Raw genomic sequence first — 71,287 nt, 5'->3', positions numbered from 1 at the left:
TTTAATTTCATGCCTGCAGGCACCATCTCCAGTGATTTTGGAGCCCCCCAAAATTAAGTCTGCCACTGTTTCCACTGTTTCCCCACCTATTTGCCATGAAGTGGTGGGACTAGATGCCATGATCTTATTTTTCTGAATGTTGAGCTTGAAACCATCTGTTTCACTTTCCTCTTTCACTTTCATCAAGAAGCTCTTTAGTTCTTTTTCACTTTCTGCCATAAGGGTGGTGTCATCTGTATATCTGAGGTTCCCACTGTAATTCTGGATCTTAAAGATTGTTTTTATACAATCCCCTTAGCTCCACAAGAAAGAGAGAAATTTGCATTTTCAGTACCCAGTATTAACCAACAAGCTCCCAGTGGAAAATGTTGCCTCGGGATGATGAATAGTCCTATGCTCTGCCAACCATACGTGGTTAGCACTCTGGAGTGAGCTCAAGCCCTCTATCCTCATGCCTACATCATTCACTATATGGATGACATACTCTTAGCTGCCCCAGAGGAGTCTCTCCTAAACCCACTTTTTCACCAAGTTCAACATGACCTTATATGATGGTGACTACATGTAGCCCCTGAAAAAATTCAAAAAACAGCTCCCTTTTGCTATTTAGGTTACCGGATTTCAGAACGCCACCATTACACCCCAGAAAGTACAAAACATTAAATGATTTTCAAAAGCTTTTAGGAGATATTAATTGGTTGCTCCCTGCCTTGGACATTCCTACCAGCTCACTTAAATACCTCTCTGAGACTCTTAAAGGAGACTCAGCCCTTTCTTCCCCTCAAACTCTGACTCCACAGACTAAAAAAGAACTTGATATAGTAAAGATTGCCATTCAAAATTCTCAGCTTAATCATATTCACTATGATTATCCCATTCTCTTCATATCTGTAGCTTCTCCAGAAGCCCCCATGGGAGTTCTATTCCAAGAACAGCCCACATTTGACATCATAGAATGGCTGTTCCCACATTCTCAGGAGGGCAGAACCCTGTTGGCATACATTACCCTCGGGTCTAATTTAATTATGCAAGGAAGGAAACGTACTTGCCAGTTGACTGGCTTTAATCCTCAAACTCTCCATGTTCCATTTGACAAAACCCAACAGCAGCAACTTTGGCAAACTTGCTTATCATGGCAGGTTGCCCTTGCTGATTCTGTGGGCATTTTAGACAATCAGCCTCCTGCACATAAATTATTACAATTTATTTATTTATTTAATTAATTTATTTTTTTGCGATTCAAGTGTATTTTTATTAAAGGCTCCAGAATTAAAACAGTGTCTGTGTTAAGACACTGGTACCTGTGTCTTAACTTACATTAAGATAAATGAAAAAAATGGAAGTGCCAAAATATGGTAGGGGTATACAACACTGGGATTAATCGAAACAAAAGGGTGGCATTTCAAATCAGCGCTAAGGATGGTCCACTGTATGAACTATGGTAGAAAAGAGGGAGGTGAGTGCAGGACTCTCCCCGTACTTCACTTGAATACAAAAGTTCTTGAGGAAAACACTGGAGAATTCCCTTATGATCCCATCAACCGCAATCCCAAAGCCAGAAATCATAAAATAGCTACCTGATAATTTCAACTGTTCTAAGAAACTTGATTTAAACACACAAGAGCTGAGAGAGCTTTCACCTTACTCATTACGCTATTCAACTGTTCTGTGCAGTTTAATGCAATGTGTTTTATAACAAAAAGTTAAACCCACCATAAGTAAAGTTAAAACACAAAAACTGGGAAAAAAGATACATCTCATAAACAAAAAACTAACATCCCCATAAGCTCCTAGAAACTGCTAAAAATATCAACAAGCCCATAGAAAAATGAAGCCAGGACACAGAGTTTCTGGCCCCACAACAAATTAAAAGACTCATTCTTGAAAGGCAAAAGCAGTCATTTAAAAACCTGAATGGTCTCTTGAAAGAGTTCCCTTGAAAATTTAGGTCAGATCCTTTTTACTTTCTGGCTTAAAACCTGCTAAGCATTCCCCGTCTACTTAGGTATGTGTGTTTTTCTATCAGTGCAGAATCATTCTGTCCTGATCTGCGTAGCTATGTATGTTTTTTTTCCTCCATCAAAGTCAGTTTTAAGGATCTAGAGAAACTGAAGCACCTACTTCTTGTCCTTCCCTGCCACTAGCTGTGTCGTATTTCATCCCGTAATGAAAAACCACAGCCAACTGATGCATGAAGTTGTTATTGTTCAATAATATGAGCTAACCTAACAGCTTTGTGACTGCTCTACACGGATGTGAGTTTACAAGTGGTTTCACAGTAGTAACTTTGAACATTATGCAGTTTGCCTCTTCAGCCTTCCCCACCTAACAAAGTTGGAAACATGCAGACCAGAGAAGTATTAAGGAGCAGGAGTTAGTTCGGGTGGCGGGCAATCTGTGAAGGAGGAAGGGCTGATAAGGGAGCCACATCGAAGAATAGCTGTTCCCACTGCCTTGCTTCTGTGGTGACAGGTCAGGGAGCCCCGGGTTCTAGCTGCTTGAGTTTCTCCTGGAGTTCCTGGAGCTGGCTTCGACCCCAGCTGATGCGGCTCTGAAGGCTGGCCATGTCTGCAGCCAGCTGCAGACCTTCCCGGAAGCTGGCTTGAGCTTGTCGCAGACTGTGAGGAACCAGGATTCCAAACCATTTCAAAGGGTTCTGGGGAGCTGGGGAGGAGTCTGGCTCTGGAGTCCTTGGGAGACCCTTGCGCCTGCACAGAGCTGAAGAAACAAAGGCTGGGGGTCTTGTTACCTGGCCGTCTTCTTGGCGACAATGTTAAACTTGATCTGCCTCGCGGGATCCCACTTCTTCTGGAGTCTGGGTGCCGGCTCTCACCATCCAGAACTTCTGGAGTCCGTCCTCAGCCTCGCCGGTGCAGACGCGGACTTGGGGCTCCATGTGGGACGCATACTGCAGGGGCCCTACTGACTTGGCACCCATTGCATAGCGTGCTTTGGAGAGCGAGAGCCAGCCCTCCTCCACCCGGGCGTTTAGCGCTTGCCGCTTCGCCTCCAGTTTCTCCAGGTCTCCGAGGAGCTGCAGGAGAAGAAAGTCCAGCTCTGCCCGCAGATCAAATTATTACAATTTATTTCCCTAACTTCCTTTGTGTGGCCCAGAGTCACCAAGGCCACGCCTATCCCAGGCGCTCCTACTTACTTTACAGATGGCTCTAACAATGGCAAAGGAGACATTACTGGTCCTGACAAACGAGAAACTCTAGTTACTTCCCATATCTCGGCTCAGCGGGTGGAGCTAGTAGCAGTAATTACAATACTTGTATCTAAAGAGGAGAAGGCAATGGCACCCCACTCCAGTGCTCTTGCCTGGAAAATCCCATGGATGGAGGAGCCTGGCAGGCTGCAGTCCATGGGGTCGCTGAGGGTCTGACACGACTGAGCGACGTCACTTTCACTTTTCACTTTCATGCATTGGAGAAGGAAATGGCAACCCTCTCCAGTGTTCTTGCCTGGAGAATCCCAGGGACAGGGGAGCCTGCTGTCTATGGGGTCGCACAGAGTTGGACACGACTGAAGCGACTTAGCAGCAGCAGCAGCAGCAGCAGCAGCAGTATCTAAAGATAAGACTCCTACTTAATATTGTTAGTGACTCTGCAATGTTGTTGGAATGACCAAATCTTTTGAGACTACAAAAATTAAACAAGTTAACTTGGAGGAATTATTCCTGTTTCTCCAACTTCAAAAAGCGATTAGTTCCCATTCCTTTCCTTTCCTTTCTTTCTTTATTACACATAGTCGAGCTCACTCTCCCCTCCCTTGGCAATTCTCAGGCTGATCTTTGAACGATGCCCATTTTCAAGCAGGTTTACCAGTCTCATCAACTTCTTCAGCAATCTGCCCAGTCCCTTAGACATCAGTTTAACATTACTAAATCCCAAGCAACACAAATTAGTCAAGCCTATTCTTCCTGTCAGCAAGTTAGTGCTTATCAATATCCACCGCCTGGAGTTCACCCCGGAGGGCTTACTCCAAATAAAATTTGGCAGATGGGTGTAACCCATTTTCCTGAGTTTGGATGCCTTAGCTACCTCCATATTTCTAGTGATACTTATTCTCACATGCTTTGGGCTTCTGCTCATCCTGGTGAAACCATCATTCATGCCCAATGCCATTTATTACCTGCTTTTGCTCATATGGGCATTCCAAAGAAACTTAAAACTGACAACAGGCCCGCTTACATAAATAAAGCTTTTAAAACTTTTTGCTCTCTCGAGTCTATTAGTCACTCTACAGACATCCCATATAACCCGACTGGCCAGGCTACTGTTTAACGAGCACATTATGCTCTTAAAAATCAACTTTTAAAACAAAAAGGGGGACTAGCAGGGACATCTCCACCTGAACGTCTGCATCTGGCTCTCCTAACCTTAAAATTTTTTCACAACAGATGACCAAAAATCCACCCCGTGTGAGAAACACCATTCACATACGCCTTCAGTGCAACACCCACAGGTCTGGTGGAAGGCGCCAGAAGGTGTTCCATGGGAACGGCCAACCACCTCTACCAACCTCGGGTGAGGACGTGGTTATGTCTCAACCATGTCGAGGCTCTTGTTGGATACCAAGCATGTGCCTCAAGCCATACCATGAACCCCCCATTTGCACCACTGGAGATGTGGGATCCCACAGTGAGCATGGCGATGGGTGACCCAGAAGGTCCAGAGGCTACGCACTCATCAGGCACCTCCTGTATCCTGGGGACAACTGAAGAGACTCAGTCAGAAGAGCGAACAGATGCTCCTGCACAGACACTGAAGACCCCCGAGACTGTGCTGCTGGCTATGGTGGCATCAGTCTCTCGGGTGGTAACTAGGACAGATGCTGATTTGTTTTGGACTTGTGTTCCAAACCCTCCATCAGCCTGACCCTTAGCCTGGATTTACCCTTCCCCCACAGTTTGGGCCAATGATTCCCACCGGTTCCCTGATCCTAATGGCACCTCCAGATTTAGTACAAGAAGGAGACTTGCATAATTATTCTGGATTGACCTCCTCCTTGGCACTTTGTGTAGGCAGTGGCTCCAATTGCCTTCATGTCCATACTCAAACTTGGATAAATCTTGTGTCCACATGTGATAATCAAACAGCTCAAATATACACGATATTGGATGGAAGTGTTATAAAAGGCAGGGCCACATGACCTGTAGCCTCTGTCCCGGGATCCACCCATTAGCAGACAAAGTATGGGATGCATCTGAACAGGGGCTGTATTGGGAGGACAGTGTGGTCTGTCATCCTCATCAGATTCGTGTTACATTTCATGATTGGGGACCTCACGGTTGAGTCCTTGGACGCAACTGTACAACCCTGAAATGGCAGTCTGTGCCTGTGCAAAGTAAGACACAAGCATTTGTTCAAAGTTCCAGTCCCAGTGTTCAGCATGAAAGCTGCTCCTAAGATATAATATATTGATACTATACTAAAAACAATCAGGTCCTTTACACGTGCATATTTGAAAGATAGCTCTCCCCTTCTACCCAGTCCATATTTCAGCTGGAAATTACTCTAAAAACAAGGATAACTACACTCTTACAGTGACTGAGAGTCAGACCTTAGGAGTCACTGTGTGTGCCTTTCACACAAGTGTTCTTAGCAGGGAATCCTTATATTAAAAATGAAAATAATATATGGAATGTAACATGTACATCCTGCAGACTGTATCACTGCATAAATCATGCTGTAATACAGTGCAGTTCTGTGCTTGTCCTTCCATGCATGCCCGCTGCCTGGCTTCCGGTTAACTTAACTGAACCTGGGGAGGCAACACCCGGCATGCATTTGATTATCCAGACACTTGATTCCCTGGTGCATTGCACTTAAATGCTTTTTGGGGATGCTGATTGCAGGAATTATATCCTTGTCGTTCTAGTGAATGCTACTGCTGTTGCAACCACTGCCCTGGTAGAGACCGTGCAGACATAGCACGTTGTCAATGACTGGGTACAAAATGCTCCCCATGTGTGGAATACTCAGTTAAGGATTGACACCCGACTTGAATCTGAGTTAGCTGCTACTAAGAACACACTGCTATGGGAGATGGGATGGGAGAACAGATACAGAGCCTACACTTCCCAGCAACAGCTTGTTTTCCACTGGAATGTTACTCATTACTGTGTTACTCCTCTTAAATATAATGACTGGGATTTGGTGAAAAAAAAAAAAAAAAAGAAATCACCTCCAAGGAGCTTGGAGCAACGTGTCACTAGACATCGCCCATCTCCAGCAACAGGTTACTATTACCAGTCAAGCCCACCTTCAGGCCACCCCAGCCTCAGAAGTTCTGACTAAAATCGATTCTTTCCAAAAACTTAACCCTCTAAGTGTAATCAAAGGCTTCGGAGGAGGAAGTCTATGGGGAACCCGAGTACTAATGCTCTTTGTGTTTCACTCCTTCTCATAGTCTGCAGATTCAGCCTCAGATCAATGATAGAGTCCCCTGAGACTCATCTGTTATTGATCACGATGGCCCTGCAGTCAAGACAAAAAGGGGACGATGTTACAGCCTGGCGGAGCAGAGACCAGAACCTGCCCCATGACTGGAGGGTGCAGCGTACCGCACCCCGTGATTGTCCTAGTAAGCAAGCCGAAGGGACATGCTCTCTGCTCTGCGTCACTGCCTGCCCCTGCCTCTGTCTCCATGGAAACAAACCAAGATGTTCCTGATCAACAGCGGGGCCTTAATTTGCCTCCACCTTTATGGTGCGCTGATCAAACTCCCTATTATACCTGTTTCCAAGTGCTCTCATGTGACTTCTGCCAATAAAAGTGCGAGCTGAAAGGAGTCATTTTGTCTTCCTGCCATGGAGAGCAGCAGGGCCCCTGACTCCCCGCTTGCCAAATTATACATGTCTGTCTTTTCATAACTCTGGTCTTTCTCACCCGCTGTGCTGGACATAGCAATTATCGAGCATTCCCTCTATGGATGTATACCCAAAACAAATGGAAATAGCATCTCAAAACAGTGTGCAATATTTGTACACATATGTTCATAGCAGCATTATTCCCCGTAGCTGAAAGACGGAAGCAAACCAAGTGTTCATCCACGAAGGAGTGTGGTCTGTATGTACAGGGGCATATTGTGCAGCCTGAAAAGAAATGATAGGGAATTCTGACTCAAGCTGCAACACTGAGGGGTCTTGAGGACATCAGCTAAGTGACATAAGACAGTCACACACACACACACACACACACACACATATTATATGATATCACTTCTATGAAGTACCCAGAGTAGTCAAATTCATAGAGACAGAAAGTAGCATGGTAGTTGGTCTGGGGCTTTGGTGAAGAGGAGAATGGGAAGTAATTGCTAAATGGGGACACAGTTTCAGTTTTATAAGATGAAAAGTTTTCTAGAGGTTGGTTGCTCAACAATGTAAATACGTTTTACTGAACACTCTGAAACGGTTAAGGTAGTAAATTTTATGTCATGTGTATTTTAACAACCGTTTAACAAAATTGCTGCCAGTGATAAATAATAGAGAGAGCTTCACAGAGTTGCTGGGTATAATGTATTGCAAGGTGGTTTAATATAAATCACCATGACGGCCTCCTCCAAGGGTACCAAAACCCGCAGGTTAAGTCTCTGATGGTCTCCTCCATATTCAAGGAGGAGGAGCCCCTAATTATGGGATGCCGACAGCATACAGGAGACTGAAATGAAGTGGCCCGCATATAATAAATCCTCTATGTGGGCAATCTTTGATATTGTTTGAACTCCAGACAAAAAAAGAGCATCCAGACCTGATCCTGTCTCCCACACCTAACCTGTTTCCCCTCAACACAAACTTACACAGCTTCCAGCTCCTGCTTTCATCTGGAAAATGGGTCTCTCCACCCTCAGTCAGGGGCTGGGCTGACCCCCCTGCACTCTGGGGTTGCAGAGGTCTCTCTGGGAGGATGTGAACTCAGCACCCAGTCTCCTACAGGAGAGCATGACCCAAGACTTACTGGATCCTTGGAGCAGAGCCAGGAGCACTGGGTCAGTCAGGGAGGCCGAGTTTAGCCGTGCAGGGCAGGAGCTGAGACATCTCCAAGAACCGAAGTGGGGAGTCCTGAGCACAGAAGACAGTCCTGAACCCCTGAGTTGTTGGGGTGGAGATGGGGCTGGGTGGATAGGGAGTATCTACAGAGTTGCTATCAGCTTGACTCCTCTGTGGTTACCCTCAGGGGAGGTTCCACAATTTTTTTTGTGTGGTAAAATACACATAACATAAAATTGACTAGTTTAATCATTTTAAGTGTGTAGTTCAGTCACATTAAATGCATTCACTTTTTGTGCAACCGAACTCCAGGACTTTTTCCATTTGGCAAAACTGAAACTCTGTACCCATTCAACAGAATTCCCTCCTGGGAATTCCATTCCCAGTTTCTGGCAGTCACCCTTCTACTCTCTGTCTCTATGAGTCTGACAACTCCAGGTTCTTCAGTTCAGTGGAATGAGACAGTATATGTCCTTTCTGGACAGGCTTATTTTATGTAGAAGAATGTCCGCTAGGATCCATGCTGTAGCATGTGTTAGGATCCCCTTCCTTTTTAACGCTGAATAACACTCTACTGTGGGCCCATATCACATGGACTTAGCCATGCTTTGGTCAATGGGCACTTGGTTAGCTTTCGTGTTTTATTGTGAGAAATGCTGCTATGAACATGGGTGTACAAATGCCTCTTCCAGAGTGTGGTTCCAATTTTTCTGAGTTCATCCTCAAAGGTAGAATTGCTGGATCATGTGGATCTAAGATTTTTGCCTGCTTATGATGGAGAAAATGTTGACATATTGAAATATGAGGAAGTCAATTTGACGTATGCCTGGCTCAGCTGGAACTTTGTATGAATTAAAGCAGCCTGTCAGACCCTCACAGCTCATCTTCTTTAACCACTGAGGTAAAGAACATCTGTTTTGAAGATAAGAATGAGCAACTCCCTTCTCATGGCATCCGTGTTAACACTTCCTGGAAGATAAGGTTCCTTTCCCAGCCATCAGCATACAGTTCGTTGCCTCACTGTCTATGTACTCAGTCTACCTCTTTGGAAATCTTGATGGAATACACCCTGTAAGATTGATGTGTGTTCTTTGTTTGGGTGAAGTATAAGATGATGCTGGAAACTGTGCTTCAATGGAGCAGTTCCCCAGAGCTATCTGAGAGTCTGTCTCCCAGACTATAGTCCTCATTTTGGCTCAAATAAAACTCTTGCTCATTCCCATTATATTGATTATTTTCACAGATACTTCAATTCATATGATCATCAAGGACCCTGGGAAGATAGGGCTATAAATCTGGGGAACCCACTCAAACCCTGCTCCCACCCAGTCTCTCTTATACTGCTTGACTCCCCACAGTCTTCACATAATCTGAGACACTCCAGTGTGGGGGGACCCCAACCCTAGCTAGACCCCAACTAGGAGAAGGGGAGCTTACCATCTCTGATGTGAATTCAAGCAACAAAAGCATTTAATGAGCATCATGCTTGCGTCCAGCCTTGCATGAAGGGATGGAAGGGGATAAAGGGGATGTGACTTGGTCCCCTTCTTCAAGGAGCTCTGTTTGCTGGGAGAGCTGAGCACAGAGGTAGAGAAATGACACTTGATCTAGGAGGTCAGGAGCGCTGCTCCTCATGAAAGAAAACCTGGAACAGGAAGTGGAGGGGTGAAGCAGGGATGGGGGTACTGGTGAAGGGCTGGCTAGATTCTGACCTGCATCGAGTGACCCACATGCTAAAACACTGGGCATACACCTTCATAATGCAACTTAGATGTAGTGGTGGACTGTTAGATTAACCTATATAAAAAATTGAAATAGTTGATGTAAAATACTTAAAAGTTTTTTTTAAAAAAAGCCAGCCACACAAGATGTAATGGAGTGGCTTATGCTGTAGTGGAGAGCTTAGGTCTTTTTTTAGGCTGAGTAGTTGTTTCCTATGTGCAGGTTAGTATTTTTATTTCTTCCTCTGGTTGCTGATTACATTGTGATAATTTCCTGGTGAAAATGTATCTTGCTGCACCCTTATGAAGCTGGCACTTTTCTGTATACATATGATATTTTAGGATATTCCTAGTGGCTCAGATGGTAAAGCGTCTGTCTACAGTGCAGGAGACCTGGGTTCGATCCCTGGGTTGGGAAGATCCCCTGGAGAAGGAAATGGCAATCCACTCCAGGACTATTGCCTGGAAAATCCCATGGACAGAGGAGCCTGGTAGGCTACAGCCATGGGGTTGCAAAGAGTCAGACATGACTGAGCGACTTCACTTCTTCACTTCACATGATATTTTAAAAAGCTTACATAAAAATTGCAAGACTTTAGGAATTCCCTAGAGGCCCAGTGGTTAGGACTTGGTGATTTCAGTCCTGTGGCCCTGGGGTTCATTCTCTGGTCGGGGAACTAAGCTCCCATAAGCTATGCTTTGCAGCCAAAAAAATGTGCAGTATTTAAAGTTGCTTTGTCTGTTGGCGAAAAATTCATGGCTGTAAATGCATCCCACATTCATACTCCATAGAGGCTCAGAGCAGATCCTCCAGTGCATGGAGGGATTCCATACAGCCTCTACTTCCTGCGGTTAAGATGACCCAGCACCAGGGATGTTTTTGTCAAGTCTGGGAGGTGGAGCCTGGTGGCTGTTGCTCATTGTTCTCCTCCAGGCTGTGTCGGATCCCATATCCAAAGTATATGACAGATCCTAGTAGGGAAATGAGATGATGAGAAGGAAAAGTAGGTGCTCTCCCCCCTTATAAATGCCCAATAGGCCTCCTATCATAGCACAGTTTAGGGAGTGGTGGCAGGAAAAGGATTAGGTTCAGTCACTCAAGAGGTTCTATTTTCCAAGGAAGCCTCTTACCAATCGCTGCCCAGATGCCGAATAGGGCCCAGGTCCCAGAGGTCATCTGCATCATCAGGGAAACGTTCACGAAGATGCTCACCAGTGGGAGGACAGGCAGAGCAGGGACCTGTGGGCAGAGTCAGTTCATCCCTGAACACAGCCCAGACGTCTGAAAGGGAGACCTTACCCCATGTGGATGGGAGATTCCATTATTACTGGGGATGTGTTCAGTGCCTCTTAGACTGGATTTGTAAAGCATTGAGTGTGGATCAGGGAAGAGTTCAGTGGTTTCAGTAACTCCCCTTCTTCCCTGGTCCAGCGAAGGATGTTTAGACCTCAAAGCATGCAGACTTCATAAACTAAAGGTGGACATTTGGGGCACATAAGGTCACCTACTTTAAAATAAAGATAAGTGGGGTCCTGGGGCTGCCTCCAGATGATGATCGTGACCCCAGTGATGAGCAGCAGCAGCAGCACAGCCACTGTTGTGAGCACGGGGTCTCCAGAGAACAACTGGCTGGGCCACTGGGCCAGGACCAGGCTCAGGATGCTCAGCAGGAGAACTGCAAGGGTCAAGGAGGAGGAGAACAGGCTGGACTCCAGAAGACAAAGATGTCAGAACCTCGGGTCACACCCCTCCCCAGGCTGCCCACATCAGGAAGGGCCATCGTATCTCCAAGTGTCCTCATCAATGAAAAAGGTACATTTCCACCCTACCCTGCCAATATGAGAATACCATCAAAAAGAAATCCTGCTGCTCACCAAGCAGGGAAGCACATCCATAGACAATCTGCCCAGATTTCCGGGTGGGGATGGTGCTGGTAGGGAACCACAGAGTCTTTAGAATGTTTGCAGTTCCTGCTTCAGGCTCAGAGTTCAAAGGACTTCCTTCAACCTCAGACTTCATCTCAATTTTGTCTTCTGTATTCTCCTTCTTGCTTAAGATCTGATCTGGCTGGTATCTGAATTAGAGGTATTATAGCAATAATAAGAGCAGCACCTACTCATCCAACATTGGACAATCTAATCTATCTATTCCCAGCTAAGTGGACCAGGACATTTAGAAAGCAGCAAGAAGGCAGCGGACGATTACCTCCCCATCAATCTCCAAGAGCCCAAAGCCCCCAGTCAAGGTGTAGTGGGGTCTCACCTGAGGACAAGCACAGAAAAAACCACCAGGGAATAAGCAAGCAGGGTCCCAACAGATACAAGATCCACAAGATCCGTGAATTCGAACAGTAATGCCATGACCGCTGGAGTGACGACATAGACAAGGTGGGGGGGGGGGGAGAGTGAGTAGCTGCTACACGTTTGGGAAGCTGATTCAGAGAAGGAGTAGGTTCTTTTTATTCACCTGCAATGTTTCCAGAAGCCATGATGGCCGTGACGGGGGTGCCTGTGTGGCCATAGATCCAGGCAAGTCCCCGGAAAAGGAGCCCATCCTTTGCCATTGCCCAGATCAACCGAGGCATGGTGAACATGGTACCCAGGAGGCTGGGAGAGAAAATGGGGACGTGTGAGAGGACGTGGAGAAGCAGGAGAGGCCAGGTCATCCTCTCCCTGGTCTATATGGGGTAAGGTGTCTTTCTCTCTTGTCTCTCAATCCCAAGGGCTGGGATACCCTAGCATCTGACAGTAGATGGGTTGAAAACCACAACACTGACCTGGATGTAAGAGCACAGAGGGTGCCAATAGCCACAAAGTATCTGGCAGGGCCCCAGCCTACGTGGAGAAAAGCCTGCAGCAAGGGGCTCTGGGGCTGAATCTGGTAGTAGGGCACCATGAGGGTGAGTGCCGCTGAGACTCCAAAATATGCCAAAAAGCAGATGAAGAGAGAAGTCATGATGCTGAAGGGGATGGGATGCTGAGGATTTAGGGCTTCTCCCCGTGCAGGAAGGGCGGAAATGCCGAGTCAGGAAAACATACTGGGATGAAAGCACAAAATCAAATTCCCTCTTGAATCTTCAAGAAACAGGCTAACCTACTACCAACCCCTGCACCCAAGAGAAGCCCAAACTGTGCCCATCCCTCTGGTGGGACACACCGTGATCACGTTACCTCTCGCGGCAATGGAATCAAAACCAAGAGATGCGTAGAAACATGTAGCTGCCCCGTGGAGAATTCCTTCAAAGCCAAAGGGCATGAACCCTCCGGAACCCAGAGGGTCCAAGCTATGGTGAGAGAAGGAATGAGGAAGGACATGGCTGAGATGTGTTGAGCCATCTCTACTGGACTCCGCCCTTAATACCACGAATCCTGGACCCTCATCACTTGGATCCATCAGCCCAGGTCTCTTTGTGGTTGTTTTGTCATTAAGCCGTGTCCGACTCTTTTGCACCCCCCTGGACTGTAGCCCTCTAAGCTCCTCTGTCCATAGGATATCCCAGGCAAGAATACCAGAGTGGGTTGCCATTTCCTTCTCCAGGGGATCTTCCCAACCCAGGGATCAAACTCAGGCCTCTGGCATTGGCAGGCAGATTCTTTACCACTGCGCCACCAGGGAAGCCCTGGTCTTTTAGTCTTCATATTTCCGGCTCTGCACCACCTCCCCCAACTGTTGCTACGGGCAAGAGTACCGTTCCAAACTATAAGCGTCAGTGGATCCAGATGTGTGCAGCTTGTAGTCCTGTTCTGTGAGCTCCCAGTTGCGCAGGTCTCCTTTAACGAAGCCAGAGAGGATGACAAAGCTGAGAACCAAAAGGTCGACTCGCGAGCTCCCAGGACCAGTACTCCTGTGGGAAAGATGGAATATGAGACATCCAAAATAGCTAAACCCACAGTCACAGAAAGCAGACTAGTGGTTGTCAGGGGTTATGGAGTTAGTGGTGGTGGACGAATGGACAGTGACTGCTCAGTGGATATGGCGTTTCCTTTCGAGGTGATAAATATATTTGGAACCAGGTGAGGGTGACTGTTAGCTAACATTGTGAATGTACTAAGTCCCACTGACCTGCATACTTTAAGGTCATTAATTTCTTACTGTGACAATCATCTCATAACATATACCTCTACTGAATTGGCATGTTAAATCCAAATCTACCAAACATCAGCTTGAATTTGTACAGTGTTGCATTTATAGCTCAATAAAGCTGGGGAAAATAGTATGTTTAATTTTATGCTATGTTATTTTCTTCTCAATTAATAATACATCTTTGTAAGGTCTCAGTCAGTTCAGTTCAGTTCAGTCACTCAGTAGTGTCTGACTCTTTGCGACCCCATGAACCGCAGCACACCAGGCCTCCCTGTCCATCACCAACTCCCGCAGTTTACCCAAACTCATGTCCATTGAGTCGGGGATGCCATCCAACCATCTCATCCTCTGTTGTCCCCTTCTCCTCCCACCTTCAATTTTTCTCAGCATCAGGGTCTTTTCAAATGAGTCAGCTCTTTGCATCAGGTGGCCAAAGTATTGGAGTTTCAGCTTCAACATCAGTCCTCCAATGAACACCCAGGACTGATCTCCTTCAGAATGGACTGGTTGGATCTCCTTGCAGTCCAAGGGACTCTCAAGAGTCTTCTCCAACACCACAGTTCAAAAGCATCAATTCTTTGGCACTCAGCCTTCTTTATAGTTCAACTCTCAATAAGATCTCAGTAAATGATTTTCAGCTGGGGTTGACTTTGTACGCCAAGTGACATTTGACAATGTCTGGGGACATCATGATTTTCACAGTTTAGGAGGTGTGTGTGACTGGTATCTCGTGAGTAAAGTTCAGAGTTGCTACTCAACATCCAGTGAATGATGAGCTTTTCTAAAAAACCCAAATTGCATGCCCCCACACCTATGAATGATCAAGCCCCAACAGTCAGAGGTACCAAGAATGGAATGTCTTGCCTTCTTGTCTTTCATATCACAGACCTCCATCATTTTGCCACCCCAAGGCTTTCTCACCCCAGCTTCTGCTCTGCACCCCACTCTTTGCATCCTATCACCCCCTCTCACCTGTGAGCAGCAGCACCAGGCCCAGGGCGACAAAGTCTGCATAGGTGGGCAGGAAGTAGGGCACATGCAGAGAGAGAGTTCCCTGTAACCCCTGAGAGATGTGGTTCCCAGTCAGGCTGTCCAAGGCGGAGCTCCAGCCCCGGGCTATACAGGCGGTGCCTGCAGTGGCAGAAGAAGGAACATTGCTGGCAAACATAAACTGATGCCTAGTATGGGCCATGGCCTATATTTTGTTTTGGAGGAACCCAAACAAAATACCTGACCTCAAAGAGTTTCTTTTCATGGGTTGGCATGGGAATACGCAGACAATTCACAAAATAGATCAACTATTTAATATGCTAGGAGGAGATTAACGTTATGTAAGAAAACGTAACAAGAAGTTGGGACCAGGAGGGCTGGAAGGTGTGGATTCAAATTTTAAAGCTGGATGTAAAGGAAAATTCCATGAAAGAAAGAGTTGAGCAGAGACTTCAGTATGGTGAGGGGATGAGCCTGTGGGTCATGCCTCCCTCTTAGCCACTGCCTAGAGTCCCCTTTCCTTGTGGGCTCTTGGTCCATCATTTAAGGAAAGCAGGGGAGAGCTGAGAACAATGAAGTTGTGGAGTTTACCTGCCACTATCACCCACTTCCCCCTACAAGGTGCATAATCAAATTCTCATGAAAGAGTGAAGACCTAAACCCCACCTCCTAGAACCTGATCTTAAGCCCCATACTCTCCTCCAATCCATCCTCTCACCGATGACCAAGGACAGGATGAGGTTCCAGCCAGTGATGAAGGCACAGAGTTGTCCCATGGTAATGTAGCTGTAGAGATACGCAGAACTGGAGCCTGGGACCCGGGCCCCAAACTCTGCATAGCAGAGCCCAGACAACACACAGGACAGGCCCGCCACCAGGAAGCAGATGACAGTCGCTGGTCCAGCTCTCACTTTGGCCACTGCACCAACCAGGATGTACACGCCAGCTCCCAGGGTTCTGCCCACACCCAAGGCCACCAGGTCGAGGGTGTTGAGATGGGCTTCGGGACTCTCAGACTCTGCTCTGGCCTCCAGCGGCCGCCTGTGAGCCAGCTTCTGACTAAACTGGCGCACATACTGCTGCAGCATCCGAGATGTAGCTGACATGTTCCAATCTGCTGAGAAAGTAAGACACGAAGCCATCAAGAAGGTCCATCTGCCACTGGCCCTGGGAGTCCAATTCCACAGAGCAATGGAGTGTTTAGGAGCAGTTGGTCAAAAGACACATTGAGCAAGTCTTCCGTGTCTGAGCTTTGGATTGTTAAACTCAGGGAAGACTTTTAATATGTTTCAAAGTTACTGGAAGTGTAAGAGGATTGAGGGGAAGAAAATATGTTGCATCAAAATGTGCCACAGTACTGAACTGGACGCTTAAAATATTTTAAGATGGCAAATTTTATGCTCTGTGGCGTTCACTTCTGTTTTCCTAAATTGCTGCCATGGTAAATAATAGAGCCAATTTCACAGAGGGTTGTAGCAAACTTGATGGTAACTTAATATAAATCACCACACAGTCGTCTCTGCAGTCACCAAAACCTGGGGATTCTCAAGTCATTTATGTCGTCCCTGTATCCACAGAGGAGGAACCCACAGATACAGAGGGTCAACAGTATACAGGAGACTGACATCAGTATTCACATCACAAACCCCGTATAAGGGGAATCTTCACTATTGTTTGAGCACCAGTCAAAAAAGAGTCACAGCCTGCGGACTTGATCTAACCCCCCAAATCCCACAAACACAGACAGGTTCCAGCTCCTGTTTTCATCTAGAAAATGGGTCTCTCCACCCTCAGGCTGGAGCCGGGCTGACCCCCCACACTCTGGGGTTGCAAAGGTCTCTTTTGAAGGATGTGAACTCAGTGCCCAGTCTCCCACAGAAGAGGCTGACTGGAGACTTACTGGATCCTTGGAGCAGAGCCTGGAGCACTGGGTCAGTCAGGGAGGCTGAGGTTAAGCCGTGCGGGGCTGGAGCTGAGACTTCTCCAAGAACCGAAGCGGGGAGTCCTGAGCGCAGAAGACAGTCCTCACCCCTGGGTTGTTGGGGTGGAGATGGGGCTGGCTGGGTGGGGACCATCTGCCGTGTTGCTATCAGCCCTGACTCTTCTGTGGTAACCCTCAGGGGGTGGTTCCAAGATGGTTTGTGTGTGTGTGTGTGTGTGTGTGTGTGTGTGTGTGTATGCGTGTTTGTTAAAAGACATATAACATAAAATTGACTAGTTTAATCATTTTAAGTGTGAGGATCAGTCACGTAGGGCTTCCCTGATGGCTGAGCTGGTAAAGAATCTGCCTTCAACGCAGGAGACCTGGGTTCAATCCCTGGGTTGGCCAGATTCTCTGGAGAAGGGAACAGCTACCCACTCCAGTATTCTGGCCTGGAGAATTCCATGGACATAGTCCATGGGATAGCAAAGAGTCAGACAGGACTGAGCGACTTCCACTTTTCAGTCAAGTTTTTTTGTGCAAACAAACCAGGACTTCTTCTGACGAAACTGAAATTCTACCCATTCAGCAACAACCCCTCTTTCTCCTTTCCCAGTTCCTGTAATTACTCTTCTACTTTCTGTCTCTATGAATCCGGGCACTCTAGGGACTTCATTTCAGTAGAATCGATCAATATTGGTCCTTTCCTGGAAGGCTGATTTTACTTGGTAGAGTGTTCACCAGGTTCATTCATGTTGTACCATGTGTTAGAATCCCCTTCATTTTTTTTTTAATTTTAATTTTTACTTTATTTTACTTTACAATACTGTATTGGTTTTGCCATATCCCCTTCGTTTTTAATGCTTAAGAATTTTCTATTGTGGGCACATACCACATTGGCTTACCCATTTTTTTTTTTTTTTTTTGATCAGTGAGCACTTGGGCTGCTTTCATGCTTTATTTATTGTGAAAAACGCTGCTATGAACAGGAGTGTAAAAATATCTCTTCCAGAGTGTGTCTTCAGTTCTCTTGGGTGTAGCCTCAGAAGTAGAATTGCTGGATCTTATAGTTCTAGGATTTTTATCTGCTTGTGATAGAGAAAATGTTCACATATTGAGGTATGGGGAACTCAATTTGTCTTACACACGGTTCAGTCTGAACTGTGTGTGAACTAAGACAGCCTGTCGGACCCCCACAGCACATCTTCTTTAACCACTGAGCTAAAGAGCATCTGTTTTGAAGATAAGGATGATAATTTCCTTATGGCATTCATGTCAACACCCCCTGGAAGATAAGATTCCCTGCCCAGACGCCAGGGTCCTATAGTCTCCCTACGTACTAAGTCTGTCTCTTGAAACTTTGAAGGAATGTACCCTGTTATATGTTCTTTGGATGAGGATAAGAATGTGCTGAAAACCCTGCTTTAATGGAGCAGTTAGAGCTATTTCTGAGTCTGTCCCCCAGACTCTAATACTTGTTTTGGTTCAAACAAAACATTCCTGTTCCCACTAGAGATTGTTTATTTTCACGTATACTTGAATTCTTTTGGTCATCGTAGACCTTAGGCAGAAAGGGCTGTAAATCTGGGGATGCCACTCAAACCCGGCTCCCTCCCAGTTCTCTGACACCACTCAGCTTCCCACAGTCTGCACATGACCTGAGAACACTCCAGCGTGTGTGTGTGGGGGTCTTCCCTGGTGGCTCAGTGGTAAAGAATCTGCCTGCAGTGCAGGAGATGCAAGAGACTCGGGTTCGTTCCCTGGGTCGGCAAGATCCCCTGGAGGAGGGTGTACTGCTGATCCTATTCATGACACCAGTTGTCTCACTGTTCACACTGTCCCCTGAACCCACAGTAGATAAGGCGCAAGCTAAGGAGCTGGAAGGAGATGTGAGGAGTCGTAGAAACTGCAGACACATTTCTTCTCTCCTGGCTGGCATGGCCGCCATAACACAGCCTCTCTCCTGGCTGGTGCAGCAGGCATAACCATAGCGTAGGTAACATGGAGCCGTAACATAACCTCATATAACATAACCATGATGTTGCTGCAATGTGGCCCTAATGCTGGGCTTTCAGGGTGAAGCTCTTACAGGTGTCCTGCACACAGTAACCCATGATCAGCTGAGTACATCATGATGCATATAAGTGCTATATGTGATCTCAGCTGTTCAGGTCACTCAGTCGTGTCCGACTCTTTGTGACCCCATGGACTGCAGCATGCCAGGCCTCCCTGTCCATTACCAGCTCCTGGAGTTTACTCAAACTCATGTCCATCGAGTTGGTGATGTCATCCAACCATCTCATCCTCTGTTGTCCCTTTCTCCTGCACTCAATCTTTCCCAGCATCAGAGTCTTTTCCAGTGAGTCAGCTCTCTGCATCAGGTGGCCAAAGTATTGGAGCTTCAGCTTCAGCATCAGTCCTTCCAATGAAGTTTCAGGACTGATCTCCTTTAGGATGGACTGGCTGGATCTCCTTGCTGTCCAAGGGCCTCTCAAGAGTCTTCTCCAACACCACAGTTCAAAAACACCAATTCTTCACAGCTCAGCTTTCTTTGTGGCCCAGCTCTCACATCCATACATGACTACTGGAAAAACCATAGCTTTGACTACATGGACCTTTGTTGGCAAAGTAATGTCTTTGCGTTTTAATATGCTGTCTAGGTTGGTCATAGCTTCTCTTCCAAGGAGCAAGCGTCTTTTAATTTCTTGGCTGCAGTCACCATCTGCCAAGATTTTGAAGCCCAAGAAAATAAAGTCTGTCACTGTTTCCATTATTTCTCCATCTATTTGCCATGAAGTGATGGGACAGGATGCCATGATCTTAGTTTTTTGAATGTTGAGCTTTAGGCCAACTTTCTCACTCTCCTCTTTCACTTTCATCAAGAGGCTCTTTAGTTCCTCTTCACTTTCTGTCATAAAAGTGGTGTCATCTGCATATTTGAGGTCATTTATATTTCTCCCAGCAATCTTGATTCCAGCTTGTGCTTCATCCAGCCAGCATTTCACATGATGTACTCTGCATATAAGTTAACTAAGCAGGGTGACAATATGCAGCCTTGACATACTCCTTTCCCAATTTGGAACCAGTCTATTTTTCTATGTCCAGTTCTAACTGTTGCTTCTTGACCTGCATACAGATTTCTTAGGAGGCAGGTAAGGTGGTCTGGTATTCCCAGTTCTTTAAGAATTTTCCAGAGTTTGTTGTGATCACACAGTCAAAGGCTTTAGTGTAGTCAATAAAGCAGAAGTTGTTATTTTTCTGGAACTCTCTTGCTTTTTCTATGATCCGTTGGATATTGGCAATTTGCCCCTTGGTTCCTCTGCCTTTTCTAAATCCAGCTTGAACATCAGAAAGTTCTTGATTCACATACTGTTGAAGCCTAGCTTGGAGAACTTTTAGCATTACTTTGCTAGTATGTGAGTTGAGTGCAATTGTGTGGTAGTTTGAACATTCTTTGGCATTCTTAGCTGTTACATAATCATTATTTATAAAACATGGGGCAAGAGTGAGAGGCTGCGTGATAAAAGAGCCTGGTCACACCGTTTTGGCTAGTTTGCCCCCTACAGAGATCAAATTGCCAACATCCTCTGCATCATCGAAAAAGCAAGAGAGTCCCAGAAAAACATCTGCTTCTGCTTTACTGACTATGCCAAAGCCTTTGTGTGGATCACAATAAACTGTGGAAGATTCTGAAAGAGGTGGGAATACCAGACCACCTCACCTGCCTCTTGAGAAATCTGTATGCAGGTCAGGAAGCAACAGTTAGAACTGGACATGGAACAACAGACTGGTTCCAAATAGGAAAAGGAGTACCTCAAGGCTGTATATTGTCACCCTGCTTAGTTAACTTATATGTAGAGTACATCATGAGAAATGCTGGGCTGGAGGAAACACAAGCTGGAGTCAAGATTGCTGGGAGAAATATCAATAACCTCAGATATGCAGATGACACCACCCTTATGGCAGAAAGTGAAGAGGAACTAAAGAGCCTCTTGATGAAAGTGAAAGAGGAGAGTGAGAAAGTTGGCTTCAAGCTCAACATTCAGAAAACTAAGATCATGGCATCTGGTCCTGTCACTTCATGGCAGATAGATGGGGAAACAGTGGAAACAGTGTCAGACTTTATTTTTCTGGGCTCCAAAATCACTGCAGATGGTGACTGCAGCCATGAAAACAAAAGATGCTTACTTCTTGGAAGGAAAGTTATGATCAACCTAGACAGCATATTAAAAAGCAGAGACATCACTTTGTCAACAAAGGTCCGTTTAGTCAAGGCTGATTTTTCCAGTAGTCATGAATGGATGTGAGAGTTGGACTATAAAGAAAGCTGAGTGCAGAAGGATTGATGCTTTTGAACTGTGGTGTTGGAGAAGACTCTTGAGAGTCCCTTGGACTGGAAGGAACTCCAATCAGTCCATCCTAAAGGAGATCAGTCCTGGATGTTCATTGGAAGGACCGATGCTGAAGCTGAAACTCCAGTACTTTGGCCACCTGATGCAAAGAGCTGACTCATTTGAAAAGACCCTGATTCTGGGAAAGATTGAGGGCAGGAGGAGAAGAGGATGACAGAGGATGAGATGGTTGAATGACATCACTGACTCAATGGACATGTTGAGTTTGCGTAAACTCTGGAAGTTGGTGATGGACAGGGAGGCCTGGCATGCTGTGGTTCATGGGGTCGCAAAGAGTCGGATACAACTGAGCGACTGAACTGAAACTGAAACTACAGCGGGCATAGCAGCCCACTCCAGTGTTCTTGCCTGGAGAATCTCATGGACAGAGGAGCCTGGCAGGCTACAGTTCGTGGGGTCACTAAGAGCTGAGCATGACTGAAGCAACTGAGCACACCCACTCTCCAGCGTGGGGGTCCCCAACCCAGCAGGACCCCAAGCAGGAGAAGAGGGGCTTAAAATCTCTGATGTTAAATCAAGCAACACAAGCATTGAATAAGTAAGGTGCCTGTGTCCAGTCTTGCACAAACGGATGGAAGAGGATAAAAAGGATGTGATGTGGTCCTTTCTTCAGGGAGCTCTTGGAGAGCTCCTTGTTTGCTGGGAGAGCTGAGCTCACAGGCAGGGAAGTGATACTTGATGTCAGAAGTCAGGAGCTCTGCTCCTCAGGAAGGAAAACCTGGAGCAGGAAGTGGAGGGGTGAAGGGTGGATGGGGGCACTGCTGAAGGGTTTACTAGATTCTGACTTGCATCAAACATGCTAAGGGCACTGGGCACAGACCTTCAAAATGGGACTTAAATGTAGTAGTGGACTCTTTGTTGTTGTGTAGTAGCCTTGTTGTGTCCGACTCTTTGTGACCCAATGGACTGTAGCCCACCAGGCTCCTCTGTTCATGGAATTCTCCAGGCAGCAATACCGGAATGGGTTGCCATTTCCTTCTCTAGGGGATCCTCCTGGCCCAGGAACTGAATCAACGTCTCCTGCATTGGCAGGTGAACTCTTTACCCCTGAGCCACCTGGGACGTTCCAGTTGACTTTAACACTAACTGACAAAAAAATTGAAGTATAATCCATTTAAAATAGTCTAAATTAGAAAAAAAAATTCAACCACACAAGATGTAAAAGAGTGGCTGAAGCTGTGTGGAGAGTTTAGTTCTTTTTTATGGCTGAGTAACTGTATGCAATGAGCAAGCTAATATTTTTCTTTCTTCCTCTGGTTGTTGATTACACTATGGTACTTTCTGGTGAAGATTGATCTTGCTGCACACTTCCGAAGCATGCACTTTCCTCTATGCATGTTATATTTTTAAAAGATTACATTGAAATTGTACAGCATTGGGGAATTCCCTAGAGGTCCAGGGGTAAGGACTTAGCGGTTTCCCTGCTGTGGTCTGGGGGTTCATTCTCTCATCTCATAACAAGTTCCCAAAAGTTATGCCAAAAAAAAAAAAAGTATAAGGTCAAAGTCATTTTGTCCACTGGGAAAATATTTATGGCTGTAAATGCATCCCACATTCACACTCCATAGAGGCTCAGAGTGTCCTTGAGCCAGCAGACCCTTCAGTGCCAACAGCCACGACATATCTGGCAGGGCCCCACCCAACACGGAGAAAAGCCTCTGGCAAGGGGCTCGCAGGATGAATCAGGTAAACTGAGACACCAAAATACGCCTCAAAGCGGATGAAGATCGTGATCATGATGCTGCAGGGGATGGACCGCTGAGGATTTAGGGCCTCTCCCCTGCGAGATGGGAGGAGGTCTTGGATCAGGAAAACACACCACAGTGGAAGCATGAAATCAAATTCCTTCCTCCATGTCCAGAAGCAGGTTAACCTTCTCCCGACCCCTAAAGCCAAGGGCAGCCCAAACTGTGCCCAAGCCCCCAGTGGGACACACAATGACCATGTTACTGCTTGTGGAAATGGAATCAAAACCAAAAAATGCATAGAAACATGTTACTGCCCCATGAAGAATCCCATCAAAGCCAAAGGGCACACACCCTGCAGAACCCAGAGGGCCCAAGCTATGGTGAGAGAAGGGATGAGGAAGAACAAGGTTGAGTTGTATTCAGCCATCTCTGCTTAATACTCCTCTCTTCATATCACAAGTGCTGGGCTCCAGGACCCCCATCACCTGGATCCGCCAGCCCCAGTCTCTTTAGTCCCTCTGGATCCAGATGTATTCAGCTTATAGTCCTGTTCCATAAGCTGCCAGCTGTGCAGGTCTCCCTTAATGAAGCCAGAGAGGATAACGAAGCTGAGAACCAAAATGTTGATGCCCGTGAACACTTTGTAAACCTGGGCTGACTCACGAGCTCCCAGAGCCAGTACTCCTGTGGGAAAGATGGAATACGAGACATTCAAGATAATTAAATCCATAGACAGTTACCAAGAGCTGAGGGACTGGTGCTGGACAGATGAAAATGTTTGCTCAATGGGTATGGGATTTCCTTTTGAGGTGATAAAAATATTTGGAAACTCACTTGATAGGGATACTCTTTTGCTATTTTGAGTTGGGTGATCTTGCTTACAGATTTGAAACATGCTTGGCCTTGAAATCAAATGTTTTTATTTAAAAATATATTTGGAACTCAATGGAGGTGGTTGCCCAACATTGTGAATGTACTAAGTACCACTGAATTGTACACTTTAAGATGGTTAATTTCTTACATGACAATCATCTCACAGTATATACATCCACCAAATCATCACATGTATACTTTAAATTTGTGCAGTGTTGTATTCATATCTCAATAAACCTAGGAAAAATAATAAAATGTTTAATTTTGTGCTATGCTAATTTCTCCTCAATTAAAAACACAATTTGGTCTTAATACAGAAGAGATACTAATAGGTTCAAGTAAATGAATCTCAGCCTGGGAATGATTTTGTCCTGTAAGGAACATTTGACAATGTCTCCAGATATTCTGATTTTCAGTTTAGGAGGTGGGTATCACTGGTATCTAGTGGGTAAATGTCAGAGATGTTACTCAACATCCAACAATGATTTTCTAAAAAAGTTGAAACGCACACCCCTACACCTATGAATGATCGAACCCAAACTGTCAATGATGCCAAGAATGGGAAACAATGGTCTGTGTCTTGCTTTTCTGCCTCTCACATCAGAGACCACTCCAGCCCTAATCCCCCACCATTCTACCACCCAAGCCCTTCCCATCTCAGCTCCCCCTCCACACTCTGCTCTTCCCATTCTGTCTCTGACCCCTGACTCACCAGTGATCAGCGGCACCAGGCCCAGGGTAAAAAAGTCTGGGTACGTGGCCAGGAAAGAGGGCATATATGGAGAGAAAGTTTCCTGTAACGCCTGAGAGATGTGGTTCCCAATGAGGCTGCCAGGCCCGGGCTACACTGGTGGTGCCTGCAGTGGCAGAAGGAATATTCACAAAAGTGTGTGTGTGTGTGTGTGTGTGTGTGTGTGTGTGTGTGTGTGTGTGAGTGCACGCATGCTCAGTCTTGTCTGATTCATTTCAACCCCATGGACTGTAGCCCTCCAGGCTTCTCTGTCCATGGGGTTTCCCAGGCAAGAATACTGGAGTGGGCTGCCATTTCCTCCTCCAAGGAAGCTTCCCACACAGGGATGGAAGCCGCATTTCTTATCTTCTGCATTGGCAGGCAGATTCTTTACCACTGCACCTCCTGGAAAGCCTTCACAACATAGGTCAGCTATTTGATATGCTAGGAGGAGATCAATGTTATGCAAGAAAATATCACAGGAAATTGGGACCAGGAGAGCTGGAAAGTGAGACTAGAAAATTTAAAACCAGATATAAGGGAAAATTCCATGAAGGCAGCAGCTGAGCAAAGACTTCAAAATGGTGAAGGGATGAGCCCACGGGACATACCTTCTTCTCACACACTCCGTAAAGTTCCCTGACCCCTGGGTTCTTGGTTCATCATTTAAAGAGAGCAGGATAGAGGTGAATAGAATGACATTGTGGGAGTTTCCTGCCACTGTTATCCTCTTTACCTCCAAGGTGGATAACAAGGTTCTCATGAATGAATGAAGAGTGAAGAACTAAACCCTGCCTCTTTGTTTCCTGATCTTAAACCCACAACTTTCCCTGACCCATCCTCTCACTGATGGCAAAGGACAGTATGAGGTTCCAGCCAGGAATGAAGGAATTGACCCACGGTGATGTAGCTGTAGATACACAGTACCAGAGCATGGTACCTGGGCCCCGAACTCAGCATAGCAGAGCCCAGACATCACACAAGACAGGCCAGCCACCAAGAAGGAGATGACAATCGCTGGTCCAGCGACAGACAGGGCCACTGCACCAGTGAGGACATACACGCCAGCTCCCAGGGTTCTGCTCACACCCAAGGCCACCAGGTCAAGGGTGTTCAGATGAGCTTCGGGACTTTCAGACTCCTCTATGGGTTCCAGCGGCCGCCAGAAGCAGTTTGCCCACCAGCTTCTGGGCAAACTGTCAAACATACTAACGCAGCATCCTAGACACAGATGAGGAGGTTACATTCTGCAGAAGAAATGAGGCACAAAGCCATGGAGAACGCCATCTGCCCTCGGCCCTGCAAGTCCAAGTCCACAGGGCAGTGGCCTTGTGAGGGAAGCTCTCCATCTCCGAGCTCTGGTTTCTACAGACACAAATGAAACTTTTAATACATTTCAAAGTTATTGGAAGTATAAGAGGATTGAGGGGAGCAAAAGATGCTGCATCAAAATGGGCCACATTACTGAAACGGACACAGACGTTTTTAAGATGGCAAACTTTACGCTCTGTGGTATGTTACTACCATTTCCTAAACTGCTGCCATGGTGAATAATAGAGCCAGCTTCACAGAGTTGTGGGTCGGAGCAAACCTGATGGTAAGTTAGTATAAATCACTATACAGTCACCCCTGAGGTGTAACAATCTGGGGGTCCTCAAGTCCCTTACATCATCCCCGTGTCCACAGAGGAGTCTGCCGATACAGAGGGTCAACATTATACAGGAGACTGACATCAGTATTTACATCACAAACCCTGTATAAGGAGAATCGTTACTATTCTTTCTTTTTCTTTTGAAAGCAAGCAACATTAATTTATTAAGTCTGCAAGGCAGTGCACTAAGGCTTTTTCATTTCATCTGCACATGATAAATGAATATGGCTATTTTCATTTGTACAAAACTCTTGTATAAGAAACTTATTTAGGTTACAATAAGCACTGAGCAGCCACATGGTGTATAAAGCTGATTTGTTGTTACAGAGGAAGGTTCCCCCCACCCCCACCACCACACACACACAAAACCAAGCCTGTGATGTTATATATGTACAATCAGAATTTTATTTCAAAACAAAGAACCGTAGCAACAATAATAGAAAAAATCCATTTGGAAATTATTCACAACCTGGTCACTGAGAAATGGGAAAAATTCTATGCTGTGCCACTGCCGACCCACTGGGCTGAGGAGTCGGAGCAGAGGGGCAGCTGGAGGACAGGCCCCCGTCACGCAAAGCCCTGTCCCAAGGCTCTGCGAGTTTTGTACCCAAAGCCTCAGCAACCAGAGGGAATGGTGAGAACTTAGAACCAAAATACTGTCATAGGCGAGGGTTTGACTGAAGGGCTTGAAATATGTAAGCATCAAAGAGGGAAAGGAAGATCAGACAACATATGAAAGAGGGATGAAGAGCCCAGTCTCCACTTCTAAAAATACTGGATGATCCTGGAGGTGGCCATGGGCTGCGGTAAATGTAATCCCTCCATCTCAGCAAACCCTCTGGCCACCCAGATCTAGAAGCTTATTGTTCCCCTAAGAATGCCTCCCTCTCCCCCATGACGCCCTTCCAGCGCACCCAGGAGGCTTCACGTCCTGGTCTCACACTCCTTCCTGTCTTCTCCTGCTCTCTGAGTGGAGAGTAAGTCCTCTGCGCTCAGTCTCAATATTTAGGGAGTTCTCTCTGTCCTCTCCAACAAGGAAAGGCAGCCAGGTGAGGCGGAGCTCTGAAGTTTCAAAGAAAACCATTGATGCAGATTCCACCCAGCAGAGGCAGGGTTGTTTACATATACACGAGTGAGTCCAAACACATTAGACCCAACAGGGGCCTTAGGAACCTAACAAGATAACCAACAACTGCTTTGTGACGGTGCACACACGTTCACGCTCATGTGTGGGCCTTGCTGCACATCCACACAGACTGTCACGTGTGGTCTACAGGAAAGTTCAAGTCCCTTTGGGGGAACCTGACATAACACTATGGTAACGTGGTAACAAGGGTAACTTGATGCAGTAAACAGACATAAGCAAGCATGAGATGCCCCTCACGTAATAACACACGTCAACTGGATAATAATCATTCTGGAAAAAAAGTCGTCTTCCAGCACTGAGGTTACAAATTCCAAGTTAGCTATAAACATCTTTGAGTTCTTTTAAAGCTATGACTTAAAGCAAGATAAAAATCAACACCTAAAATCCTCTAAACAACAAACTGAACAAATAATGAACCTCTAACAATAATCAAGATTTTTGGTTGCTCACTTGGGAGGCTCTCCCACCAGATGGGTGATAGGGATATATATATATATTTTTAAAGTGAGTTCACCACAGAGAAAAAAGCTGCTTGGTCCAATGAGGGGAGAGAGGATTTGTAGAAATAACCATCCCTTCTCTGGACTCCATCCAAAATTAGAACCTACAAACCCCTATTAACTACAATGTCCACCTTAGCAATAATCCTAGATTTCAAATAATACTACATATAATCTTAAACGAAGAAAAAAGTTCCAAAGGAAACCAATAGCTTCTTTATACAGGCACATGACTTTTCTGAGAAAGTTGAGAGTTTTTATCTGAAGGAGAGAAATTGTTAAGAGGCAACGTGCAAACCTCACACACCACATCATGCATCCTCCAATCATGCATGACCTTTCTCCCTAAATCCTTCCCTTCTTATTGTACCTTAACCTCTTTGGTATAAAATCTTCCACCCTATAACCTCTCCTGAAGCACCTCCCTCTAACCTCAATTTCCTTATGCTTTCATTATTTGGTAAAATTACTTTATATTTCAAACAATAGATATTTACGCAATAAAACCAGAAGATAAAATAAATAAAGCTCAATTTAAGTTGCTCAGCAGAGCTGTACGGAAGAGAAGGAGCTCTTATGGAATCCCTCTCTGCCCCCTACTGTTGAGTGTACCTGCTTCCTGGTGAGTCTGAGGTTGGAGGAAAGACGCCTTCTAGCCCACTCCCCAAAATGCCCTGAGGCAATTTTAGAACCTTAGGGAGCATAGCTGGCCAAGTTGTCACATACCAAGCGGCCAATCCCTCCTGAAATGAAGGTAGGTTTACTTGGTCTTTCCTGAGCTGAAGAGAATGTCCAAGAAATGAAATTTTTAAAAGCCATTGATGACAACGACTGACCCCAGCCTTGGGATCCTCTGAGTGCCCATCGAGTGTGTGGATGAGAAAGGAATGGAGTAGCAGCATTCAGAAACAGTCTTGGGTTACAACCTGATGAGGTCTCTCTGCTTGCTCAGGGGGAGGCTGCTTTTTGTGACGGGAGGGAGGTAGGTAGGAGGCACGTCTTAGGCGCTGGTGTCCATCATGGGCTGGATGCGGTTCATCTTCATGATGGGGCCCTCACCATCAGAAATGGGGCCCTCACCATCAGGAATGGGGCCCTCACCATCAGGAATCTCACCACAGATTCCTGTCTGCACCTTCCCTTCAAAGGCTCGTGTAATTTCCTCAAAAGTCCTGCCACGGGTCTCGGGAACTTTGAAGAAGGTGAAGACCCAGAAGATAATGAGGAAGATGGTGAAGAAAATGAAAATGTAGGCGCCTAAGTACAACGTGGCCAAGGGGAAGGACAGTCCAACCAGGAAGTTGGAGGTCCAGTTGGAACAACCAGCCACTGCCATGGCAGCCGGGCGGGGCCCCTGGCTGAAGAATTCAGCCACAATAAACCAGGGAATGGGGCCTGGGCCAATTTCAAAGAAGGCCACGAAGACCAGGATAGCCACAATACAGATAAAGCTCATCCAGCTATAATCAATCTTTAGTAACAAAGAAATCATAATGAGGATGGAACAAAAAGCCATCCCTCCAAGTCCAGTGAGGTGTAGAGTCCTCCTCCCAGCCCTTTCCACCAAGAACAGAGACACCACGGTGAAGATGGTGTTGACCACACCTGTGCTGATAGTGGCATAGACTGGCTCCTGGACACCTGCGTCTTTGAAGATTCCGGTAGAGTAGTAGATCACCGTATTGATCCCAGAGAGCTGCTGGGAGAGCTGGAGCATGATGGAGACAACGATGGGTTTCCGGTAGTTGGGGGCACGGAAGAGCTCTAGCACGGTGACTTGCTTCTCCTGCGACATCCGCGCACTCTCATCCTTCATCTCCTGGATGTCCTGAGCCACATCCTTGGTGCCCCATAATCTCTGGAGGACCTCCTTTGCCTTCTCCTCCTTCTTTCTGTTAATGAGCAAGAATCTAGGACTTTCAGGGCAAAATGGAAGGGCAGCGCACTGGATGATGGCTGGTAAGATGGTGAAGCCCAGGAGCAGAGGCCAGAGATCTTTAGTCCCCAAGATGACATTTAGACCAAAGATCTGGGCCACCAGAATTCCGATAACGATGCCCAGCTGGTTGAGAGTACCAAAGGCGCCCCGCAGGGTAGTCGGTGAGATCTCTTCAATGTACATGGGGACGAATCCTGTGCAGAGTCCGCAGAAGACGCCGATAACCAGTCGGCCCACGATCAGCATTTCAACCGACTCTGCTATTTTGCAGAATCCCATAAGGCAGCCACCAGCTATGGCCAACAGGTTAACAATAAGCATTGAATTGCGCCTGCCAAATCGGTTGACAAAGAGTCCGATGGAGAAGGAACCGATCATACCACCCACGGAGAAGATGGCCACAGACAAGGACCACAGGAAAGTGAGGAGCATGCTGGACGGGGGGGTTTCTGACCACTCTTCCAAAGCGTAATTGAGAAAGTCCTTTATGATCGCCTCAGGAGCATTGATGACTCCAGTGTTGTAGCCAAACTGGAAAGAGCCTATGGTAGCAACTGAGATGGCGAAGATCAGAGGTGCGGTGATCTTTGTGGTTCCCATGGCCCAAATTTAATTCTTTTCAAATCTTTGATAAAGATCTAGGAGTGGGACTCCAGAGACCCCTCTTCCAGGCGCAAAACCTCCAAAATGTCCTCTCTCGGCGGCAAGTTTTCCTCCAGGTCCTCAGTCTATTATTTCTATATTAAAGAGTCTAAAAAGAGTCTCACAACCTCTAGACTTGAACCAATCCCCCTCTCCCCACCTCTTCTCACACAAACACAACAGCTCTCAGCTTCTGCTTTCGTCTGGAAAATGGGTCTCTCCACCCTCAGGCTGGAGCTGGGCTGACCCCCCTGCACTCTGGGATTGCAGAGGTCTCTTTGGGAGGAGGTGAACTCAGCGCCCAGTCTCCCACAGAAGAAGCTGATCCGAGACTTACTGGATCCTTGGAGCAGAGCCTGGAGCACTGGGTCAGTCAGGGAGGCTGAGGGCAAGGCGCGCGGGGCTGGAGCTGAGACATCTCTGAGAACCGAAGCGGGGAGTCCTGAGCACAGAAGACAGTCTTCACCCCTGGGCTGTTGGGGTGGAGATGGGGCTGGGTGGGCGGGGAGCAGTGTGGCTATCAGCCCTGACTCTTCTGTGGTTACCCTAGGCGGGGTGGTTCTGAGAGGTGTTTTTATGTGTGGTAAAATACCCATAACACAAAATCGACCATTTTAGCCATTTTTAAGTCTGCAGGTCAGTTGTGTTAAGTACCTTCAAATTTTGTGCAAACTTCAGAAGTTTTTCATCTTGCAAAAACATCAGTTCTGTTCCATTCAATAGTAATTCCCATTTCCCATTCACAGTTCTTGGCAATTACCCTTCTACATTCTGTCTCTATGAATCTGACCACTCCAGGTGCTTCATTTTAAGTGGAATCATTCAACATTTCTCCTTTCCTGGCAGGTTTATTTTACCTAGTAAAATGTCCACAAGGTCATCCCTATTGCATCTTGTGTTAGAATTCCCTTTCTTTTTAATGGTGAACAATACTCTATTGTGGGTACCTACCACATTGGCTTATAAATGGAAAACTTGTGTTGCTGTCATGCTTTGGTTATTGTGAAACATGCTGTGAACAGGGATTTGCAAATATCTCTTCCAGAGTGTGCATTCAATCCTTCTGCGTACATGATCAAAAGTGGAATCACTGACTCAAACAGTTATAAGATTTTTATCTGCTTCTGATGGAGAAGATGTGTCACATATTGAAGTATGGGGACGTCGTTTTGACTTATAATACATGATTCGGCCTAAACTTTGTGTGAACTGAACCCTCACAGAATGTCTTCTTTAACAAGTGAGGTAAAGGAGCATCTGTTTTGAAGATAAGGATGAGTAACTCCCTTCTCATGGAGTGAGTGTTAGCACTCTCTGGGAGATAAGGTTCCCTTCCCAGTCACCAGGGAGCTGCTGTCTTACTGTCTGTGGATGAAGTCTGCCTCTTTTGAAACCTTGAAGGAGTACACCCTGTCATGTTCATGTATGTCCTGTGCTTGGATGAGGTAGAAGACTGCGCTGGACCCCATGCTTCAGCAGAGCAGTTCCTCAGAGCTCCAGGGACACTGTCCTCAGTTTGGCTCAAAGAAAACTCTTTTCTATTTCAGTTATGTACTTTTCATTGACCATTTCTGTGGACACTTGAGATCAAGGACCTTGCAAAATACGAGCTGTAAGACTTGAGATCCCACTCAACCCTGCTCCCTCCCAGTCCTCTTACCTGACTCGACTCCCCACAGTCTGCACCCGACCTGAGACACCCCAGTGTGGGGACCTTTAAGCTCAGCGGTGCCCCAACCAGGAGAAGGCAGCTTAACATGTCTGATGTGAATTCAAGGAACACAAACATTGAACAAGCACTGTGCTTTGTTGAGTCTTGAACGGTTGATGGGAGAGGATAAAGGGGATGTGACTTGGTCTTCCTCAAGGAGTTCTGTTGCTGGGAGAGCCGAGCACAGAGATGGAGAAGTGATACTTTATGTGAGCGATCAGGAGCTCTGCTCCTCACGGAGGAAAAGCCGGGAGCAGGAAGTGGAGTGGCGAGGGGGTGATGGTGGTACTGGTACCGGGTTGACTAGATTCTGACCTCCGTCAGATGACCCACAAGCTGAAACTGAGCACAAACCAGCAACATGGGTCTTAAATGTAAGTGGTTGACTATTGCATTAACTTCTTTAAGAACTGAGGTATAGTTGATTTACAGTATTGTCATTTTGTTTTTTAAAGCCACCCACACAAGAGGGAGTGAAGTAGATTAAGCTATTATGGAGAGCTTTAGTTCTTTTTCTGGCTGCGTAGTGTATCATTGTATGTATACACACACACATAAATATTTATATGACATCTTCTTTATCATTCACCTGACTTTCTTTTTAAAAAATTATTTTTTATATTCCTTTTGGCTGCACTGGGTCTTCCTTGTTGCACGTGGGCTTTTTCTAGTTTTAGCAAGTAGGGGCTGCTCTCTAGTTGCAGTGAACAAGCTTCTCATTGTGGGGTTTTTCTTGCTGCAGAGCATGGTTTCTAGCTGCAAGGGCTTCAGTATTTGCAGGATGTGGATTCAGTAGCTGTGGTTCACAGGCCTAGTTTCCCCATGGGATGTAGGATCTTCCTGGACTAGGCATCGTATATCTGTGTACCCTGCATTGGAAGGTGAATGGACCACCAGGGAAGGCCTATCCATTCATCTGTCGATGGATACTTAGGTTGCTTCCATTTGTTGGCAATTGTGAATAATGCTGCTATGAACATTGAAGGGCATGCGTCTTTTCAAATTAGTGTTCTTGTTTTTATTGGATATATACCCAGGAGTGGACTTGCTGGGTCAGATGGTAGTTCTGTTTTCAGTTTTTTGAGAAACCTCCGTATTGTGTTTTATAGTGTTTGCACAAATTTACATTCCCAACAACAGTGTATGAGAGCCCCCACTTGTCCAAATCTGCCTTCTGCTCTCCTGGGTTTTGTCTTCATATGTGGTACTGGAACTAATCCATCTTTCCAAGGTATGTCTCAATAACTGGCAAGTAGGTTTATGGTATTGGGTCATTATGTTACCTCCCCATTACAGAGTCAAGAGATCCATGTTAGCAGGATACCAAGATAGCTGGTGGCAAAGTCTTTGGGAATCTTCGTTCCTAGCCCAAGGGTATGTGTAAACAGAAATATACTTAGAAATCTATAAGCCACCATTGCTCAAATAACTGAAGAAACCACAGAAAGAATTGTAGCACAACAGATATACCTAAAATCCTCAGCCAAAGTAGGTTTTAGAGAATAGAATTGCCCTAGATTTTCTACTGGCCAAACAAGAAGGCATTATACTATTACTCACATGACTTCTTTGACTTACATTACTACCTCAGAAGACATTGAGATACACACAGAAGAAATTTTCCAAGAGGCAAAATGGTTGCAAAATGTAACACAGACTGACCCTTTCAATGACCTGATTAGTAGGTTCCCCTTGGGACTAGGCACATTTTCCACACTGCTTTATAGATGATTATTGTTTTAATATTATTATCCTTGCCCTAGCTATCAAGTTACTCATGACAAAGATCCCCATCTGCTTAAAGTCTGCTGCCAAAACTGCACATACAAATGATTGTACAGGAAACCGAGATGATGGATCAAATCTATAATCTATAAAATGGTTTCCCATGTGGGTCCGTGGTAAAGAATCCGCTTGCCAATGCAGGAGATGTGTGTTTGATCGCTGGGTTGGGAAGATCCCCTGGAGAAGGGAATGGCAACCCACTCTAGTGTTCTTGCCTGGAGAATCCCATGGACAGAGGAACCTGGCTGGCTACCGTCCATGAGGTTGCAAAGAGTCAGACACAACTGAGTGAATGTGCCCACACCCACACCCACACACATATCTATAAAACATTTCTCCATCAGTATATACATATCTATGTTGTTGACTGCATTTTAATTAATTTACCCAATTCTAAAGTTCTATACATTATGTACTGTTTTAATACAAATGCTTTACACAGACAAACATTTATGAATATTAATACTTATATAATATTAATTACATATATTGAATATAAAGATATATACATATTTACAGAAATAAGTTTCTTTGTTGTGCTTTGCAAATACTGCATTTTTTACTTTTTTACAATTGAAGCTTTGTGGCAACCTTGAGTCATCAGATGATGGTAAGCATTTCTTAGCATTAACATCTTTTTTTTTTAGATTTTACTTTTTATTTATTTTTTAAAAATATAAATTTATTTATTTTAATTGGAGGCTAATTAATTTACAATATTGTATTGGTTTTGCCACACACTGACATGAATCCACCACGGGTGTACATGTGTTTCCCATCCTGAACCCCCCTTCCACCTCCCTCCCCATCCCATTCCTCTGGGTCATCCCAGTGCACCAACCCCGAGCACCCTCTAATGCTGGACTGGCATTCAAACCTGGACTGGCGATTCATTTCACTTATGGTAATATACATGTTTCAAAGCCATTCTCCCAAATCATCCCACCCTTGCCCTCTCTCATGGGGTCCAAAAGGCTGTTCTATACATCTTTAAAAATAAGGTCTATACATTGTTTAATTAAAGGCGGTGCGATAGCACACTGAACAGACTACAGTGTAGTATAAAGTAACTTACATGCCCTGGAAAAACAAAGAGCTGTGTGACTCACTTTATTGCCAAGTCTCCTTATTGCAGTGGTCTGGAACCAAATCTCCAAGGTATGTCTACATTAACTCTCCACTTTGGGTCATATCATTTAATTGTTTCAGAAAGCGCATCATTTTTCCTTGCTGGAAAATTGTCCACATTCTGGTTTTGGACAATAGTGTTTTTGGCTGAAACTCTTAGGTCTTCTATGAACTAGCAGTTGATCTAGAAGCTTGAGTACATTCTGATTCAGCTTCTCATCAAGACTCTTTCATGGACAGTATTCTGTGTTGCCTGTTACAGCACACTGGGTAACATGGGATATCTGGTTGTCCCCCCGCGGTAAGGCAAGAACAGCAATCAGGTGATGTCAGCCTCCTCCATCAAAGTTTTACTCAAAAGAATCAGTCTCCATGAACTGCTTTCTAAGCCTGTTATCCCAGAACTTGTAAGATCCTGTATGTCCTAATTCTGTTCATCCTCATCTGTTTTTAAATTAATCTAATAACTTGTACTCAGTATCTTGACCTCCATCCCTCGTTCACTCTACGTTAGCTGTTCATTCCCACCAACAGTCCTCTACTTCATTATTACCAATGTCTTCAATGCCCGTAAGCCCAACTTATACATTAATTCTGCAGCAGCACCTGTTAATCTTGTCTCTCCAATTTCACTTCCTTTTAGTTCTATGCAACTGTAGCCATTTATCAACCAACCATTACTTCCCACCCACTTCCCTCTCCTCTGGCAAAGTAGGAGTATTTTTTCAGTAAAGAACTTTTTCCCATCAACTCTGTTGTGTAACTCTAACAGTATGTGACTGGCTTCCCTGGGAGCTCAGTCAGTTAAGAATCCACCTGCAGTGCAGGAGGCATGAGTTCGATCCCTGGGTCAGGGAAGATTCCTTGGAGAAGGAAATGACAATCCACTGCAGTATTCTTGCCTGGAGGATCCCATGGACAGAGGAGCCTGGCGGGCTACAGTCCATGGAGTCACAAAGAGTTGGACATGACTTAGCAACTAAACCACCACCACTACACTATAACTCAATAAAGTTGGGGAGGGATAAAAACAACCGTTTTGCTTTATCATTATGAAATGATCCAATTTATCAGTGAGTATCCTCTTTTTCTTAAAGTCTACTTTGTTTGATATTAATATAGCTGCCTTGGCTTCCTACTGTTACGTTTGCACATTATATCTGTTCCCTTACTGTTACTTTCAACCTATTTATATGCTAATATGTGAAGTGTAACTCTTGACAAAATATGTAGTTATGTGTGTTTCCTTTTGAAATTTCAATCTCTGTGTTTTTGCTGGAATTAGGTAAAAGAAGGTGCTTCGTATGTGCATGTTAATATTTTATTTCTTCCTCTAGTTGCTGGTTATGTTGTTGTACTTTATTTGTGAAAAATCATCTTGTTGCTCACTTCTGATGCATGCAATTTTCTATATGAATAGAGGGAAAGACTCGGTCATGTCCGACTCTTTGCAACCCCATTGACTGTCCCTGGAATTCTCCAGGCCAGAATACTGGAGTGGGTAGCCTTCTCTTCTTCAGGGAATCTTCCCAAGCCAGGGGTTGAACCAAGGTCTCCCACATTGCAGGTGGATTCTTTACCAGCTGAGGCACAAGAATACTGTGGAAGCCCAAGAAAACTGGAGTGGGTAGCCTATCCCTTCTCCAGTGGATCTTCCTAACACAGGAATCTATATGAATATTATGCTTTAAAAAATTTGCTTACAAATTGTAAAACATCAAAGTCATTTTGTCCACTGGCAAAAACACGCGGCTGTAAATGCATTCCACCTTCATACTCCATCGAGGCTCAAGGTGTCTCTTGAACCAGCAGATCCTCCAGTGCATGGAACGGTTCCACATAGCATCTCTTTCCTGTGATTAAGATGCTTCAGGACCTGATATGTTTTTGTCAAGTCTGGGAGGTGGAGGCTGGTGGCTACTGATGATTGTTCCCTGCCAGGCTGTGTCGGATCCCATATCCAAAGTATATGAGAAATCCTAATAGGGAAATAAGACAGTGAGAAGGAAAAGTAGGTTCTCTTTTCATCTACAGAGGCCCAAGAAGTCTCCTATTAAGACAGTTTGGGGGAGTTCAGCTTGGGTTCAGTCACTCAAGTGGAGTCTTTATCCCAGAAAACCACTTACCAATCACATTCCAGACACCAAACTGGGCCCAGGTCCCAGAGGTCATCTGCATCATCAGATAAATGTTCAGAAAGATGCTGACCAGTGGGAGGACAGGCAGAGCAGGGACCTGTGGGCAGAGTCAGGTCATCTCTCAACATAGCCCAGACGTCTGAAAGGGAGACCCGACCCTACATGGGTGGGACACATTCAGTCCAATTCAGGCTGTATGTTCAGTGCCTACTGAGATTGTAAAGTGCTGAGTGTGGGTCAGGGAAGGGTCCACTTGTTTTAGCAAATCTCCTTCTTCCTTTGTCCAGCAAAGATGTTTAGACCTCAAAGCATGCAGACTTCATTCACTCAAGGTGGACAGTTTGGACATGTAAGGTCACCTACCTTGAAGTAAAGAGGAGAGGGCTCCTGGGGCTGCCTCCAGATGATGATCGTGACCCCAGTGATGAGCAGCAGCAGCAGCACAGCCACTGTTGTGAGCACGGGGTCTCCAGAGAACACACGTCTGGGCCACTGGGCCAGAATCAGGCTCAGGATTATCAGCAGGAGAACTGCAAGGGTCAAGGAGGAGGAGAACAGGCTGGACCCAGAAGACAAAGATGTCAGGATCTTGAGTCCACCCATGAAACTGCTTACATCAGAAAGGGCCATCATATCTCCAGGACTCCTCCTTAACTGCCAAAGACACAGAACCCCACCCATCTTGTCAGTTTCAGAGTATGACCAAAGAGAAATCCCAGTGCTCACCAAGCAGGGAAGCACATCCATAGACAATCTGGCCAGATTTCCGGGTGGGGGTGGTGCTGGTAGAAAACCACAGACTCTTTAGGATATTTGAGTTTCCTGCTTCAGGTACAGAGTCCAAAGGACTTCCTTCAACTTCGGGCTTCATCTCAGTTTTGTCCTTCTTGCTTAAATTCTGATCTCGCTGGTACCTGAATTAGAGGCATTATGGCAGTATTAACAGCAGCCCCTGCTCATCCAACATCACACAGCCTATTCCACATCTGTCCTGCGTTAAGCAGAGAAGCATGTTTAGAAGGTAGCGTGAAGGCAGAAGACGATTACAACCCCATTAATCCCCACAAGTCCAAGGTCCCCAGTCAAGGTGTAGTGGAGTCTCACCTGAGGACAAGCACAGAAAAAGCCACCAGGGAGTAAACAGACAGAGTCCCAATTGACACGAAGTCCACAAGATCCCTGAATTCAAAGAGTAATGCCATGACCCCTAGAAAGAGGGCATGAACAAGGTGGGGAGAGAGCGTGAGAAACCACTGGAAACATGCAAGGGAGGGAAGTCAAACAATGAAGTAGTGGGTTTTGTTTATCCACCTGCAAGGTTGCCAGCAGATATGATGGCCATGATGGGAGTACGGGTGTGGGCATGGATCTGGGCAAGGCCCCAGAAAAGGAGCCTGTCTTCTGCCATTGCACGGATCACAGGAGGGGTGGTGAACATGGTACCAAGGAAGCTGGAAGAGAAAATGGGAGCATGTTGGGGATGCGGAGAAGCAGGAGAGAGCAGGGCATCCATTCCCTAGTCTACATGGGGCAAGGTGTCCTTCCCTCTTGTCTCTTGATGCTGAGGGCTGGGATACCTGAGCATCTGACAGTAGATGGGGAGAAAGCCATGATACTGACCTGGATGTAAGAGCACAGAGGGTGCCAACAGCCACGACATATCTGGCAGGGTCCCAGCCAACGTGGAGAAAAGCCTGTGGGAAGGGGCTGTCACGATGAATCTGGTAGTAGGGCACCATGAGGGTGAGTGCCGCTGAGACACCAAAATACGCCAAAAAGCAGATGAAGAGCGTGATCATGATGCTGATGGGGATGGACCGCTGAGGATTTAGGGCTTCTTCCCCTGCAGGATGGGGGGAAGTACTGGGTCAGGTAAACACTGGAGTGAAATCACAAAATTAAATTCCCTTCTCAGTGTTCAAAACCAGAATCACCTTCTCCCAACTCCTAATGCCGAGAGCAGCCAAACTGGCCCCAAACCCCTGATGGAACACACAATAACCATGTTACCTCTAGTGGCAATGAAATCAAAGCCAAGAAATGCGTAGAAACATGTAGCTGCTCCATGGAGAATTCCTTCAAAGTCAAAGGGCACAAACCCTCCGGAACCCAGAGGACCAAAGCTATGATGAGAGAAGGGATGAAGAAGAAGTTGGGTAAAGTGAGTTCAGCCACCTCTACTGGGCTTCTCCCTTCATATCACAAGTCCTGGGCTCCAGGACCCTGTTATCTGGATCCATCAGCCAAGATCTGTTTAGTCCGCACCATATTCCCAGTTCTGCACCCTCACATGCATTACAATGGCCAAGAGAACCCTTCTAACCTAGACGTGTCAGTGGATCCAGATGTGTTCAGTGTGTAGTCCTGTTCTGTGAGCTTCCAGTTGTGCACGTCTCCCTTAATGAAGCCAGAGAGGATGATGAAGCTGAGAACCAAAATGTTGATGCCTGTGAACACTTTGTTAACTAGGGTCAACTCACGAACTCCCAGAACCTGTAGTCCTGTGGGAAAGATGATGTATGAGACATCCAAGATAGCCAAATCCATAGAAACAGAAAGCAGACTAGTGGTTGCCCAGGGCTGGTGGTTGGTGGTAGCGGACAGATGGTAGTGACTGCTCAGGGGTACAGGGTTTTCTTTTAGCATGATGAACATGTTTTGGACTATATAGAGGTGATGCTTGCCCAACAGCTAAGTCCCACTGAATTGTACCCTTTAAGATGGTTAAATTTTTATGGTGACAATCACCTCACAATATATATATCTACCAAATCATCTCGTGTAAACCTTAAATTTATACAGTGTTGTATTTATATTTCAGTAAAGCTGGGAAAAATAATAAAATGTTTAATTTTATGCTATATTAATTTCCTCTCAATTAAAACACATCTTTGGGGACTTGCTGGTGGCCCAGTGTTTAAGAATCTGCTTTGCAATGCAGAGGATGTGCGTTTGATCCCTAGTCAGGGAACTAAGATCCCACATGCTGCAGAGCAAGCAAGCCTGTGCCCTTGCACTCTGGAGCCTGAGTGGCACAAATAGAGAGTCTGTGCACCATATCTAATTTCCATCACAGCCAAATACATAAATAAAAATTTTAAAAGATTTTTTTAATAAAATGATAACCCATATTTGGTCTTAATACAGAGAAGAAACATATAGGTCTAAGTAATTGATCCTTAGTTGGGGTGATTTGTCCACCTCTTGACTTTTGGAAATGTCTGGAGACATTCTGATTTTCTCAGAGATGTTACTCAACATCCAACAAGAATCTTTTTTTTTTTTAAACCTGAAGTGCACACTTTCACACATTTGAATGATCCAGCCCAGACTGTCAATAATGCCAAGTGTGGGAAACAATGGTCTATGTCTTGCCTTCCAGTCTTTTGTGTCACACATCCTCCTTTCCAGTTCTAATCCTCTAGCATTCTTCAATCCCAAGCCTTTCCCACCCCACCTCCCCCTTCCACACCCTACTCCCTGCTTCCTATCACCGACCCCTGTCTCACCTGTGACCAGCAGCACGAGGCCCAGGGCAAAAAAATCTGGATACTTGGCCAGGAAGTAAGGCATATTCAGAGAGAAAGATTCTTGTAACACCTGAGAGATGTGGTTCCCAATCAGGTTGTCAAAGATGTAGCTCCACGCCCTGGCCACACTAGCCGTGGCTGCAGCAACAGAAGAAGGAATATTCATTGGCAAGCATAAATCTGTTCTTGATATGGTATATTTGGGGGGGGGCTCAAACAAAATATTTAATCTCAAAGAGTTTCTTTTCATGGGTTGGAGAGGGCAGACCCAGATGATTCACAAAATAGGTCAGCTGTTTAATTTGCTATGAGGAGATCAATTTTTTACAAGAAAACATAACAGAAAGTTGGGATCAGGAGAGCTGGAAGATGTGGGTTGAAATTTTAAGTCCAGGTGTAAATAAAATCCCATGAAGGCAACAGCTGAGCAAAGGTTTCACTAAGGGAAGCGGATGAGCCTGTGGGCCATGCTTCCCTCTCACCCGCTCCCTACAGTTCCCTTTCCTCTGGGTTCTTGGTCTAATTATGTAAGAAAAACAGGATAGACTTTTAAGTACAATGAAGTTGTGGGATTTTCTTGCCACTATTATCCACTTCACTCCACAAGGTCAAAAACAATGCTCTCATGAATGAGTGAAGACCTGAAACCTACCTCCTAATTTCCTGATCTGAAGCCCCACACTCTCCCCTCAATCCATCATCTCACCAATGACATAGGACAGTATGAGGTTCCAGCCAGTGATGAAGGCACACAGTTGACCCATGGTGACATAGCTGTAGAGATACGCAGTACCAGAGCGTGGTACCCGGGCCCCAAACTCAGCAAAGCAGAGACTAGACATCACACAAGACAAGGCAGCCACCAGGAAGCAGATGACAGTTGCTGGTCCAGCTCTCACTTTGGCTAATTCACCAGTCAGGATGTACACGCCAGCTCCCAGGGTGCTGCCCACACCCACGGCCACCAGGTCGAGGGTGTTCAGATGAGCTGTGGTTCTCTCAGACTCCTGTCTGGGCTCCAGCGGCCGCTTGTGGATAAGTCTCTGACCAAATTGGCGAACATACTGATGTAGCATCCTAGACATAATGGAGGCGGCTCCGATCTGCAGAGAAAACAAGACACAAAGCCATCAAGAATGTCCATTGGCCCTTGACCCCGAGAGTATAATTCCTTGGAACAATGGAGTTAAAGGGTGCAGGGGGCAAAATAACATCAGACAAATTCCTCATCTCTGAGCCATGGTTTCTACAAACATGAATAAAACTTTCAATGTCTTTTGAAGTTACTGGAAGTGTATGAGAATTGAGGGAAGCAAAATATGTTGCATCAAAATGTGCCACACTATTGAACTGGACGCTCAAAAATGTTTCAGATGGCAAATTCTGTGCTATGTGTATTGTGTGTGTTTGTGTGCCCAGTCACTCATGTGTCTGACTCTGTTATCCCATGGACTGTAGCTTGCCAGGCTCCTCTGCCCATGAGATTTCCCAGGCAAGAATACTGGAGTGGGTTGCCATTTCCTACTCGAGGGGATCTTTCTAACCCCAGGATTGAACCCACATCTCTTGCATCTCCTGCAGGTGAATTCTCTACCACTGAGCCACCAGGGAAACCCATTCATATTTTATCATCATTTAAAAAATGCTGCCAATGATATGCAGTAGAACCAGCTTCACAGAGTTTTTGGGTGCGGCAAATCCCATGACAATTTAATATAAATCACCATACAGTCATCTCTGCAGTTACCAAAATTGGAGGATTCTCAAGTCCCTTAAATTGTCCCCATATCCACAGAGGAGGAACTCTCAGATATGGAGGCCAACAGTATACAGGAGACTGACATCAGTATTCGTACCATGAACTTTGTATAAGGGGAATCTTTAATATTGGTTGAATATTAAAGAATCTAAAAAGAGTCTCAAAGTATCCACACTTGATCCAATCCCCCAAACCCTAACTCTCCTCATACGTGCAGTCCCCAACTCCTGTTTTCGTCTGGAAAATGGGTCTCTCCACCCGGCTGGAGCCGGGCTGACCCCTGCACTCTGGGATTGTAGAGGTCTCTTTAGGAGGATGTGAACTCAGCACCCAGTCTCCCACAGAAAAGGCTGACTAGAGACTTACTGGATCCTTGGAGCAGAGCCTGGAGCACTGGGTCAGTCAGGGAGGCTGAGGGTAAGCCTTGCAGGGCTGGAGCTGAGACTTCTTCAAGAACTGAAGTGGGGAGTCCTGAGCACAGAAGACAGTCCTCACCCCTGGGTTGTTGGGGTGGGGATGGCGCTGGGTGGGCGGGGACCATCTGCCGTGTCGCTATCAGCCCTGACTCTTCTGTGGTTGCCCTCGGGGGGTGGGGGGGTGGGGAGGTCCTGAGAAGTCTTTTTTAATTGTGGCAAAATGTACCTAACACACAATTTATCACTCTATCATTTTAAGTATGCAGTTCAGTAGTGTTAAGTACATTCATGTTTTGTGAAAACCCCAGAACTTTTTTCATCTTGCAAAGCTGAAATTCTATTCCCATTAAGCAAAAATTCTCCCTTTCTCTTTTTCTAGTTCCTGGCAGTCACCATCCTGCTTTTTGTCTCTATGAATCTGAGCACTCTAGTTACTTCATTTCAGTGGAATCAAACAATATTTGCCCTTTCCATCAGGTTATTTTACTTAGTACTGTGTCCATTAGTTTCATTCATGTTGTAGTATGTGTTAGAATTCCCTTCCTTTTTTAGTGCTGAATAACAGTCTTATTTGTATGTACCACACTGGCTTATCCATTTGATGGTCAATGGGCACTTGGGTTGCTTTCATGTTTTAGCTACTGTGAATAATGGTGCTGTGAACATTGAGTGTACAAAAATCTCTTCAAGAGTTGTGCTTTCAGTTCTTCTGGGTATATCCTCAGAAGTAGAATTGCTGGATCATGTGGTTCTAAGATTTTTATCTGCTTGTGATGGAGAAGATGTTCACATATTGAGGTATGGGGAAGTTATTTTCACTTATCCATGGTTCAGCCTGAATTTTGTGTGAATTAAGACAGCTTGTCCAACCTTCACAGCTCATCTGCTCTAACCATTGAGGTAATAAGTATCTGTTTTGAAGATAAAAAGAAACTCCCTTCTCATGGCATCCATGTTAACACTCCCTGAAAGATAAGGTTCCCTTCCCAGACACTAGGGAGCTGCTGTCTCAGTATCTATGTACTAAGTCTGTCTCTTTTGAAACCTTGAAGGAATACACCCTATTGTGTGTAATGTGTGTTCTTTGCTTGGGTGAGGTGTAAGACTGCGCTGGACACCATGCTTCAACAGAGCAGTTGCTCAGAGCTGTCTGACTCTGTCTTCCAGGCAATAATACTCATTTTGGCTCAGAGAAAACTCTTACCTATTCCCATTTCAGGTTGTTCATTGATTATTTTCATGGATACTTGAATTCACATGATCATCAAGGACCTTGTGAAGAAAAGACTAAATCTGGGAACCCTGCTTACTACCGTCTCCCTCCCAGCCCTTTTACATGACTCAACTTCCCACAGCCTGCACATCACTTGAATTGTTCCAGGGTGGGGGATCCCGAAGCCCAGCTGGACCCCAACCAGGAGAAGGACAGCTTAACATCTCTGATGTGAATTCAGGCAACACAAGCATGGAACAAGCATTGTGCCTGGTGTCCAGCCTTGCACAGAGGGATGGAAGAAGATAAAGGGGAGGGTGCCTTGGTCTTCCTCCGGGAGCTCTGTTGGCTGGGAGAGCTGAGCACAGAGACAGAGAAGTGACACTTGCTCTAAGAGGTCAGGATCTCTAGTCTTCGGTGAAGGAAAACCTGGGAGCAGGAAGGAGTGGTGAATAGGGGCATGAGGGTACTGGTGAAGGGCTGACTAGATTCTGACCTGCCTCAAGAGACCCACATGCAAAAACATCGGGCACAGACCTTCCAAATGGGACTTAAATGTAGTAGCTGACTCTTTGTTGTTGTTACTCAGTCGTGTCTGACTCTGCGACCCCATGGACTGCAGCCTGCCAGGCTCCTCTGTCTGTGGGATTCTCCAGGCAAGAATACTGGAGTGGGTTGCCATGTCCTTCTCCAGGGGATCTTTCTGGCCCAGAGATTGAACCTGTGTCTCCTGCTTGGCAGGCGAATTCTTTACCACTGAGCTGCCTGGAAAGCTCCAGTTGACTCTTACATTAACTTATAAAAAACTGAAGTATAACTGATTTAAAATACTCTAAATCTTTAAAAAAGCCAACCACACAAGATGTAATGAAATGGCTTATGCTGTTGTGGAGAGTTTAGTTCTTTTTTATGGCTGAGCAGTTGTTTCCTGTGTGCAGGTTGATATGTTTATTTCTTTCTCTGGTTGCTGATTACATTGTGGTATTTTTTTGGTGAATATTTATCTTGCTGCACACTTACGAAGCATGCACTTTTTTGTATATATACTATATTTTTTTAAGTTTACATAAAAATTGGACAACATTAAGAATTCCCTAGAGGTCCAGTGGTTAGAACTTGGAGATTTCACTGCTGTGGCCCCGGGGTTCATTCTCTGGTTGGTGAACTAAGTTCCCAAAAGCCATTCACTGTAGCAAAAAAAAAAAAAAAAAGTACATGAGTAGAGTCACTTTGTCCACTGGCAAAAAATTCATGGTTGTAAATACATCTTATATTCACACTCCATAGAGGCTCAGACAGTCCCCTGAACCAGCAGACTGTCCAGTGCATGGAGGCATTCCACACAGCATCTATTTCTTATGGTTAAAATGATTCATCACTAGGGACGTTTTTCTCAAGTCTGGGAGGTGGAGGTTGGTGATGGTTGCTCATTGTTCCCTGTCAGGCTGTGTCGGATCCCATATGCAAAGTATATGATGAATCCTAGGAGGGAAATGAGATGATGAGAAGGGAAAAGTAGGCACTCTCCCCAGTTACAAATGCACAATAGGCCTCCTATTATGGTGGCCAAGTTTAGGGGAGAGTTAGGCGGTTTTTGGGTTTAGTCACTCAAGGGGTCTCATTTTCCAAGGAAGCCTCTTACCAATTGCCATCCAGATGCCAAATAGGGCCCAGGTCTTAGAGGTCAACTGCATCATGAAGTAAATGTTCACGAAGATGCTCACCACGGGCAGGACAGGCAGAGCAGGGACCTGTGGGCAGAGTCAGTTAATTTCTGAACACATCCCAGATGTCTGAAAGGGAGACCCTACCTAATGTGGTGGGAGACTCCAGTCCTTTTCCGGCTGTTTGTTCAGTGCCTACTGAGATTGTGTGTGTAAATCACTGAGTGTGGATCAGGGAAGGGTTGGTTTTAGCAACTCCCATGTTTAGACATAAAGTATCCAAACTTCACTCATTCAAAGTGGACACTTTGGACACATAAGCTCACTTACCCTGAACATAAGAGGAGAGGGGTCCTGGGGCTGCCTCCAGATGATGACTGTGACCCCAGTGATGAGCAGCAGCAGCAGCACAGCCACTGTTGTGAGCGCGGGGTCTCCAGAGAACACACGTCTGGGCCACTGGGCCAGGATCAGGCTCAGGATGGTTAGCAGAAGAACTGCAAGGGTCAAGGAGGAGAACAGGATGGACTCAGAAGACAAAGATGTCAGGACCTCGGGTCACACCCCTCCCTGAAACCACCAACATCAGGAAGGGCCATCATATCTCCCAGACTCCTCTTGTACTAAAAAAGACACATTCTCACCCTATCCTGTCAATTTCAGAATATCACCAAAGAGAAGTCCCACTGCTTACCAAGCAGGGAAGCACATCCATAGACAATCTAGCCAGATTTCCAGGTGGGGGTGGTCCTGGGCGGGAACCACAGACGCTTTAGAATCCTTGAGATTCCTGCTTCAGGTACAGAGTCCAAAGGACTTAATTCATGTTCAGAAATCTCAATTTCATTTTCTGTTTTCTCCCTCTTGCTTAAATTCTCATCTGGCTGGTACCTGAATTAGAGGGATTGTAGCAATATTAATAGCAGCCCCTATATTCATCCAACAACAATCTAGTCTATCCGTTTCCTCAGTTAAGCAGAGCAGGACTTTAGAAGCCAGCATGAATGCAGAAGAGGTTTACCTCCCCACCAGTCCTCAGGAGTCCAAGGCCCCAGGTCAAGGTGTGGTGGAGTCTCACCTGAGGACAAGAATAGAAAAAGCCACCAGGGAGTAAGCAAGCAGGATCCCTATTGACACGAGGTCCACAAGGTCACCGAACTCAAAGAGTAATGCCAAGACCGCTAGAGTGAGGGTAAAACAAGGTGAGGTGGGAGTGAGAAATTATTGGAAATATGCAAGTTAAGGAAGTTCATCAAAGAAGGCGTGGGTTCTTTTTATCCACCTGCAAGGTTTCCAGAAGCCATGATGGCCATGATGTGGGTGCGTGAGCGGGTGAGGCTCCAGCTTAGTCCCTTGAAAAGGAGCCCATCCTCTGCCATTTCATAGATTACCTGAGGTGTGGTGAACATGGTGCCCAGGAGGCTGGAAGAGAAAACGGGGACACGGGTGAGGACGTGCAGAAGCAGGAGAGATGGGGGCATCCGCTTCCTAGTCTACATGGAGTAAGGTGTCTTGCTATCTTGTCTCTCAGTCCAAGGGATGGAATCCTGAGCATCTGACATAGACAGGAAACCATGACACTGACCTGGATGTAAGAGCACAGAAGGTGCCAACAATCATGACGTATCTGGCAGGGCCCCACCCGATGTGGAGAAAAGCCTGTGACAAGGGGCTCGCAGGATGAATCAGGTAGTAGGGCACCATGAGGGTGAGCGCGGCTGAGACACCAAAATACAGCACAAAGCAGATGAAGATCGTGATCATGGTGCTCACAGGGATGGACCACTGAGGATTTAGGGCTTCTCCCCCTGCCAGAAGGGTGGAAATAGTGAGTCAGGGAAATATACTGGGTAATATCACAAAATCAAATCCCTTTCCCCATGTCCCAAAGCAGAATAATCTTCTCCCAACCCTTATGCCCAAGAACAGCCCAAACTGTGCCCAACCCCCTGATGGGACGGACACACAATGACCATGTTACCTCTAGTGGCAATGAAATCAAAACCAAGATATGCATAGAAACATCTTGTTGCTCCATGGAGAATCCCTTCAAAATCAAAGGGCATAAATCCTCCAGATCCCAGAGGGCCCAAGCTATGGTGAGAGAAGGGATGAGGAAGATTGTGGGTGAGGTGTGCTCAGTCATCTCTCCTGGGATCCTCCCTTAATATCACAAGTCCCAGGCTCCAGGACCCCTATCACCTGGATCCATCAGCCCAGATCTCTTTATTCCTGTCCATATTCCCAGCTCTGCACCATAGACACATGCATTACTGCAACAAAGAGCATCCTCCTAACCTATAAATGTCCCCGGATCCAGATGTATTCAGTTTGTAGTCTTGTTCCGTGAGCTCCCAATTGTGCAGGTCTCCCTTAATGAAACCAGAGAGGATGAAGAAGCTGAGAACCAAAAGGTTGATGCCTGTGAACACTTTGTTAACCAGGGTCGACTCACGAGCTCCCAGAGCCAGTACGCCTGTGGAAAAGATGGAATATGAGACATCAAAAATAACCAAATCTATAGATACAGAATGCAGACTAATGGTTTCTAGCTGTTAGGCAGCTGTTGGTGGTGGACAGATGGACAGTGACTGCTCAGTGAGTAGAGGGTTTCCTTTTGCAGTGGTGACCATTTTTGGACTAGATGGAGGTGATGGTTGCCCCACATTTTGACTGTACTAAGTCTCACTGAATTGTACACTCTAAAATGGTTAATTTCTTACTGTGACAATCATCTCACAATATATACATCCTCTGAATCATCATGTGCACACCTTAAATGTGTACAATGTAGTATTTATATCAATAAAGCTGGGAAAACAAGAAAATGTTTAATTTTATGCTATGTTAATTTCTTCTCAATTAAAAACACATTGTTGCAGACTTCCCTGGTGGCCCTTTGGTTAAGAACCACATTGCAGTGTAGGGGACTCGGGTCAATCCCTGATCAGGGAACTAAGATCCCACATGCTAAGGAGTAAACAAGCCTGTACAACACTACTTCCGAGCCCTTGAACTCTGGAGCCTGTGTGCCACAAGTAGAGAGTCTTTGAACTGCACCTGAGTCCCAACACAGCCAAATAAGTAAATAAAATATTTAAAAAAACCACATTTGTATAAGAAAAAAGCAAAAGAAGACAACACTTCTTTCGTCTCAATTAGAGAAGAACTTAATAGGTCTAAGTAAATGATTGTCAGCTGGGGATCTTTTTTCCACATGGGGACATTTGACAATGTCTGGACACATTCTGTTTTTCACAGTTTAGGAGGTGGGTGTCACTGGTATCTAGTGAGTAAAGTCTGAGATGTTACTCAACATCCAACAATTATTTTTTAAAACTTGAAATGCTCACCCCTACACCTATGAATGATCCAGCCCAAATTGTCAGTGTTACCAAGGGTGGGAAACAACAGTCTACGTCTTGCCTTCCTGTCTCTCCTATCCTAAACCCTCTTTCTAGTCCTAATCCCCCACCATTCTGCCACCCCAGGACTTTCCCACTCCAGCTCCCCCTCCATACCCCACTCTTCCCATCCTATCACTGACCCTTGTCTCACCTGTGAGCAGCAGCACCAGGGCCAGGGCAAAAAAGTCTAAATATGTGGGCAGGAAGTAGGGTATTTGCAGAGAGAAAGTCTCCTGTAACACCTGAGAGATGCGGTTCCCAATCAGGCTGTCAAAGGTGTAGCTCCAGGACCGGGCTATACAGGCAGTGGCTGTAGTAGCAAATGAAGGAATATTCATTGACAAATGTAAATTGATTCCTAATATGGGTCCTGGGGATATATTTTTTGGCAGGAGGGGACCCAAACAAAATACCTGATCTCAAAGAGTTTCTTTCCATGGGTTGGGGTGGGAAGACCCAGGTGATTCACAAATAGGTCAACTATTTATTAATAATATGCTAGGAGGAAATCAATATCATGCCAGAAAAATATAACCAGAAGTTGGGACCAGGAGGGCTGGAAGGTGAGGGCTGAAATTTTAATTTCCCAGATGTCAGGGAAAATCCCATGAAGGCAACAGCTGGGCAGAGACTTCAATATGGTGAGAGGATTAGTCTGTGGGCCATGCCTCCCTCTCACTCATCCCTACAGTTCCCTCTTCTCTGCATTCTTGCCCCATCATTTAAGGAAAGCAGGATAGAGCTGAGAATAATGAAGTTGTGGAGTTTTCCTGCCACTAATACCCACTTCACCCCACGAAGTCAAAAACAAAGTTCTTATGAATGAGTGAAGACTTAAATCCAGTCTCCTAGTTTCCTAATCTGAAGCCCCACCCCTTCCTCCAATCCATCCTCTCACCGATGACTAAGGACAGTATGATGTTCCAACCAGTGGTGAAGGCACAGAGTTCTCCCACAGTGACGTAGCTGTAGAGATACGCAGTACCAGAGCGTGGTACCCGGACCCCAAACTCAGCAAAGCAGAGACTAGACATCACACAGGACAGGGCAGCCACCAGGTAGCAGATGACAGTCGCTGGTCCAGCTCTCGCTTTGGCTAATTCACCAGTCAGGATGTACACGCCAGCTCCCAGGGTGTCGCCTATGCCCAGGGCCACCAGGTCGAGGGTGTTCAGACGAGGTGTGGGTCTCTCTGATTCTGCCCTGGTCTCCAGTGGCCGCTGGCGCACCAGCTTCTGACCAAACTGGCGAACATGCTGAAGCAGCATCCTAGACATAGCTGAGGAGGTTATGGTCTGCTGAGAAAAAAAGACGCGAAGCCATCAACAGTGTCCATCTAGGGGCTTCCCTGGCAGTCCAATAGTTAAGAAGCCACCTGTGAATGAAGGAGACGCAGGTTTGATCCCTGCCCCAGGGAGATCCCACGTGCTGAGGAGCAGCTAAGCCCATGCACCACTACTACTGAGACTGTGCTCTAGAGCCTGAGCTCTGCAACAAGAGGAGCCACTGCAATGAGAAACCCTGGCACCTCAACAAAGAGTAGCCCCCCAACTCCCACATCTAGAGAGAGCCTGCAAGCAGCAGTGTGACCAAAACCAACCAACCAAACAAATACATCTTAAAAAAAAGAGAGAGTGAGAATGTCATCTGCCTTTGCCCTGAGAGTATAATTCCACACAGCAGTGGGGATATGGGGAGCAGGAGGCAAACTGACATGTTAGGAAAGTTCTCCATCTGTGAGCTTTGGTTTCTTCAAACAAAAAGAAGACTTTTAATATCTTTAAATTTACTGGAAGTGTGAGAGAATCAAGGGGAGCAAAACATTGCATCAAAATGTGCCACATTTTATACCTATGGCTGATTCATGCTGATGTGTCGCAGAAACCAACACAACATTGTAAAGCAATTATCCTCCAATTAAAAATAAATACTGTTATGTATAAATTACATAAATCTTAATTATGTTGAATTGGTTTACAGTGCTTTTCAGGCCTATTATATACTTCTACTTCTCTGCATATTCATCCTATTAATTTTTGAGGTGTGATATAAACTCCACTAAAAATCTTAATTGACTTAAAGAATAACTGTAATATATAGCAGAACTATGTGTAAGCTTATTCTGTATTTTCCAAGTTTCCTGTAAATGTGTTATCATACTTTCATAATTAAAAAAAAAGAAAAAGAAAAAGACTTCAATCCTTAAAAAATGTGCCACATTACTGAACTGGACTCAAAAATGTTTAAGATGGGAAATTTTATGTTACATGTATTTCACATATTAAAAAACTGTCTGTTAAGGTAATGGGTTTCCCCAGTGGCTTGAGCAATGGGTAAAGAACCTGCTTACAATGCAGAAGATCTCGTTTCAGTCCCTAGGTTGGGAAGATCCCCTGGAAGAGGAAATGGCATCCCACTCTAGTGTTCTTGCCTGGAAAATCCCATGGACAGAGGATGCTGGTGGGCTACAGTCCATGGGGTTGCAAAGAGTTGGACACGACTGAAACAACTTAGCACGGTTATATGCAATAGAGCCAACTTCACAGAGTTGCTAGGTGTACCAAAATACACAATAATTTAATGTAAGTCACCATTCAGTCATCTCTGCAGTTACCAAAACTGGAGGATTCTCAAGTCCCTTACATTGTCCCCATATCCACAGAAGAGGAATTCTCAGATATGGAGGCCAACAGTATACAGGAGACTGACATCGGTATTCGTATCATAATCCTATATAAAGGTATCCTTTAATATTGTTTGAATATTAGGTTGAAGAGAGTCACAACCTCCAGACTCTGATCCAGTCCCCTCACCCCCACCTCTACTCACACACACTCCCAGCTCCTGCTTTCATCTAGAAAAATGGGTCTCTCCACCCTCAGGCTGGAGCGGGGCTGACTCCCCGCACTCTGGGGTTGCAGAGGTCTCTGTGGGAGGATGTGAACTCAGCACCCAGTCTCCTACAGGAGAGGGTGACCCGAGACTTACTGAATCCTTGGAGCAGAGCCTGGAGACCTGGGTCAGTCAGAGAGGCTGAGGGTAAGCCGTGTGGGGCTGGAGCTGGGACATCTCCAAGAACTGAAGTGGGGAGTCCTGAGCACAGAAGACAGTCCTTACTCCTGAGTTGTTCGGGGTGGGGTTGGGTTAGTTGGGGCTGGGTGGGCGGGGAGCATCTGCTGTGTTCTTATCAGCTCGACTCCTCTGTGGTTACCCTCGGGGGAGGTTCCAAATATTTTTGTGTGTGGTAAAATACATATAATATAAAATTGGCTAGCTTAATCATTTTAAGTTTGCAGTTTAGTCACATTAAATACATTCACTTCTTGTGCGACTAAACTCCAGGATTTTTTTCTTCTGGCAAAACAGAAACTCTGTACATGTTCAACTTTCCCCCCCTTTCCCCTTTCCCAGTTCCTGGCAATCACCATTCTACCTTTTGTCTCTATGACTCTGACCACTCTAGGTTCTTCATTTCAGTGGAATCAAACAATATTTGTCCTTTACTGTCAGACTTATTTCACTAGGTCCACTAGGTTCCTATCATGGGCACATACCACATTAGCTCATCCACTATTTGATCAATGGGCACTTGGGTTGCTTTCATGTTTTAGTTACTGTGAAAAACACTGCTGTGAACATGAGTGTACACTTGTCTCTTTCCCAGTGTGGTTTCAGTTCTTCTGGGTATATTCTCAGAGATAGAATTGCTGGATCATGTGGATCTAAGATTTTTATCTTCTTGTGATGGAGAAAATGTTGACATATTGAGGTATGGAGAAGTCATCTTGACTTATACACTGTTCAGCATGAACTTTGTGTGAACTAAAACAGCCTGTCCAGCCCTCATTGCTCATCTGCTTTAACCATTGAGGTAAAGGACGTCTGTTTGAAGATAAGAATGAGTAACTCCCTTCTCATGGCATCCATGTTAACACTCCCTGGAAGATAATGTTCCTTTCCCAGACATCAGCTTCCCTGGTGGCTCAGACAGTAAAGAGTCTACCTGAAATATAGGGGACCCCGGTTTGATCCCTGGGTCGGGAAGATCCCCTGAAGAAGTAAACAGCAACGTGCTCCAGTATTCTTGCTGGGAGAATCCTGTGGACAGAAGAGCCTCGTGAGTCTCAGTTCATGGGGTTGCAAAGAGTCAGACATGACTGAGCAGCTAACACTTCCTCACTTTTTCTTCACTTCCCAGGCAGCAGCATGCTGTTCATTGCTTCACTATCTGTAAGTGTAGTAAGTGAGTAAGTATGTCTCTCTTGAAATCTTGCTGAAATATACCATCATGTTGATGTGTGTTCAATGTTTGGATAGGATGTAAGACGATGCTGGAAACCATGCTTTAGTGGAGCAGTTCCCAAGAGCTGAGAATATGTTACCCAGGCTATAATACTCATTTTGGCTCAGAGAAAACTCTTCCCTATTCCAATTTCAGGTTGTTTATTGATTATTTTCATGGATACTTGAATTCACATGATCATCAAGGACGTTGTGAAGGAAAGACTGTAAATCTGGGAACCCTGCTTACTACCGTCTCCCTCCCAGCCCTTTTACATGACTCAACTTCCCACAGCCTGCACATCACTTGAATTGTTCCAGGGTGGGGGATCCCGAAGCCCAGCTGGACCCCAACCAGGAGAAGGACAGCTTAACATCTCTGATGTGAATTCAGGCAACACAAGCATGGAACAAGCATTGTGCCTGGTGTCCAGCCTTGCACAGAGGGATGGAAGAAGATAAAGGGGAGGGTGCCTTGGTCTTCTTCCAGGAGCTCTGTTGGCTGGGAGAGCTGAGCACAGAGACAGAGAAGTGACACTTGCTGTAAGAGGCCAGGAGCTCTAGTCTTCGGTGAAGGAAAACCTGGGAGCAGGAAGGAGTGGTGAATAGGGGCGTGAGGGTACTGGTGAAGGGCTGACTAGATTCTGACCTGCCTCAAGAGACCCACATGCAAAAACATCGGGCACAGACCTTCCAAATGGGACTTAAATGTAGTAGCTGACTCTTTGTTGTTGTTACTCAGTCGTGTCTGACTCTTTGCGGCCCCATGGACTGCAGCCCGCCAGGCTCCCCTGTCTGTGGGATTCTCCAGGTAAGAATGCTGGAGTGGGTTGCCATGTTCTTCTCCAGGGGATCTTTCTGGCCCAGAGATCGAACCTGTGTCTCCTGCTTGGTAGGCGAATTCTTTACCACTGAGCTGCCTGGAAAATTCCAGTTGACTATTCAGTTCAGTTGAGTCGCTCAGTTGTGTCCAACTCTTTGTGACCCCATGAATCGCAGCACGCCAGGCCTCCCTGTCCATCACCAACTCCTGGAGTTCACTCAGACTCACATCCATTGAGTCGATGATGCCATCCAGCCATCTCATCCTCTGTCATCCCATTCTCCTCCTGCCCCCAATCCCACCCAGCATCAGAGTCTTTTCCAATGAGTCAACTCTTCACATCAGGTGGCCAAAGTACTGGAGTTTCAGCTTTGGCATCGTTCCTTCCAAAGAAATCCCAGGGCAGATCTCCTTCAGAATGGACTGGTTGGATCTCCTTGCAGTCCAAGGGACTCTCAAGAGTCTTCTCCAACACCACACTTCAAAAGCATCAATTCTTCAGCCCTCAGCCTTCTTCACAGTCCAACACTCACATCCATACATGACCACTGGAAAAACCATAGCCTTGACTAGACAGACCTTTGTTGGCAAGTAATGTCTCTGCTTTTGAATATACTATCTAGGTTGGTCATAACTTTTCTTCCAAGGAGTAAGCGTCTTTTAATTTCATGGCTGCAGTCACCATCTGCAGTGATTTTGGAGCCCCCCAAAATAAAGTCTGACACTGTTTCCACTCTTTCCCCATCTATTTCCCATGAAGTGATGGGACTGGATGTCATGATCTTTGTTTTCTGAATGTTGAGCTTTAAGCCAACTTTTTCACTCTCCTCTTTCACTTTCATCAAGAGGGTTTTTAGCTCCTCTTCACTTTCTGCCAGAAGGGTGGTGTCATCTGCATATCTGAGGTTATTGATATTTCTCCTGGCATTCTTGATTCCAGCTTGTGTTTCTTCCAGTCCAGCGTTTCTCATGATGTACTCTGCATAGAAGTTAAATAAGCAGGGTGACAATATACAGCCTTGACGTCCTCCTTTTCCTGTTTGGAACCAGTCTGTTGTTCCATGTCCAGTTCTAACTGTTGCTTCCTGACCTGCATCCAGATTTCTCAAGAGGCAGGTCAGGTGGTCTGGTATTCTCATCTCTTTCAGAATTTTCCACAGTTTATTGTGATCCACACAGTCAAAGGCTTTGGCATAGTCAATAAAGCAGAAATAGATGTTTTTCTGGAACTCTTTTGCTTTTTCCATGATCCAGCGGATGTTGGCCATTTAATCTCTGGTTCCTCTGCCTTATCTAAAACCAGCTTGAACATCTGGAAGGTCACGGTTCATGTATTGCTGAAGCCTGGCTTGGAGAATTTTGAGCATGACTTTACTAGCATATGAGATGAGTGCAATTGTGCAGTAGTTTGAGCATTCTTTGGCATTGCCTTTTTGGGATTGGAATGAAAACTGACCTTTTCCAGTCCTATGGCCACTGCTGAGTTTCCCAAATTTGCTAGCATATTGAGTGCAGCACTTTCACAGCCTCATCTTTCAGGATTTGAAATAGCTCAACTGGAATTCCATCACCTCCACTAGCTTTGTTCATAGTGATGCTTTCTAAGGCCCACTTGACTTCACATTCCAGGATTCTGGCTCCAGTTGAGTGATCACACCATTGTGATTATCTGGGTCGTGAAGATCTTTTTTTGTACAGTTCTTCTGTGTATTCTTGCCACCTCTTCTTAATATGTTCTGCTTCTGTTAGGTCCATACCATTTCTGTCCTTTATCGAGCTCATCTTTACATGAAACGTTCCCTTGGTATCTCTAATTTTCTTGAAGAGATCTCTTGTCTTTCCCATTCTGTTGTTTTCCTCCATTTCTTTGCATTGATCGCTGAAGAAAGCTTTCTTATCTCTTCTTGCTATTCTTTGGAACTCTGCATTCAGATGTTTATATCTTTCCTTTTCTCCTTTGTTTTTCACCTCTCTTCTTTACACAGCTATTTGTAAGGTCTCCCCAGACAGCCATTTTGCTTTTTTGCATTTCTTTTCCATGGGGATGGTCTCGATCCATATCTCCTGTAGAATATCATGAACCTCATTCCATAGTTCATCAGGCAGTCTATCTATCAGATCTAGGCCCTTAAATCTATTTCTCACTTCCACTGTATAATCATAAGGGATTTGATTTAGGTCATACCTGAATGGTCTAGTGGTTTTCCCTACTTTCTTCAATTTGAGTCTGAATTTGGTAAATAGGAGTTCATGATCTGAGCCACAGTCATCTCCTGGTCTTGTTTTTGTTGACTGTATAGAGCTTCTCCATCTTTGGCTGCAAAGAATATAATCAATCTGATTTTGGTGTTGACCATCTGGTGATGTCCATGTGTAGAGTCTTCTCTTGTGTTGTTGGAAGAGGGTGTTTGCTATGACCAGTGCATTTTCTTGGCAAAACTCTATTAGTCTTTGCCCTGCTTCATTCCGTATTCCGAGGCCAAATTTGCTGTTACTCCAGGTGTTTCTTGACTTCCTCCTTTTGCATTCCAGTCCCCTATAATGAAAAGGACATCTTTTTTGGGTATTAGTTCTAAAAGATCTTGTAGATCTTCATAGAATTGTTTAACTTCAGCTTCTTCAGCATTACTGGTTGGGGCATAGACTTGGATTACTGTGATATTGAATGGTTTGCCTTGGAGACAAACAGAGATCATTCTGTTGTTTTTGAGATTGCATCCAAGTACTGTATTTTGGACTCTTTTGTTGACCATGATGGCTACTCCATTTCTTCTGAGGGAGTCCTGCCCACAGTAGTAGATATAATGGTCATCTGAGTTAAATTCACCCATTCCAGTCCATTTTAGTTCACTGATTCCTGGAATGTCGATGTTCACTCTTGCCATCTCTTGTTTGACCACTTCCAATTTGCCTTGATTCGTGGATTGACATTCCAGGTTCCTATGCAATATTGCTCTTTACAGCATCAGACCTTGCTTCTATCACCAGTCACATCCACAACTGGGTATCGTTTTTGCTTTGGCTCCATCCCTTCATTCTTTCTGTAGTTATTTCTCCACTGATCTCCAGTAGGATGTTGGGCACCTACTGACCTGGGGAGTACCTCTTTCAGTATCCTATCATTTTGCCTTTTCGTACTGTTCATGGGGTTTTCAAGGCAAGAATACTGAAGTGGTTTGCCATTCCCTCCTCCAGTGGACCACATTCTGTCAGACCTCCTCACCATGACCCGCCCGTCTTGGGTTGCCCCGCAGGCATGGCTTAGTTACATTAACTTAAAAAAAAAAAAAAACTGAAGTATAATTGATTTAAAATACTCCAATCTTTAAAAAAGCCAGCTACACAAGATGTAATGAAGTGGCTTATGCTTTTGTGGAGAGTTTAGTTCTTTTTTATGGCTGAGCAGTTGTTTCCTGTGTGCAGGTTGATATCTTTGTTTCTTTCTCTGATTGCTGATTACATTGTGGTACTTTCTTGGTGAAAATTTATCTTGCTGCACACTTATGAAGCATGCACTTTTCTGTATACATACTATAATTTTTAAATTTTACATAAAAACTGGACAACATTGGGAGTTCCCTAGAAGTCCAGTGGTTAGAACTTGGAGATTTCACTGCTGTGGCCCCAGGGTTCATTCTCTGGTTGGTGAACTAAGTTCCTAAAAGCCATTTGCTGAGGCAAAAAAAAAAAAAAAAAAGTACAACTTTAAAGTCAGTCCATGGAATTCTCCAGGCCAGAATACTGGAGTGGGTAGCCTTTCCCTTCTCCAGGGGATCTTTCCAACCCAGCAATTGAACCCAGGTCTCTTGCGTTGCAGGCAGATTCTTTACCAGCTGAGCCACAAGGGAAGCCCTATGGGGATTGAGATTGGGCTCAAAATCAGGGAGTCATAGCCAACAGCAGAGTAAATGTGAGTGAGCGATTGGAAAATTACCAGGAGGAGACTTCTTGGTCAATCCGCCTACAATGCAGGAGACCTGCATTTGATCCCTGGGTTGGGAAGATCTCCTGGAGAAGAGAAAGGCTACCCACTCCAGTATTCTGGCCTGGAGAATTCCATGGACTATATAGTCCATGCCATGGGATTACAAAGATTCAGACACGAGTGAACGACTGAACTGAACTGACATAGTCCATGGGGTCACAAAGAGTTGGACGTGACTGAGTGACTTTCACTTTCAAAGTCACTTTGTCCACTGGCAAAAAATTCATGGCTGTAAATGCATCCCACATTCACACTCCATAGAGGCTCAGAGTGTCCTTGAGCCAGCAGACCCTCCAGTGCATGGGGGAATGTCACACAGCATCCATCTTAACCATCCTGTGGTTAAGATGACTCAGCAGCAGGGTTGTTTTTGTCAGGTCTTGGAGGTGGAGGCTGGTGGCTCTTGCTCATTGTTCTCCTCCAAGCTGTGATGGATCCCGTATCCGAAGTATATGACAGATCCTAGTAGGGAAACGAGACAGTGAGAAGGAAGAGTAGGCACTCTCCTCACTTACAAATGCCCAATAGGGCTCCTATTATGGCGTCTGACACAGTTCAGGGGAGAAGTAGTAATATGATGGTTGTTTTCAGTCATTCAAGGAGTCTTATTTTCCAAGGAAGCTTCTTACCAATGGCTGTCCAGATGCCAAATAGGGTCCAGGTCCTAGGAGTCATCAGCATCATCAAGTAAATATTCACAAAGATGCTCACCAGTGGGAGGACAGGCAGAGCAGGGACCTGTGGGCAGAGTCAGTTCATCCCTGAACACACCCAGATGTCCGAGAGGGAGACCCTACCTCACGTGGGAGGGAAGACTTTCATTCTATTCAGGCTCTGCCTTCAGTGCCTACTGAGGTTGGGTATATAAAGCACCGAGTGTGGATCAGGGATGCATTCATTGGTTTCAGTAACTCCTCTTCTTCCCTGGTCCTGAAAGGGTGTTTAGACCTAAAGCACACAGACCCTCTTCACTGAAGGTGGACACTTTGGGCACAGAAGGTAGCCTACCTTGAAGTGAAGAGGAGAGGGGTTCTGGGGCTGCCTCCAGATGATGACCTTGACCCCCCAGTAATGAGCAGCAGCAGCAGCACAGCCACTGTTATGTGCACGGGGTCTCCAGAGATCGCATGTCTGGGCCACTGGGCCAAGATCAGGATCAACATGGTCAGCAGAACTGCAGGGGTCAAGGAGGAGGAGAACAGGCTGGACTCCAGAAGACCAAGATGTCAGGATCTCGGGTCAGATCCCTTCCCAGCCTGCCCACATCAGGAAGGGCCACCATAGCTACAAGTCTCCTCTACTGAAAAAGACAAATTCCCACCTTATCTTGTCAATTTAGGAATATGACCAAAGAGAAATTCCACTGGTCCACCAAGCAGGGAAGAACATCCATAGACAATCTGCCCAGATTTCAGAGTGGGGGTGGTGCTGATGGGGTCACACAGTCTTTAGGATGTTTGAAGTTCCTGCCTCAGGTACAGAGTCCATAGAACGTTCTTCAACTTCAGTCCTCATCTCAACTTCCTCCTCTGTTTTCTCCTTCTTGCTTGAATTCTCACCTGGCTGAATTAGTGGCATTATGGCAAAATTAACAGTAGCCTCTATTCATCCAACATCAGACAATATAACCTATCCTTTTCCTCAGTTAAGCAGAGCAGGACATTCAGAAGGCAGAAGAGAATTAATCCCCATCAATCTCCACAAGTCCAAAGCCCAAGGTCAAGGTGTAGTGGAGTCTCACCTGAGGATAAGAACAGAAAAAGGCACCAGGGAGTAAGCAAGCAGAGTTCCAATTGACACGAGGTCCACAAACTCAGTGAGCTTGAAGAGTAATGCCATGACCCCTAGAAGGAGGGCAAAACAAGGTGGGGAGAGAGTGAAAAATATTTGGAAACATGCATGTTAAGGAAGTTGATCAAAGAAAGAGTGGATTTTTGTCTATTCACCTGCAAGATTTCCAGAAGCCAAGATGGCCATGATAGGGTTGCCTGTATGATCAGGCAAGTCCATGGAAAAGGAGCCCATCGTCTGCCATTGCAAAGATCAACCAAGGTGTGGTGAACATGGTACCCAGGAGGCTGGAAGAAGAGAAAATGGGGACTTGTGTGAGGACATGCAGAAACAGGAGCAACTGGGTCTTCTGCTCCCTACTCTACATGGGGCAAAATGTCCTTCCTTCTTGTCTCTCAATCTCAAGGGCTGGGATACCTCAGCATCTGACAGTTGATGGAGAGAAAACCATGACACTGACCTGGATGTAAGGGCACAGAGGATGCCAACAGCTGTGAAATATCTGGCAGGGCCCCACTCAACATGAAGAAAAGCCTGCGACAAGGGGCTCTCAGGGTGAATCTGGTAGTAGAGCACCATGAAGGTGAGTGCCGCCCAGACACCAAAATACACCAAAAAGCAGATGAAGATCGTTATGATCTTGAAGGGGATGGAATGCTGAGGATTTAGGGCTTCTTCCTCTGCTAGAAGGGAGGAGGTAACACACTGAGGTGAAATCACAAAGTCGAAATCCCTCCTCTATGTGCAAAAGCTAGCTAACCTTCTCCCAACCCCTAAGCCCAAGGGCAGCCCAAACTCTGCCCAAATCCCTGATAAGACACATCGTGACCATGTTACCTCTAGTGGCAATGGAATTAAAACCAAGAAACCCATAGAAAGACATTGCTGCTCTGTGGATAATCCCATCAAAGCCAAAGGGCACAAACCCTTCAGAACCCAGATCGTCCAACCTATCGTGAGAGAAGGAATGAGGAAGAATGTGGGTGAGGTGGGTTCAGCCATCTCTACTGGACTCCTCCCTTAATACCACAAGTCCTGGGCTCCAGATCCCCTGACACCAGGATCCATCAGCCCAGGTCTCTTTAGTCCCCGCCATGTTCCCAGCTCTGTACCATAATGTGCAGGCATTACAATGGCCAAGAGAACCCTCCTAACCTAGAGGTGTCAGTGGATTCAGATGTGTTCAGTTTGTAGTCCTGTTCTGTGGGCTTCCAGTTGTGCAGGTCTCTCTTAATGAAGCCAGAGAGGATGAAGAAACTGAGAACCAAAATGTTGATGCCTGTGAACACTTTGTAAAGCAGGGTCAACTCACAAGCTCTCAGAACCAGTACTCCTGTGGGAAAGATGGAATATGAGACATCCGAAATAACTAAATCCATAGACACAGAAGGCAGACCAGTGGTTGCCAGGGGTTGAGGCTTGTGGAGGTATGGCCAGTGGACCGACAGTGTCTGCTCAGTGGGTGTGGGGTTTCCTTTTGGGGTGATGACCATGTTTGAAACTAGACAGAGGTGATAGTTACACTCCATTATGAGTATACTAAGTTCAGTTCAGTTCAGTTCAGTCACTCAGTCGTGTCCGACTCTTTGCGACCCCATGAATCGCAGCACGCCAGGCCTCCCTGTCCATCACCAACTCCCGGAGTTCACTCAGACTCGCGTCCATCAAGTCAGTGATGCCATCCAGCCATCTCATCCTCGGTCGTCCCCTTTTCCTCCTGCCCCCAATCCCTCCCAGCATCAGAGTTTTTTCTAATGAGTCAACTCTTTGCATGAGGTGGCCAAAGTACTGGAGTTTCAGCTTTGGCATCATTCCTTCCAAAGAAATCCCAGGGCTGATCTCCTTTAGAATGGACTGGTTGGATCTCTTTGCAGTCCAAGGGACTCTCAAGAGTCTTCTCCAACACCACAGTTCAAAAGTATCAATTCTTCGGCACTCAGCCTTCTTCACAGTCCAACTCTCACATCCATACATGAGCACATATGTGTTAGTATACTGTACTGGTGTTTTTCTTTCTGGCTTACATCACTCTGTATAATAGTCTCCAGTTTCATTCACCTCATTAGAGTTGATTCAAATGTATTCTTTCTAATGGCTGACTAATATTCCATTGTGTATATGTGTAGGAGATTTCTGGAGATTACGAGTGAAATGACATAAAACAAGACACACATACAAGAGACAGACACCACTCTGGCCAGAGGAAAAATAATAACTGCGCAAGCAAGCAGGCTTGCGGTTTATTTTTATACAGCCCCCCTGGACAGAATTCCAGACTGTATGACCAAACTTGTTTAGTACAGCGCATGTGCATAAATGTTATCGTACAGCAAAAGGGAGTGAAATTCCGGCTTACTGCAGAGTCTGTCCAGAGCCCTTATCACAAGAAGGGAACGTTCCCTTATTTGCAAGGGACCATTAATCTCAAGGCTGTGTCCTTCTCCTTGGCAGAACATCCTGTTTGCAAGCAGCACATCTCCACTTTCCCTATTGTGGTTGCATTAACCCTTCAATATGTACCACAGCTTTCTTATCAATTCGTCTCCTGTTGGACATCTAGGTTGCTTCCATGTCCTGGCTATTATAACCAGTGCTGCAATGAACATTGGGGTACACGTGTCTCTTTCCATTCTGGTTTCCTCAGTGTGTATGCCCAGCAGTGGGATTGCTGGGTCATATGGCAGTTCTATTTCCAGGTTTTAAGGAATCTTCACACTGTTCTCCATAGTGGCTGTACAAGTTTGCATCCCCACCATGTTCATGGGGTTCTTAAGGCAAGAATACTGAAGTGGTTTGCCATTCCCTTCTCCACTGGACCACATTTTGTCAGAACTCTCCACATGACCCGTATGTCTTGGGTGGCCCTATATGGCATGGCTTAGTTTCATTGAGCTAGACAAGACTGTGGTCCACATGGTTAGATTGGTTAGTTTTCTTTGATTGTGGTTGAAGTCTGTCTGCCCTCTGATGTCCTCTCTCTGTGCCTACCATCTTACTGGGGTTTGTCTTACCTTGGACATGGGGTATCTCTTCACAGCTACTCCAGCAAAGTGCAGCAGCTGCTCCTTACCTTGGATGTGGGGTATTTCCTCTTGGCCGCTTGCCACTCCAGTGAAATGATATGGACTTAACAGAAGCAGAAGATATTAAGAAGAGGTAGCAAGAATACACAAAAGAACTACAAAAAAGATCTTCATGATCCAGATAATCACGATGGTGTGATCACTCACCTGGAGCCAGGCATCCTGGAATGTGAAGTCAAGTGGGCCTTAGGAAACATCACTATGAACAAAGCTAGTGGAGGTGATGGAATTCCAGTAGAGCTATTTCAAATCCTGAAACATGATGCTGTGAAAGTGCTTCACTCAACATGCCAGCAAATTTGGAAAACTCAGCAGTGGCCACAGGACTGGAAAAAGTCAGTTTTCATTCCAATCCCAAAGACAGGCAATGCCAAAGAATGCTCAGACTACAACACAATTGCACTCATCTCACATGCTAGTAAAGTAATGCTCAAAATTCTCCAAGCCAGGCTTCAGCAATACATGAACCGTGAACTCCCTGATGTTCAAGCTGGTTTTAGTAAAGGCAGAGGAACCAGAGATCAAATTGCCAACATCCTCTGGATCATGGAGAAAGCAAGAGAGTTCCAGAAAATCATCTATTTCTGCTTTATTGACTATGCCAAAGCCTTTGACTGTGTGGATCACAGTAAACTGTGGAAAATTCTGAAAGAGATGGGAATACCAGACCACCTGACCTGCCTCCTGAGAAATCTGTGTGCAATTCAGGAAGCAACAGTTAGAACTGGACATGGAACAACAGACTGGTTCCAAATAGGAAAAAGAGTTCATCAAGGCTGTATATTTTTACCCTGCTTATTTAACTTCTATGCAGAGTACATCATGAGAAATGCTGGACTGGATGAAGCACAAGCTGGAATCAAGATTGCCGGGAGAAATATCAATAACCTCAGATATGCAGATGACACCACCCTTATGGCAGAAAGTGAAGAACTAAAGAGCCTCTTGATGAAAGTAAAAGAAGAGTGAAAAAGTTGGCTTAAAGTTCACAAAACTAAGATCATGGTATCCGATCTTGTCACTTCATGGGAAATAGATGGGGAAACATTGTCAGACTTTATTTTGGGGGGCTCCAAAATCACTGCAGATGGTGACTGCAGCCATGAAATTAAAAGACACTTGCTCCTTGGAAGGAAAATTATGACCAACCTAGACAGCATATTAAAAAGCAGAGACATTATTTTGTCAACAAAGGTATATCTGGTTAAGGCTATGGTTTTTCCAGTAGTCATGTATGGATGTGAGAGTAGACTATAAAGAAAGCTGAGTGTCGAAGAATTGATGCTTTTGAACTGTGGTGTTGGAGAAGACTCTTGAGAGTCCCTTGGACTGCAAGGAGCTCCAACTAGTCCATCCTAAAGAAGATCAGTCCTGAGTGTTTGTTGGAAGGAATGATGCTAAAGCTGAAACTCCAGTACTTTGGCCACCTCATGCGAAGAGGTGATCATTGGAAAAGACTCTGATGCTGAGAGGGATTGGGGGCAGGAGGAGAAGGGGACGACAGAGGATAAGATGGCTGGATGGCATCACTGATTCGATGGACATAAATTTGGGTGAACTCTGGGAGTTGGTGATGGACAGGAGGCCTGGCGTGCTGCGATTCGTGGGGTCGAAAAGAGTCGGACACGACTGTGAGACTGAACTGGACTGAACTGAAAGGAAATTATAGAAAGTTTGTGGAAAAGGAGCTTTAAAAAAGACTTCTTTTCTGGCTTCCGGACTGGATAAGATGGGGATAAATTTAAACCTAGTGAATTTTAATATTAAAAGTAAGCTTGTGCAGATATAAAGTTTTGTTTCCTAGTTTTGATAACAGTAATACACTGTTGTAAGTGTCTGTATTTGTTTTTGAAATATTTTATTGTCACTTTGGTAGATGGATAATTATTGTTTCACGGAGACCTATGATCCTCTTTGATGAAATATTTGCGGGCTTTAATCAAATTTTAACTGAAGTAGTTTTTTGACCTCTAGCTAATTTGAGAATTTTTTTAGAGAGCCCCTGAAGCATCTCAAATAAAGATATTAAACTCATTATAAATAGACATATAATTACATGAGTGTCATTGTGAAACAAGTGACGATAAACCTTCTAAGGTTATAGTGGAAGGATAAATGTTATTAATGTATGTTCTAAAAATCATATGAAATTCCTAAAAATCTGATATGTCCTGGTAAATTGTCATCAGTCATAATTCTAGTTATTATATTAAAAAACCGGATGTTACAGAAATAGCTCTTTTCTTTAACATTAAAAAAAATAAAAAAATTTTGTTTTTTTTAGCGGCACCACATAGCGATGGGCTTTTAGTTTTTTGTGGTTCAAAGTGCAGAATCCTAACCACTGGACCGCCAGGGAAGTTCCTCTTTTCTTTTTAATTACCTTGATTGTTATTTAAATTCATCAACAGAGTCAAACACCTCACCTCTGAAATTTTACATAGGTTATGTAAGGACTCATCCTGTGTCTTATTTCTCCACTTATTTGGCAAGCCTTTAGATCGTTAGAGGGAAGGTTAGGTAATTTTTCCAGGTTTACATGGCCAGTAAAGTGAGGAGGAGGCATGGGGTGAGGGGAGAGGAATGTGTGAAGCGTGGAGGGTGTCCACGTTGTACCCTTGTCCCTGGAAAGACAGCAAATCCTCAGTCATCTCCCAAACCCCTTCCTCACCTTCTTGCGCTGCTCACAACCACTCAGTGACTCTCTGCCCTGTGGGAACCACCCATTTTTTTTAATGAATTTCTGTGGAGTAAAACTTCCATGATTCACTCTGTCTCCTGCTTCTGCCAACTGTTTTATCCCCCTAATCAATCTACACCAAGAATAATCATTTCAAAAAGCCTTCACAGCTTTCTATGAGACACCCACCTACATCCATCACTTCATGATTTTCATATGAAAGTGAGGCCAGATCAAGGGAAGATGTTCTCATCTCACAGAACCCTTCACCACCTCCCCTCCCATTCTCTTCTCTCTCCTCTTCCCAATTTCTCTCTGCATTTCTTTTCTCCTGCAACATGATCTAGGATGCAGCACTGATAGATGAGACATGGCTTTAAAGACTCATTCTCTATTCTAAGTAGTTTAACAAAATATTTCCCCCTCCAAAGCAAATACTGTGGTCTCCCTTTGATAATTCCTGGTAAATAAAAGATTCCTCATCTTGGGTCATGTAAAATATTACAGATAGGTCCGAATTTTTCATTATATGGCTCATCGAATATAGTTGAGCACTTACTGTGTTCCAGACACCGTTTCAGCTACTGGGAAGCATAAAGGGGTCAAGTGTCATGGTCTGAAGGCAACTCTGCTCTTTCAAATTCATAGGTTGATGTCTTAACCCCTAGGATCTTGGAACGTGACTATATGTGGTGGAAGGGTGGTTTGGTGGTTAAGATCTACCTTCCAATCCTGGGGACGGGGGTTTGATCCTTTGTCTGGACTAAGCCCACCTGGCAACTACTGAGCCTGAGTACCACAAATAAGACCTGATGCAGCCAAAAATAAATAAATGTGAGACTTCAATGAAGAAAAGACTTCCCTGGTGGCTCAGAGAGTAAACAACCTGCCTGCAACGTGAAAGACCTGAATTCAATCCTTGAATCAGGAAGATCTCCATTCCAGTATTCTTGCCTGGAGAATCCCATGGGTAGAGGAGCCTGGAGGGCTACAGTCCGTGGGGTCGCAAAGAGTTGGAAATGACCGAAGCGACTAACACTGCACATTTCAAATGCACAATATTACTTTAAAATGAGATAATTAAGGTTAAACAAAGTTATAAGGCAAATTGGAAGTGGTCAAACAGGAGATGGCAAGAGTGAACGTTGACATTTTAGGAACCAGCGAACTAAAATGGACTGGAATGGGTGAATTTAACTCAGATGATCATTATATCTACTACTGTGGGAAGGAATCCCTCAGAAGAAATGGAGTAGCCATCATGGTCAACAAAAGAGTCCGAAATACAGTACTTGGATGCAATCTCAAAAACAACAGAATGATCTCTGTTCGTTTCCAAGGCAAACCATTCAATATCAGAGTAATCCAAGTCTATGCCCCAACCAGTAATGCTGAAGAAGCTGAAGTTGAACAGTTCTATGAAGACCTACAAGACCTTTTAGAACTAACACCCAAAACAGATGTCCTTTTCATTATAGGGGACTGGAATGCAAAAGTAGGAAGTCAAGAAACACCTGGAGTAACAGGCAAATTTGGCCTTGGAATGTGAAATGAAGCAGGGCAAAGACTACTAGAGTTTTGCCAAGAAAATGCACTGGTCATAGCAAACACCCTCTTCCAACAACACAAGAGAAGACTCTACACATGGACATCACCAGATGGTCAACAACAAAATCAGATTGATTATATATTCTGCAGCAAAAGATGGAGAAGCTCTATACAGTCAACAAAAACAAGACCAGGAGCTGACTGTGGCTCAGATCATGAACTCCTTATTACCAAATTCAGACTTAAATTGAAGAAAGTAGGGAAAACCACTAAGCCATTCAGGTATGACCTAAATCAAATCCCTTATGATTATACAGTGGAAGTGAGAAATAGATTTAAGGGTCTAGATCTGATAGATAGACTGCCTGATGAACTATGGAATGAGGTTCGTGACATTGTACAGGAGACAGGGATCAAGACCATCCCCATGGAAAAGAAACTTAAAAAAGCAAAATGGCTGTCTGGGGAGGCCTTACAAATAGCTGTGAAAAGAAGGGAAGTGAAAAGCAAAGGAGAACCATGTTCATGGGTCGGAAGAATCAGTATAGTGAAAATGAGTATACTACCCAAAGCAATTTACAAATTCAATGCAATCCCTATCAGGCTACCAGCCATATTTTTCACAGAACTAGAACAAATAATTTCAAGATTTGTATGGAAATACAAAAAACCTCGAATTGCCAAAGCAATCTTGAGAAAGAAGAATGGAACTGGAGGAATCAACTTGCCTGACTTCAGGCTCTACTACAAAGCCACAGTCATCAAAACAGTATGGTACTGGCACAAAGACAGACATATAGGTCAATGGAACAAAATAGAAAGCCCAGAGATAAATCCACACACATATGGACACCTTATCTTTGACAAAGGGGGCAAGAATATACAACGGAGTAAAGACAATCTCTTTAACAAGTGGTGCTGGGAAAACTGGTCAACCACTTGTAAAAGAATGAAACTAGATCACTTTCTAACACCACACACAAAAATAAACTCAAAATGGATTAAAGATCTAAATGTAAGACCAGAAACTATAAAACTCCTAGAGGAGAACATAGGCAAAACACTCTCTGACATAAATCACAGCAGGATCCTCTATGATCCACCTCCCAGAATACTGGAAATAAAAGCAAAAATAAACAAATGGGATCTAATTAAAATTAAAAGCTTCTGCACAACAAAGGAAACTATAAGCAAGGTGAAAAGACAGCCTTCTGAATGGGAGAAAATAATAGCAAATGAAGCAACTGACAAACAACTAATCTCAAAAATATACAAGCAACGTATGCAGCTCAATTCCAGAAAAATAAACGACCCAATCAAAAAATGGGCCAAAGAACTAAATAGACATTTCTCCAAAGAAGACATACGGATGTCTAACAAACACATGAAAAGATGCTCAACATCACTCATTATCAGAGAAATGCAAGTCAAAACCACAATGAGGTACCACTTCACACCAGTCAGAATGGCTGCGATCCAAAAATCTGCAAGCAATAAATGCTGGAGAGGGTGTGGAGAAAAGGGAACCCTCCTACACTGTTGGTGGGAATGCAAACTAGTACAGCCACTATGGAGAACAGTGTGGAGATTCCTTAAAAAATTGCAAATAGAACTACCTTATGACCCAGCAATCCCACTGCTGGGCATACACACTGAGGAAACCAGAATTGAAAGAGACACATGTACCCCAATGTTCATCGCAGCACTGTTTATAATAGCCAGGACATGGAAACAACCTAGATGTCCATCAGCAGATGAATGGATAAGAAAGCTTTGGTACATGTACACAATGGAGTATTACTCAGCCGTTAAAAAGAATTCATTTGAATCAGTTCTGATGAGATGGATGAAACTGGAGCCGATTATACAGAGTGAAGTAAGCCAGAAAGAAAAACACCAATACAGTATACTAACACATATATATGGAATTTAGAAAGATAGCAATGACGACCCTGTATGCAAGACAGGAAAAAAGACACAGCGGTGTATAACGGACTTTTGGACTCAGAGGGAGAGGGAGAGGGTGGGATGATTTGGGAGAATGGCATTCTATCATGTATACTATCATGTAAGAATTCAATCGCCAGTCTATGTCTGACGCAGGATACAGCATGCTTGGGGCTGGTGCATGGGGATGACCCACAGAGATGTTATGGGGAGGGAGGTGGGAGGGGGTTTCATGTTTGGGAACACATGTAAGAATTAAAGATTTTAAAATTAACTAAAAAAAATTAATTAAAAAAAAAAGAAAAGCAAAGGAGAAAAGAAAAGATATAAGCATCTGAATGCAGAGTTCCAAAGAATAGCAAGAAGAGATAAGAAAGCCTTCTTCAGTGATCAATGCAAAGAAATGGAGGAAAACAACAGAATGGGAAAGACTCGAGATCTCTTCAAGAAAATTAAAGATACCAAGGGAACATTTCATGCAAAGATGGGCTCAATAAAGGACAGAAATGGTATGGACCTAACAGAAGCAGAAGATATTAAGAAGAAATGGCAAGAATACACAGAAGAACTGTACAAAAAAGATCTTCATGACCCTGATAATCACAATGGTGTGATCACTCATCTAGAGCCAGACATCCTGGAATGTGAAGTCAAGTGGGCCTTAGAAAGCATCACTATGAACAAAGCTAGTGGAGGTGATGGAATTCCAGTAGAGCTATTTCAAATCCTGAAAGATGATGCTGTGAAAGTGCTGCACTCAATATGCCAGCAAGTTTGGAAAACTCAGCAGTGGCCACAGGACTGGAAAAGGTCAGTTTTCATTCCAATCCCAAAGACAGGCAATGCCAAAGAATGCTCAAACTACTGCACAATTGCACTCATCTCACATGCTAGTAAAGTAATGCTCAAAATTCTCCAAGCCAGGCTTCAGCAATACATGAACCGTGAACATCCTGATGTTCAAGCTGGTTTTAGAAAAGGCAGAGGAACCAGAGATCAAATTGCCAACATCCGCTGGATCATGGAAAAGGCAAGAGAGTTCCAGAAAATCATCTATTTCTGCTTTATTGACTATGCCAAAGCCTTTGACTGTGTGGATCACAGTAAACTGTGGAAAATTCTGAAAGAGATGGGAATACCAGACCACCTGACCTGCCTCTTGAGAAATCTGGATGCAGGTCAGGAAGCAACAGTTAGAACTGGACATGGAACAACAGACTGGTTCCAAATAGGAAAAGGAGGACGTCAAGGCTGTATATTGTCACCCTGCTTATTTAACTTCTATGCAGAGTACATCATGAGAAACGCTGGACTGGAAGAAACACAAGCTGGAATCAAGAATGCCAGGAGAAATATCAATAACCTCAGATATGCAGATGACACCACCCTTCTGGCAGAAAGTGAAGAGGAGCTAAAAACCCTCTTGATGAAAGTGAAAGAGGAGAGTGAAAAAGTTGGCTTAAAGCTCAACATTCAGAAAACGAAGATCATGGCATCCAGTCCCATCACTTCATGGCAAATAGATGGGGAAAGAGTGGAAACAGTGTCAGACTTTATTTTGGGGGGCTCCAAAATCACTGCAGATGGTGACTGCAGCCATGAAATTAAAAGACGCTTACTCCTTGGAAGAAAAGTTATGACCAACCTAGATAGTATATTCGAAAGCAGAGAGATTACTTTGCCAACTAAGGTCAGTCTAGTCAAGGCTATGGTTTTTCCAGTGGTCATGTATGGATGTGAGAGTTGGACTGTGAAGAAGGCTGAGCGCCAAAGAATTGATGCTTTTGAAGTGTGGTGTTGGAGAAGACTCTTGAGAGTCCCTTGGACTGCAAGGAGATCCAACCAGTCCATTCTGAAGGAGATCAGCCCTGGGATTTCTTTGGAAGGAATGATGCTAAAGCTGAAACTCCAGTACTTTGGCCACCTCATGCGAAGAGTTGACTCATTGGAAAAGGGATTGGGGGCAGGAGAAGAAGGGGACGACAGAGGATGAGATGGCTGGATAGTGCCAGGAGCCAGCATAAGGAACTCCGCCCATGGCAAAGGTCATGAGGAAGAAGGCTTCGGCATATGCAAAGGTGGATCGAGCCTCAGTAAACCCCCT

General features: G+C 45.1%; 3 protein-coding genes and 3 pseudogenes across 3 annotated transcripts; all 6 read right to left on the bottom strand.

Annotated features, from left to right (window-relative positions):
- Positions 1–2,315: 2,315 nt before the first annotated feature.
- Positions 2,316–3,076, bottom strand: LOC138097204 (coiled-coil domain-containing protein 115-like; annotated as a pseudogene).
- Positions 3,077–10,600: 7,524 nt separating this feature from the next.
- LOC138095877 (cationic amino acid transporter 3-like) lies at positions 10,601–15,879 on the bottom strand. Its single transcript, XM_068991818.1, is given in 12 exon segments — positions 10,601–10,689; positions 10,849–10,957; positions 11,227–11,393; positions 11,593–11,792; positions 11,981–12,083; positions 12,185–12,324; positions 12,495–12,711; positions 12,889–13,034; positions 13,449–13,533; positions 13,536–13,562; positions 14,774–14,932; positions 15,510–15,879. Coding segments are annotated over 12 exon segments (1,812 nt in total).
- Positions 15,880–28,713: 12,834 nt separating this feature from the next.
- On the bottom strand, positions 28,714–30,252 carry LOC138096940 (solute carrier family 2, facilitated glucose transporter member 3 pseudogene; annotated as a pseudogene).
- A 6,583-nt stretch (positions 30,253–36,835) lies between these two features.
- Positions 36,836–41,662, bottom strand: LOC138095885 (cationic amino acid transporter 3-like). Its single transcript, XM_068991829.1, has 11 exons — positions 41,293–41,662; positions 40,566–40,724; positions 39,380–39,557; positions 39,067–39,179; positions 38,677–38,899; positions 38,368–38,507; positions 38,161–38,263; positions 37,783–37,970; positions 37,420–37,586; positions 37,045–37,153; positions 36,836–36,897 (listed from the first exon to the last, which is right to left on the bottom strand). The coding sequence occupies exons 1-11, from the start codon at positions 41,660–41,662 to the stop codon at positions 36,836–36,838; spliced, it is 1,812 nt and encodes a 603-aa protein (XP_068847930.1).
- Positions 41,663–45,367: 3,705 nt separating this feature from the next.
- LOC138096153 (cationic amino acid transporter 3-like) lies at positions 45,368–50,313 on the bottom strand. Its single transcript, XM_068992231.1, is given in 11 exon segments — positions 45,368–45,456; positions 45,617–45,725; positions 45,969–46,135; positions 46,333–46,529; positions 46,717–46,819; positions 46,921–47,060; positions 47,224–47,446; positions 47,620–47,732; positions 47,937–48,114; positions 49,197–49,355; positions 49,944–50,313. Coding segments are annotated over 11 exon segments (1,848 nt in total).
- Positions 50,314–58,507: 8,194 nt separating this feature from the next.
- On the bottom strand, positions 58,508–61,418 carry LOC138096939 (cationic amino acid transporter 3-like; annotated as a pseudogene).
- Positions 61,419–71,287: the final 9,869 nt, after the last annotated feature.

Source organism: Capricornis sumatraensis, chromosome 20 (assembly GCF_032405125.1).
Source record: "Capricornis sumatraensis isolate serow.1 chromosome 20, serow.2, whole genome shotgun sequence".
In the NCBI taxonomy this organism is placed as follows: Eukaryota; Metazoa; Chordata; class Mammalia; order Artiodactyla; family Bovidae; genus Capricornis; species Capricornis sumatraensis.
Note: the sequence above shows the minus strand (reverse complement) of the source record. Positions and strands in the feature narration are given on the sequence as shown.

What these genes read in the sequence shown, in the direction of transcription:
- LOC138095885 (XM_068991829.1), bottom strand. Translation starts at nt 41,662, where the DNA reads ATGCTACATCAGTATGTTCGCCAATTTGGTCAGAGACTTATCCACAAG. An exon ending in ATCTGCTGGCAACCTTGCAG is followed by an intron (nt 38,264 to 38,367) that starts GTGGATAAACAA and finishes CCCTCTTTCTAG; the next exon opens with GGGTCATGGCATTACTCTTT. An exon ending in TTTTCTGTGCTTGTCCTCAG is followed by an intron (nt 37,971 to 38,160) that starts GTGAGACTCCAC and finishes CCTCTAATTCAG; the next exon opens with GTACCAGCGAGATCAGAATT.